Genomic DNA, 55,534 nt, shown 5'->3' on the forward strand with positions numbered 1-55,534 from the left:
ATAAACTATACAGGTGAATTGATGAACAGGTAACATCTGTCACAGCAGGGATGCAGCAATTCTTTACTGAAGAGTTTTGTGAAGCTTCTTAAATAATTGAGGGGAAAAAAATCCAGGATGATTAACAAGAAGTTGCTCACATATTAACTACAGGGTGAAGAATGAATGCAGTTTGCATTCAGCATTCCTGAGCTTCAGGTGAGATCAATTTGCAGACCTGAATGCTGACATCTTAGAATAGTGAAGGCTTACTATTAGTTAGTTACTTACTATTACTTAGAATTAGTGAAGGCTTTTTATTAACTTTAATGAAAGGTTTTGGTTGACTGCACAAGTAGATCAAATAGTTTTTAGGAGTCTCATTAGTAGTAAATAACAGTAAACTCTTGGGTTAAGAAATTACTTCATGTGTGTAAGGGAAGAGGCAAGGGTGGAGCTTTGTATATAGTAAAGGAGCACATTTGCCCTAAAATTAACATCTAAAAGCTCATGTAATTAGATAAATCATTCTTCACAAAAAAAGTCTAGAACCAAGCTGACTTCATAATGAACAAACATTGAAATTTATTTATTAAATTAAAACCACACAATGTAACTGCACACAAGAACACACAACTGATATTTCAATGCTTTATCTTACAAAAGAAAAATCTCTTGCTTTAACGCTTCCCTTTTACTAGCCAATGTTTGTAGACAGCTCTTTAGTAGTAAAGGCTTTAACTAATGAAAACAAGCCAGACTCCCCTTCCTAGAAATAAAGGATGTTCTTATAACCACCCAGACACGTACAGTTCAGAGGCAAGTTCTGCAGCCCTGCAGTAGACACAACTTCCACAGCAAGCTTGCCTGTGTCTGCAGAATAAGTAAACTTCCTCTTGTGGTTTTGTCATTTACAAGCAAACTTACTTAACATCTTAAATACTTAAAACAAATTTCACTTTAACGAGTATTTACAAAATCTTTACTAAAGATCAACATCCTGCATAAAGGGTGACCTCAAGGATATATTGTTGCTACCATGCTACAGTTTGCACAGAAGGGGTATAAAGGCCATTGCTAGTTTTGGAAGGCTTAAACCCTTTGTTCATATAGCATAAGGACATTAACCTATGGAAGGCAGAAGAGGTCATAATTTCAGTGCAATTACCCATTCATGACTTGTATAAAGTACAACATGATGATGAGTCCAAAAGACTTTTTTGAATTATTGACCATTTAGTTCTGTAAGAACTGATTTCATGGAAAGTTTTCAGGCCATCGCATCTGTCTTCTAGTGGTGATATGAAGAAGTTGCATAGGGACCTTCCTCATTCTCCTCCTCTCTAGAAAGGAAATGATCATAATCATCAGATCAGGGACAGATATCATGCCTCAACAATACAAATTTATTAAAATGTGAACAACTACTTTTCCTAATGGATCAAAATAGTTAAGAGTAATTTCCTAAGAACACTTGTATACTACTGTTCATTATACATGCCTGGAATTCTCATTACTTTCAAGAACAGAAGGCTAAAAGTAAGTAAAGCTGTAAAGGTTCCACAACATCAGGATGTTTAGAGCTTAACTATTTGTGGTATTATCGATTTGGCACTATTATAAAGGATAAGCAAGTAGAGAGCATGCTGGAGTTCTATTTTTCTAACTATTCTGTTCTCCCATTTCTCTTCAAAAATAATATTTCAATCCTACATTTGCTTAAAGCCTTTTGAGTGGCAGAGGATGCAGATGGGCAAACTAGGCAATAAGGGGAGTGATCCATCAGTTGTATCTGTATCTGTCTTAATGCTGCAAGGATTTTCCCTGAGTGGATTTGTTAATATATTCTCCCTGTGCATCACTCAATATTGAGACTGATCACTTGGAATTTCTTAGTGGGAAATAGTTGCCTACAAGCTCTAGTGTGATGACTGGATAAACCACAGTAGTATTGCTATTAAAAATCCTCAGGAAACATCAGTCTGCTTACTGTTTACTTGACAATACCGCCCTTTTAAAAAAGTGTTCATATATACAATGCAGTGCAGCAACTGGTACTAATATGAGCATGTGAAGTACTACAAAGACCATCATTTTCTAGTAGTAGATCTTTAAGGATAGGTTCAGTAACATAATTTGGAAGCTGCTGTCAATTCTAGCGTGTTAGTGAGGACTGAAAGACTTCAGTTGTTGTACTGTGAGCTTCCAAGGATTTATTATTCTTAATGCTGTACATGCCTGCATACAAAGGTACTGTTACTCAAATAACCTAATAATGGTACAGGGTACACTATGCGCTTCAATCACGTTCCAAATGCCATCATGCTGACTTTTTCCTGCTAACTTCTAAACACCATTAACTACTGCTTAAATTTTGTATACTCCCCTAGAATACAAATGGGATAAAGCATGGAGTAACCAAGCAGCTGAATAACTTGTTCTCATTTTCACAATCTTCGTCTTTTCCTGAGTAGTCCAGAAAACAAACAAACAAACAAACAAAAACAAACAAACAACAACAAAAAATCTTAATCCAAAGATATTTCTTGAATTGAAACAACTTGTCAAAAAATTAAACCTCCCAGAAAATAAGGTTTTGAGTTAAACTTGCAGTTATTGCAGGGATATGTGTGACAGCAATACTAGAAAATTAGCCTATCAAAGTAGCAGAACAACTACAATCTAAGCTGTTCATACCTACTGCTGCTGTGAAATACATACTTAAACTACGGGCTCACATGGCAGTCTTCAATACAGGGCAGAAGACTAGCATTTGGGTCACAGCCAACTTTGTGGGGTTTCTTTGTATGTGGTGGGATGTAAGAATTATGTAGTGGGTGACTGTGCTTGAAGATAAGCAAAGTCGTGACTTGCTGTAATGTGCAGAATAAACTTCTAACCAAGGCTCAGGAATGCTGCAGTTGGCAAGACAGCTTCTAGCATTCTGTCCCAGGCTGCAGTGCTTTGCTAAGCAAAGAGGTTGACAACACGTTACTCCAAACCATGGTAATGGTCAGGAAGTACGACTACTGTAGATCTTCAGAGTTGTACGTAGCAAATACAGCTTATTTCAAATAGTCTAAAACCAAGCTAAGCTTTATATGAAGTAAGATTACATAGTAGCTTTGGTCCATTGTCCACAAGCAGCGAAATAGCAGTGTGTGTATATGTTTAATGACTGAAAATTCCTTTACTTTTAAGATGCTTAAAATAGTGAAGTGGTAAGTCACTGTAACATTCCCCTTGAGGCAGAGGGAAAGGAACAGCAAAGAATTACAATGTTTTATAGTTCTATCTCTTGCTGAATGCTGCTGCCACTTGGCCCAGCAGGATGCAAGCACAGAAAAATGCCTACTGCAAGCTATTGTATGCATCAGGCCACAATAACAAATGCTAACCACCACTTTCATAAGACTGAGCATGCTTGTGACTGAACAAGGAAATTTAAATCCAATCCTTAGATGCTTCTAGCATCCAAACTAAGGCAGCAATAAGAGCTCAGCTTCTGGAAATGTGAGTCTCCACAGGTACTGTCCTTTATTGAGGTATCTCTTTTGTGAGCTGATGGCTAATGATGGTGGACAATTATTGGATAAATTAACTGAACTTGTTGAAGCATTTAAAACTTATAATACTGTATTCTTTTCTAGGCTCAGTTCTAGGCAACAAAGCTGGTGACAACATAAGGTTCTGTTCCAGTGCTGCATGCCATTTAATTATATTGCCTTATATAAGCACTGATGATTAGAGAGGCTCTATTCAATTACACGGTTTTCAAAATCAGTCACTGAAAAATGCAATTGCATAAAAGTGTAACCTGTCCCAGAGGCATACACTTGGCCTTAGTGTTCTAGCCTATCACACTCTGAAATCCTAAGTACCCTACAAAGAGCTTGCATTAGATCTCTGGTGTTCTGTCTGATATAATAAGCATCACTAAACTCAATTTCAGTTTCAGCATCCTGAAACATATCCAATAGCATTTTGGGCAAAACGAAGCACTAGCATTTTCTCAAGCTACTAACTTGTGTGCCGTGTGTGGAATAAAACTAGTATCTTCCATAATATGCAAATAGAAGAGTTCTCTAAATATGTTACAAACAACCTGTGCATTTTTTTGTCTATTATAAAAATACTGTCCAAAACAAAAACAGGGCTTCCTGTCTCAGGCTGCTCACCTAGGGCTGTATCTTGAATAAATCTGCTTGCTGCGGGGATTTATTAAACAATGACTTCTTGGTCAGTGAAACTCCAGCAGAAGTAGTAGTATGTGTAGGTCTAGATGTATTTTTCCATAAACTATCTAAGAGCAAAACACAGTTAGCACAAACTGAGTAGATTACATTCTATGATCTCTAGCACTTGTCTGCTTGCATGGCTATTAAAGCTTAACTTATCTAAATCTACAACTGTGTGCTCCTCACTCTTTTTACCTAACAGTGAGAGGCTTTTGTTGGGATGAAGTTAACTTCGGAAGTTAATACACTACGTTCCTTTGAGAGTACTGAAAAAAAGTAACTTCAAGGGTTATAATTAAAGAACAATTCACCACCTTTGTAGCACTGGACTGTTGCTGAAATAGATACCTGTACCTAAGACAGATACCAGGTAAATGTGATCAGAATTGGTGCATGTATGTGCTTGCATTCTTGGTGACTTTAAGGCAGACCAAAGTAAAGAGCCATGTGAGATGTCATAACATCTGTCAAATCAGGCTGGCTGGTATGGTGAGATGTTATGACTTCAAGTTTTGGAGCAGATTTTAAAAAACCACAAGCAGAAGCAGATGTTCTTGGTAATGTAACTTGTCCTCCTGCATTCCTTGTTCCTGGGAAGGAAACTTTGTACTGGACCCTCGCTTCCTACACTATAAGTTAAGTAGTACAGGAAGTGGATATTGGTAGTGGTGTGCTGCCTGTGCAGTGTCATTTTCACCATATAGACTTTGCCACAGCATGAGCAGAGCCAAAGTGAATTTTCTTCTGCAAACTTTGTTGAAGGGATGTTAAAAACAACTGCCTTCCTCCAACAGGGACCACAGTTCAATTTCACTCACCTTAACTGCTGGGTCAACACCTACTCTAATGGATGTTAGATACACATCTAATGATCTGAGAGTCAGCAGCAGCGCATATTTTCATAGGAATGCTCTCCATGGTTTCAAATATAATAGTGTAAATGAAAGAGTTTGAAGGAAGAGGGATTTGAGGTACAACAGCACTTTTCTTTCATGTGATCCAGTCAAAACAAAGTAAGTGTGCTAGCAAAATGTAACACTAAAAGCTGTCCAGCCTTCCCTGAGAGAGCAGCTCTAAATTGCTGCTGTTCGATGGGAAGTGATGGGAAGCTGTATATGGAGTACAGTAGATAACAAATTGCATTCTTCAGTTGTCTTACAGGATATTTTTCCCAAATGAGGCTTATCTAACTGCTAAATCTGATGTACTGTTTCCCGTCAAGTTTTTGTCTGTTGAACTTAGTTCAAGTTGATGAAATGACCCTTTCCCTTTTTGAAAAAAACGGGGCTATACTCAACAGATTTGGTCCTGAAAGGTATCGTTATTTGAAGTGAACTGGAATGATGGAAGAAGCTTTGTATCAAACAACTTTCTGAAGGAGAAGTATGTATCTGCCGGCATAACCTCTTTCCAGCTCTCCACGCGAAGAGAAGAAGTGTGAGGTCCCTGCACTCACTCCAAACTGGGTGTGCTTAAATAGTGCTCACTTACATCGCGAGACACTTTGGAGAATATTGGCCTTCGAGCTTTCATAGGATGCTATTGCAATTCTATGAACAACATACACGGAGGCAGCCTTTAACTGCCATGTCAAGGCATCTGCTAGTGGTGCACTGTAATTAGATCTTGTGCACGATGATTGCATAGACTTGCTCTTGACAAAACTACAAGTGCTATCTGAGATACTCCACAGAGAGGGTCCAGCTTAGACTAAAAAGCCTTCAGGATGAAATTAAGATGCTTAATACTAAAAGTGGCATTTACCTGACACTGTCATCTTTTAGTTTTCTGGCTGCTTGTTTGGATAACTTAATCTGCAAGTCCAATCTCTGTAGAAAATCTTTGGCAGACAGTTCTTCTGGTGCAGTGGGCTGATTGTCAGGTTCTTGAGGACTGGGAGAAGAACTACTTTCTTCCTGAACCGTCACTGGGCCTTCTTCACAAGAAGGGGAGCTGTCAACAGTTTCATTCTCAGGAGACTCCAGTGAATTAAGTCCATTGAACAGTAATGGTTTCTCTGATATAACAGGAATATTCAGGGTTTTCCTCAGAAATATACAGTCATTAGTGAACAGTTTATTTGCCCTCTTTATTTGTTCCATCTGAAAGAGATAGGAAAAATGTAAATTATTAGGTTTTGGCAAAGTATAAAATGCCACCTTCCTGAAGTACTACAGTAACCTTTAGTTAGAATAAGACTATACTTTTGCAATGGTTTCATTAAAGGATTTTTTTGCATTCAGAGACTTCAGAGTGGATAGTAAATCTTAGCCTTGTTAACTCAGCGTTTTAGTTTCTTCCTTGCATATAGACTTGATTCCATTGTATTGGTCTTCCCAGAAGTCTTGTACTAGCTGAAGACGCATTTCTGGAATAGTCTTCCAATCTCTGTACAGGCTCACGTGAATAACTTACCAAAAACAAAACAAACAAACAAAAAAACACACCACAATTATATGGCAAAAGCACTGCTGGTTTGGTTTACATTAGAGTAAGGCTCAGCACTGCTAGCAGCTGCTATAATTGAACTACTTCAAAAAGCATGGATAAACAAGGGGGAATGGTTACCTTGAGCATCCTAGGACTCGCTGTTTTTTACCAGTGAGTACCACAGATGTTGGAAGAGCTGGATACGCTTCATCCATACTACTCTGTATCCACAGCTGATGCAATGCATTCAGACTCAGCTGAAGTCCTGACTTTCTGTGAGGAGTCAGGCAGTGAAAGGGAGGGGAGATTCTAAACAATTTTGGATACAGTTGCATAGACTACATGCTGCGTCTGTCCAGTAAGCTGATTCTACAGCACGATTAACAAGCTCTTGTGTGTCATAATGCATCTTAACAGCTGCTGCATAACTTAAATACTACTTTGGCAACTTTTAGCCACAATGCTCCACAGCCTACTCATCAGCAAATGCTACCTCAGGACAGAAGCAAGAATTCATTAGATGCATCTCTCTCAGTACTAATGTACGAAGACCTGATTGTTCCATACTTAATGCTATTTTTAATAGCATCTCAGGTTGTTCTACAAAGAAAAAGCCCCAGCTGGAGTTCATACTGCTTCCCTACTAAGAATATTAAGTTCTTACTCATCAAATTTTCTTCCAAGTCAGTACGTTAATGGCATGGTTAGATTTAATAGCTGAGTAACATCCAGTGTCAGAAACTCGTCAAGTAAGAAAAGCTCATTACTGTCCCAGCTCCTGAAGACTGGAGACTATTTTTGGTGAACCTTGCGTAGTTTAGAGCCTGTTTAAGTTTCCTCCCAAGCAGAGTACCATCTGAAGGACAATAAGAAAGCTACGTGACTTAGTAAAAAAATCAATAATGGCCATCAGATGCAAGTTTAAATGCCTATTTTCAGAACTTCTGAAAGTCAGTGCCTTTCTTGATTGTTATCAAAATAATTTAAAATGACAGCTGGAGCTCTTCTCAATTAAAAATACATTATAAGATTAAAAATAGCTATTTTCAACTCCAGTTCTCTTATCAACGGGACTAGGAAGCTGATGCTTCAGAAGCTGATAAATAATGCACTGTACTGCTCTTCTCTATCCTACTGCACTGTAATTCCACCTCTGGTTCATTCTTCCTGGAACATCTTTTAAGTACTATCTGGTGGCATTCTGCACTAACAGTGAAATAGGAAATATGTCTCTAAAGAATGCCCTTTGCAATCCTGAACATGTTACTTGATAGTGTGCAATATATTCTACTCTTTCTCCAACTCTGACTCATACATTCAGAGGTGCATTGCCTAAGTAGCAGGTAGTTTACCTAGTGCTAGGAAAACTCAACTGATTTGTTAGCTGCAGACCTATAATAAGAAATATTGCTCTTAATACTGTAACTGAAAATGCACTAATGCATAAACTGGTGCTGAATTCACCCAAACCACTTCCACTGACAGTGAAACAAGTAGTCCTCATCCTTCTCCCCCACTAGAAGGGATACCTTTGTATGATGGATACAGTACTCTAAGTGAACCATAAATACATGTATGATACTAAGCATGTGAGCTATTAATTCCAGAGTTAATTTACCCAAGAGTTCAAAGAAGATCTAATAAACATCACACGAAATTAATGATATCTGGGGGGAGAAGGGCAGCAGAAGCTGAGGCCAAACAAAGCACAGTGATCTCCCTCTGTCCAACGTGATATTTTCATGCATCTTAAATTGCCCATACTGATGTCAACTCAGGCACTGGACAAGGATGTCTTTTGCTACGCAGTAATTCCCTCTGAGGAAAAGCACATGGGGATGCTTCTAAAACCAGTAATGCTGGAAGTAATGTCAGCCCAAGATAATTCTGATGTTCCACAGTCCAGCAACTCTCACTTTCAGATAAGTATACAGGACATAGGAAGCAAGAGTAATGGCTCCTTAGAGGAAGCCAGTCCTTGTCATTGCGTGAATGTGTAAGATTCTTCATTTTGTTTAATGCAAACATGTCTGTATGCATTCATGCCCAGGACTGAAACCATCAAGGCAATAACAAATGTCTAACTTGGCAGTACCCATAGGTTAAGCTGACATGGAATCTCCCTTTCTCAGTTTCAGTCTAATGATGCCGTTCCCTAAGCAGAATACTGACAACACAAAATCAAACAACAAAAGAGATCTTCAAAGCCAGCATTCATATGTTAATTGCATCAATAGCACAGCAGAAGTTTATTAACTTTGTTCACATGATGGGTTTATGGTTTGTAAGTTAAACACTTAAGACTGGTCATCTGCAACTTTAATTTAGCTGAACTTGTAGAGTGTTTAGAAATGCCATTTTTGAAACTATTTTGTGATTCATGCATAGATTTTTCACTTGCTGCACAGTGCAAATACTTGTGTTTTGTTCTTCTTTCAGAAGTGTAAATATTTAGGCCAGAGACTATCCATCATGGAAAGTGTTCCCAAAAAGTAGTAATAAAAAAAAAAAAAAAAAGCAGCAAGGGTCACTTTGCTCTGCCTCAGTACTAAGAAAACCTTTGTTTTGATGTAGAGCACTGGTAAATTCAAAACGCCACTAACTCTGTCAACAACATTTGGTTAAGCTACTTTCTGTTTCTTCCCTTAAACATTCCTTTCACGATGAAGGCTGAATGCTGCCGAAGGCTGCTGAACCTGGAAGGCCCGCGCAGATCTTCCAGAGCCAGAGGAGGCCACGAAACCCGCCCCAGGCAGCGCCTCCCCGTTCCGCACCGCGATGGATCTTCCTCGGGAACGGGCCCAGCCGCGCGGCGCTCCCTGCAGGGGCACGGCCGGGGCCTCCCGGCGCCTTCAGGAGCGAGGTGCCGCGGGCACCGAGAGCGGCGGCGGCTGAACGGCGGCCCCGGGGCCCGGCCGCCGCCCCGCCCCGCCCCGCCCCGTCCCGCCGCGGCCTTACCGTGACGCCGTACTTGAGGGCGATGCCCTGCAGCGTGTCCCCGGCGCTCAGGCGGTGCTCCACGTAGCGCTCGGCCAGCGGCGCCGCCACGCTCGCCGTGCTGCCGTACGAGCGGGCCTTGGTGCGGGCCAGCCGCTGCGACAGCTCGGCCTCCGACTCCGGCCCGCCCGGCGGCTCCTCCCGCAGCGACTCGGCCATGCTCCCGCCGCCCCCTCAGCGCCCCGCGCCCCGCCGCCCGCCGGCCATGGCGCGGGGCCCGCGCGCGCCCCCCCCCCCCTCAGCCGCCGCCCGCCCGGTAACGGCGGCAGCGGCACGGGGCGGGCTGGGGCCGGCCCGCCCTCAGCTGCGCCGCGAGCCGCACGGCGCCTGCGCGGGGGCGGCTGAGGCGGGGCGGGAGCCGCGAGGGGAGCGGGAGGGCGGCGGGGGGACGGGGGGGGGGTCTCACACGGGGGCGGTGCCCGGGTCTGCTGTCAGCGCTCGTTGCCTAGAAACCTGCGCACAGAGGTTGTTCGGCAGCTGGGCCCTCGTGAAGTGATGGGCTTCATAACACAGGGTGTGGGCTGTGTACGTGGTGCCCGTGTGCGCGCACGCAGGGTACCCAAATACCAGGGCCATACAGATACGCAGGGTACCCAAATGCCAGCGCCACACACACACATACGCGGGGTACCCAAATACACGGCGTGCCCTGTGCAGCCCTCTCAGGGTAGCTGGATGAGAGCAGGGCTTCTGGGCCGGCTGCCCTCCAGGTCTCAAGCCACCGTGATACTGGGAAGCGGTGGGCAACAACTGCTATGGTGCATTTCTCTTCTGGAAGCTCCTAGAAAGGCAGACCTGGCCAAACAAAAGATATGTAAGAGCTTAATTGGTTTATGTGCTAACATCAGCATTCCTTGGTGCAGTGTGTATCCACATAATTATTTATGGATATTTATGTCAGCTGACAATATCTAGCCGTGGCTTTTAATTGGGTTGTGTTCACTGACTGTATCATAGTCTCTTGAAGGAATAAATGCAGAAATGAACAGAAATGAATGATCTAACAAAGGCTGTTAATCTGGCCACAAGTTTCCATGCATGTGTCAAAGCAGCCCTGAGAGATGCACTGGTTACTGGTAAGAACTGACACAGCAGCACCTCACCATCACATGAGAGAAGCCGGTGTGACAATCCCAGTGTCTAAACACACAACTGCAGGCAACATGTGGATAGAACAGAAATTGGTTGCAAAAGTGGCTAACTTTAAGTTTTCTGCAGCTATAAAGCATATTTGGGAAGTTGTAGGCTACCTTGGGATATCCAGTTGAGGCTATACCGGCTCTGTAAAGAGCACCAGATTAATTGTAACCTCTGTGCTTTCAGTTCCTTCGGAAACTCGTCAGCCTGCTGAGCGGCATCAGCTTTCAGCTGCGGCCCACCCAGCGGGAGAGCTGAAGAACTGCAGGGCAGCCTTGTTAAAAAACTGCTCAGTGCAGCCATGGCTCAGCCTCAGCCTCTGACAGCCCATCAGCGGAAGCTACGAACATCTGGATGCCTGCCCGGAGATGGAATTACCCTGACCAGTTACTTCAGCTAAGCAGCTTTTAGCACAGGGGAGCTGAAATTCAATAAAATGAAAATGCCATTCGGTGTTACTGATACAGTGAGTTGAATGTGTAATGTCAGTTTGAAAATACACTGTATGGGTGTAGTAATATACTGTGCTCTTCACATCAGCAATTCATAGAGATGTTTGTTTCCTACCCCTTAAATCCACAGTATGGCTGGGAGAACACTTGGGTTCGAGATGATGCCGAGATACTTGATTTGACTAGCTGTCTGCCTCTTCTCTAAATAAAGTGAACACCCTTGGAAACAACAATAAAAGTTAAATATTTGAGCCAGAGCTTAAATTAGGAAGCCCATTTTTACCTGCAAGCATTTCTTATATGCATTGAAAACAAGTTACAGAAGAAACTAGAAGTGCCTTACTGATGACTGTTTGTTTTTTAAAGAAGGAAAATGTTAGCAGTGAGAACAGGGTGTCCGTTCTACTGAGATGTCTTCATGTCTGTGACCTTGAGAAATCTGAGGGGAGTGCCAGCTTTCCCAGGGCTTTTTGGTTTGGGGTTGTTAGCTGCCCTGTCTGACCGTGGCTGAAGCTCACCAGCTTCCCAGTGTCATGCCAGCTGGGCCTGGAGTCAGTGCTGTAGTACAATTCTGCATTGTGCCTGTGCTGCCTGTTTGTTGGGTTGCCCTGTTTGATTCCAGACAAGGTAACGAGCTCCTCTGGCAGCCTGCAGGTCCTCATTGATTACCCATCCCCAAAGGTTTGATGTAGGGTTACCAAAATCGACACATTAGAAATAACTCCTGCTGTAGCTTTGGGATTCTCATTTCCCATAGTATTGTTCTCCCCAGGTCAGCAGCTTACAGACATATCCGGGTATTTCCTGATGGATGGGGCTATGAGGCAATTAGAGCTTTAATTGCAGGGTTTAGTGCCTGGTCATGACCTCAGTTCAGCAAGGGAGTTTCTTGGCAGTACTGTCTGCTTCTTTCCTTCCTGTTCTCTTCTGCCCTTCCTGTTTCTGTGTTGCAGCCTCTGCCACCTGAGCTTCTAGTTTGAAGGAGCTGTACTTGACCAAACCTGTTTCTTGCACTAATCAGTAATTCTTTAGGTAATGCTTGCACTAAAGTCACATAACTGGGGGGTTGGACTTGCTGCTCTAATCAAGTTTATATGGGATGGAGGAGTTCACTCCTGAGTCATTCTGAGCTTGTCTGCAGACATCATTGCCTCTATTACTCACTTCATGTTTGGGAGGTTATTGCTGCAGCTATAGCAGTTGGAAACATAGTTTTTTAAATGAAAGCTTTCACTTTGGACACCTCAACTAAGTACAGTGGAGCGCCTGCCTGACATAAGAGTTTCTTGGAGTTAAATCTGTGGAGAAGTAGAAACCTCTTTTTGCTTTTTCCCTGGGGACATATTCAGACCTAGATAATGGGCCCTGCATTCTTGTATAAAATCATTGTACAGGAATTGCCTATGGACAAACTATGTTTAACTACTGCTTTATAAGTATTGTAGCATTAGCTCAAAGGTAACTCTGGTAATGAGTAATGCATTCAGTTAGGGACTTCTGTCTCCTCTTGTCAATCTAAATTAGCTCTGAGGATGAATTTTCAGTAGAGCTTCATGATGAAACTTTAAGTAACCAACAGTATTTAAGTGTATGCAGTCCATTAACTGTCAGTTAGCATTGCGTATGTAGCTGCCATTTTATCTTTGAAAATCATCCATATCTAGGTCGGTAACTGCACAGTGGTTTTGATTTATTTACTTCAGTTTGTTGACCTATATAATGGTTAAAGCCAGGAATGTTCTAAAATAGAGATCAGTATCAACCGAGTCTACCTGGGGGGCAGCCTATACAACTTAATGGCCAAGTAGAGAAGACAATGTTTTTTAGTTAGGTAACCATTCTGTTAATGATCAGGTATTCATCAGCTGCTTTGTCAGTAAAGAAGCCTTGGACCAAATCTACATTGCAAAGGGTTAAATGAAATAGAGCATCATCTAACTTCATTTATGAAGCAAGCTCAGACGTTACAACTTACAGGATTTGTACTGATGGAGGACAGGGTTGTTTTAACTTCAGGAACATTATACAGTCGTCTTCATGGGTTAAATATGTGGGCAGGATCACAGTAACTAGGACAGAATAAATGAAAATAAGGCTGCCCTTGGCAATGGGCCAAGCTGTGCTGCCCACCTCTGCTCATGTTGCAACCTCTGACCAAAAAAAATGGTGCAGTGTAGGACAAAGATCAGAGACAGATTCTGCCTTTAAAAATAATAGCCCTGGGTTCTGCAATTAATTGCAACACAGAGAAAAGGTCCTGTCTGAATTTCAAAGGGAAAGTAAGTTTGCCTGAACTGATGCACATTACTTAAACTGTTCACATATTCCGCATCAAAATAAGCCCATTATGTTGCAGTAGCAGCTGCGAGCCATTATTAATATTTAACACCCTTAGCAGGGGTTACTATGGGTTTCTATATTAAGGCTATAAGAGTGTTGCAATATGTGCTGTGAGTTTACATTCTCAGAGCTTTTTTGCCTTATTGTGTAAAGTGCCAGTGAAACCTTGTTTGTTCCCCTTCCCTACCATTTGCAGCAGCTGAATACCCTTCCCAGCTGCATGTTAGGTGCGTGATTACCTGTGGAAGGACCTTGCACTTCTTCATTGCCTCTAGTTTTTCTTGTACATCACTCGCCACTTAGGAATGTGAATGCTGCAAGTCCCGTGCTGATGGGAGCAACCTTGCACACGAAAGCATGTGAATGGTTTGGGTTGTGCTATTACAGACATGTTCCATTTTCTCCAAGCATGTGGCTTCTGGTGTCAGCTGCTGGAGAATGATACCAGCCAGCTTCCTCTTCCTAACTACATCTTATGACTGATTTTTGTTTATGACCTGTGCATGTTGAAAGGGCAGTCAGCCCTTGGGTGATTCATAGCTGTTCACACTGAAAATAGGTGGGGTGAATATGCAGGGTGGAATCACTGTTTGGCACACCTGTGAGGAGGCTGTCCATGGCTGTGTTCGACCTTGGGTTATGGGGCCAGGAGCCAGTACCCAGCAGAGCACTGCAGGCTTAGCAGACGGGGTTGCTGCTGACATTTCAGGAGTGTGGGACAGGCTATCCAATGACCCTGGAGGGAGAGCCACTGGCCCCAAACCTGTGTTCCTGTCCAGGTCTTTTTTAGCCTTTGTCAACTCTTCCTTTAGGTCATAAAGTCCTTGGAAATCAAGCTGTGTATAGCGCTGCCTGGCTAATAAATTGTCAGGCAGGAAAGTCAACAGCACAGGAGGAGGAAACATTTGGAGCAGCAGCATATGTCCATTAGCATCACAAGTGCTGTTCCCCACTGCAGTGACTGTTAGGGAGGCACCCAGGGGCACGAGCTGCTGTCCCTTGATGATGTCTGAGTTAAATGTGCTGTGTGCAGCTAAACCAGCAGCCTATGACCTTCTTTAACGCATGCCTTGCTGATTGTTATACATAACTTGCTGCTGCACACACAGATGGATACACATTGACTAACCTCTCCATACATCAATAAAAAATCCCTTTCACATCGTGGTGGTTTTACCATGCTAGGCGGCTGAACACCACAACCACTCTCTCACTCCCCTTCCTTAGAAGAAGAGGGGAAAAAGTAAAGGAAAGAACAACTCACGGGTTGAGATAAGGATAATTTAATTAAAGGGAAAAAAATAATTATTAAGGAAAGATTATTATTAATGAAACAATTTAACTAAAGGGGGAAAAAAGGAAAAGGGAGGGGGAAAGGGAAAAAAAAATAAAAGCTATGTGGAAGTGCAGAGGGAAAAAAAATTACTCTCTACTTCCCACAAGTGAGCAATGCTTGACCACATCCTTGAAGCAGGACCTCAACTCAAGTAGCCAGTTTTCAGGAGGACAGACATTTTTGCAACAAGAACCCACCCCTCCCCTCTTCTTCCTGTTTCCACCCTTTATTGCTGAGTGTGACACCACATGATATGGAATATCCCTTTGGTTGGTTTAGGTCAGCTGCCCTGGTGATGTTCCTTTCTCACTTTTTTGCCCACCCCCTAGGAGGGTTAGAGAGAGTCCTGATGCTGTGCCAGCACTGCTTAGCAGCAGACACAACCCTGGTGGGATCCCACTGCTGTTCTAGCTACAAGTGCAGAGCACGGCACTGTATGGGCTGCTGCAGGGAAAGTTAACATCCCAGCCAGACCCAGTAGACACATTTAGTCAGGCTATCAGTGACGGGAGATACTAGCAGCATACCTTTTGCCTCCCAAGGTGGCTCATAGATTCACAGGTAGCAATGCCTTGTGCTGCTTACCTGCATGAAGTTGTCATTGAAAACACGGAGGCAGAGCTGCGTGAGGACAACTTTTTGAGCAATTCCTGGATAGCTGTCTGTTTATCACTGGACCCCACGACACCATTTTTTGACTTCAATTTCCAGAGTGAAACTAATGTCAAAATTATTCTTGCATATAGCATTAGAAAGTTAGTCATTGCAGAGTACTTCAGCGTTTAACTTGGCTTCCATATGTTTCTATTCATGCTGCTTTGCTTTTCTGTGCTAACTGCTTCTTCCCAGGTGCTTCCTCCGTTCACGTGCACCTGCACCCAACCAAGCCTTGTATGCAGCATCCTCACTGTCAGCCCACACAGATGAGTCTCTTGGTTATTTGTGTGCTGACTTAACATTTTCCTTCCGCCACTGAATTCAAATTCGGTACAATTAGTTGCTTTAGCATCTTAACTAAAAAAGCAATTAATACGATAGATCTGACAGTCACATGATAGTGGCACCTCCACTGGTGTGTAAATCAGCAATAAATGTAAGGAAGACAGCTCTGTGGTGAGGGAAAGCTGTGCAGAATGGCTGGAGGGCTGGTAATAAGGGAGTCTTTCCTTGCCCCATTGCTTCTCTCTGAGTGGCTTTTTCAATCTGAACATCTTTGGAGAATGTTTTATTGGAAAATCTGTAAACAGATGCCTCACCACAACAAATGTTTTATTTAGACAAAAACAACTTCTTAATATTCATTTGCCAGAGTAGGTGTTTTTTAGTGTCATTCTCTACCTCACTTGCTGAGGTAGCTTCAGTCACAGCTGAGCCAAAGGGAGCTTTCTTAATTAAAGGAGGAAATGCAGAGGAGAAGACTTGCTTATTATATATTGCAACTAGTTTTAGGCTTATTTTTTTACAGACAGATTTGTATAACCTGTTTCAACAGGTCAAGAATAACTTGTTAATTTTATATAGGCTTTTAACTTTGCTTAACTTTGCTGTAGTTCAGAAAGACTTGAAACCAAAAAGCCTTTCTAACCCTTCCCTCAGTCAGAGGGTTTTGTAAGGACTGTCTTCTACAGAAGTGTATCTGAAACTGATAGTCAGGGATCCAAATAAGTTGTCCAGAAATTCCCTAAGAACATGAATGAAGTTAGCAGATATCCAGAAATCCAGGTCAGCATATCAAGCTTTCCATCCCCATATGCTGCCTATCGAACTATGCCTGCTCTGCCTTATGCTTCCTTGCTGACCCTATTTCTCTCAAATGTCCCTCCTCATCTTACTCTTCGATCATATTTTTTGCTCTGTCATTGTCTTCAAAGAGGATCTGGCTTCAGCTCTGGACTAAACTTAGTGTGAGGCAGAAGCTGAACTACCAGTAGGCTTGGTTCCTTAGACAAACAGGATTTGGTGACTCAAGTGATAAAGAGTGCAACTCTTCTGAAACTTAAGCTGAATGTTTTCAGCCTCTCCCAGGTACACACCGCCTCGTAAGCCTGCAGAAATCCCACCAATGCCCTGCCCAAATGAAAGAAGATCTGGGGAAAGCATACAGATGTCTGCCCTTGCAGTGTGCTTGCAGGATATATGTGTCTGGCTTTGGGGTGGGAAGTGCTTATAAAGAACCGCAGCTGAAAATAAGAGGGATTTTTGTTTGCTTTTCCTATTTGCAAAGCTTAGCAATTGCCTTGGAAAGAACAGCTCTCATTAAGTTTTTGCTGTGAGTCTCTTCCAAAATTGCCAACCTTCACTGACTGCAGACAAGGCCCCAGACTACAGCTCCCAGGCCAAATGGATGGCAGTGATGAGGGTGCATTTGAAGCTGGGCAGCAAGTTTCTATTCCAAGAGCTTTTTGCCCTCTGAGTTGTTTACTACTGTGTGTTTTCTTCCTGTGGGAATGCATTAATTGGGCCTAATCAGCCTTGTGGCTCATGTTACCACTCGGTGCCCAAAAGAGGAGTGTGTTTTTGGTGTGTGGCTATTTTTAGCTGGTGTAAATGGGGCACTAAACTAGCAGCGTTCATACTTCTTGTAACAGGCTTCTCATCTGGGGCAGTGAGGAGTCACTCCTAAAAATACTGTGATGGCGTTGTGGGAAGTGAGGTGTGGTGGCGGGCGAAGTGGATCCTCGTTTCACATGCTGACAGTTTCTGGGTGCTTCTCCTTAACTTTTAAGGCAATAATTATAACAGCAGTCCTCTGAGATGTGGTAGAGGGAATAGCTGGCGGATCTGAGTGAAAGCTAGCTTGTTGCCTTTGCAGTCAGCTCCCAGCTGGACACGCTGCCCTGGGGAGGAGATGGAGTCCTCAAGGAAACTGGAGAATTCAGGACACTGCTTTGGCCACGAGCACTGTAAATGTAATTGGTATGAATGCTCCCAGCAGTAACACATCCTGCTTTGTCTGGACTCATTCCTGCTTTAACATACGCTGCAACTTTGTAGAAGAGTATTTTCTATGACAGGGTAAAGATCTCTATGCCTTTCCAAGCAATACTTAGTTGTGCTCTGTCTTCCCACAGCATTTTCTTCTTTCTTCTTCTCTGTTAAACTCTGAGCAGGCTCAAGTCAGAAGCCCCTTACAATGACACCTGCCGAGGGAATGTCACATAGCCACGTTCCTGTGTGAAGGTAGCCACTGAACAGCTCCAGAGATCTGAGTGGGTCGGAACAAAAGATGAAGAGTTAAAGGGATAATGGTGGCTTGCAGGAAAGCAACTTGAGGCATTGCTGCGGTTCCATACCATGCCTCTCTGACGGAGGTTACCGTCTGTACAGCAGTGTTGCTGGAAGCAAAAGGACACTGGCTCCTCCATCAGTAAGTCATAGCTTAGTGCTCCAGATGCTTGTTTTTCTGGGCCACTAGAAGGTGTGTCAGGGTGTGACCTGTTTTGTCTGTAAATTACAAATCAAAAATAGGAAGTGAGGAAGAGTTTAAGTGAAGGGAGTTGTGTCTTTTCGGGAGTACTTTGTTCTGACATTCCTGGTATATTTGAAGAATATTCTATGTTTCCACACTTCATCATAGACCAATTGTCCAAAGGGATTGTATATATCATTGTATGTTATCACTGACCTTACCAGAGGAGCTTACCTCCTAATGAGAACGTTCTCAAGTCCTTATGTTTTCCAAAGGACAACAAATTGTGCAACAGGATGGTAGCATTTAACAGTACATCAGAAAAGCACTATGTGCAAATACCTGACTTTCTTTCTGCATTGGCACATCTAATTAGTGATGGACTTGTTTGTTCAAGCATTGGTATGGTTTGTGAAGTCAGATATAAATAATTGAATAAGGTCCTTATAATTAGTTTCTTCCTCCTCTAAGAGTTTCAGCTGCAGAATCCCTTCTAGGGAGTCCTTCAGGACTGATTATTTCGGTGCCTGTGTCTTCCCTACCTCACTTTCTATCTAGGTCTCTTTAAGTGCCAGGCTGACTTTTTTCAGCTGCTTTTTTCCCACTCATTGCCTAGCCCTCATCCAGTAAAGTACTTGCTGCAATGAGTAGCTCACCACCCTTTGAGTGATTAGTCTTTGTAATTGTTGTGTCTGTGTATATGAAATACAGCATATCAGAGTGTGTGAAGGTCTCTGTCTGTGAAATGTCTGTCAGATATTGCCAGGAAAATAATCTTTTTGATGACTTCGCCCATCTGAAGACTGCCTGTACTGAGAAGATCTCTCAATGATTTACATCTCTGTTTCCAGTTGCTGAGAGCTCCTTAATTAAGACTCCGGTACTGGCCATAAGATGTGATTATTTTCCAGATGATCATAATAGCACTTCATGTGCTTTTACCCAGCACTCTCTGAAGTCTCATTAAGCCAGAGTAGAGCATGGGAATACTGTCTGGGCCATTTATACCACATGCAAGAATGCAGGAAGGAAACACCCTGAATATTACGGTAGTATGTCCAATACTGGCTTATGCTCTGAATTCATAAACATGAGTGTCAAAGTTGCAAGCAGATATTATGAACATCTAATTCTAGAGTGGAATGTAGTAAGTTGGTGTTTGAAGTTGTTGTTGTTGGTTAGCTGAGACATTAAAACAGCGATAGGTCAGATGTTGAATGTCAGTGATTAGGCTGCATATATATGGAAGTTTGGGTGATGGTAGTTCCTGGAAGCAGTTTATTTTTACTGGATTTGCAACCAGAAATACTGAGCTGGTCATCCAGGGTCAGACACAGGCCAGGGCTGCAATGAGAGGAGCCAGAGCCAAGTGTCCCTGAGATTCTCTGAGATAAACTGCACCGGTTATATTGGATTTCCCATTTACTTATAATGCACGTGAATGCATTTTGATGCATTTAATTCATTCACATTTATTGTGAATTGTAAACGTGAACGAATTAAATGCATTGATACAGAAAGCAAATGTGTGATTTTTGTTAAGAAAATCAGTCGCTGTCACTATGCTAAAATGAAAAGCATCCTGCTTGTTTCTATCAGAAGTTGCAATGACATCGTGTTACCATGGAACTTCCAGTTTTATCTACTCACAAATGGATTTTTGGTGGGCAAGTAATCTAAATAAGGCCATGATAACATTACACTATAGCAATGTTGGACATAGGCACAAACACCCATGAATATATTGAGTAGATTTTTACGCTGAAATAATGGGCAAGCATAAGCAGTAACTATACAGTGGCAAAGAGTAATAAATAGGAAAAATAGGTTAATATGCTTGCTTGGAAAGGAACAGACAAGCAGTTCCATTGTTAGGATTCATATTTGAATTGCATCCTTCTTGTGAAATAGGAATGAGATTAAAGGAAACGTTTTGCTTGGTGGGTGGGATAAATTGAGGATTTCTGTGAAATCTTTCCGTAGTGTTTTCCATAGAGTTTAGATGCAGTGTGGTGGCAGAAGATGTGAGATAGTGAAACCTGAATTGCAATAGAGATCCGCTGATTTCTTTGCTTACATCAAACAATTGTTGCTTCCCTTAAATTTCAAATTTGGTGATATAAAGCATCTACGCTGGTGTTTTGTCTTTAAACGTTCCTTTGAAAGGAAACAAAGGAAATCGGAGAATATTAGCAAAACACACTTGCTCACTCCTCGCAATCCAATGCAGAAAAGCTTGTGACTTTTTTGTTCCCTTTCCTGGCTGAAACACTCAATTACTTTTGGCTTTAGATTCCAAGCTCAGCCCAGAATCCATTTGTTACTGTGCACTGAAACTGCGTATGATACTAACTAGACATGGCAGCTCTTTTCTAAAATAGACTGTTCCAATCTGTCACTTTATTCTTTGGCACCAGGGATTTTTGTTTTCCTGAGATGAACTCTGCTCCTGGCCATGAACCTGATGGTGTGGAAGAACTGCAGAACAAACTGCGGCAATCAGCTAATTCACCTGAGCAGAGCTGCAAGACCTACCTCATCCTGTGCATGTTCTCATCCTCAGCAGCTGAATAAACATTTACAAAACAGTGACTGAGCCAATAGGAGGAATTAAGTGAGAGCCCAAACACACTTTGCAAACACCTGTGCTGTTCTCAGTCGTACAAATTTGCTGAAACTTGCCTCACATTATCCTTCCTGCTAAACAATTTTTTCAAGATGCTCTGAACCAATTCCCAAACTCCACGTCATCTGAATAGGCGAGTGAGCCTGGAAAGGTACCTTCAGGTTCTCAGGGCCATCATCTGCTTTCTGATGAGCATCCCTGGTAGGTTTGTTTCATGGAACTCATTAGCACTTAGCATTAAGGTTGACTTTCCTTGTAAAATTATACAAACTCATTGAGGTCTACCTGTTAGTTAAGCTTACTAGAGTTGCTGGGGTGCTTTTCTACATCAAAAATGCAGCTCAATCACTAACGGGGTGCTGTGAAGAGATGCCTTTGTTTATTATACATGTTGCAGTATCGCTCAGTTTCTTGCTTGTAGAAGAACATGTCTCCTAAAAAAGACAAAAGGCAAAGGAGAGGGAGCAGGAGCCAAAGGAGTCTATCTGCAGAGCAAAGTGATGAGTTGTCTGTACCCTACAAGCACAAAATGCAGAACTCACCTCAGTTCCAGAGCTGAAAACAAAAGCTCAGAGACTTTGGGCATGTGTCAGGACTGGGATTGGCGTAGCCTTCTGAAGATGGATGCTTTGTAAAGCCATGTCTCTGCCACTCTGATTTTGTGTAAGAAAAAAAGTAGTTATTGTCATGATTTGGTCCCAAGTTTGTCTGGATCCTGAGGAGTTAGGAAGGTATTGTGGGACGGCTGTTAGAACCTTGTTGCCTCAGTCCTCTTCTGCAGTAGAATACAAGGTGATCTCTGCAAAGAGATCCCACTAGATTTTTTTTCTTCTCGGTATTAGTCATAATGATTAAACTCAGTAAGCTGATTGCCAGTATTTAATGCATGAATTCAGAAACAAGATGTACTGAATATATTAATTTCTTCAGTGTTATAAGTGACCTAGTTGCTATCTACTTTCATTAATTACCATTTTAATCGTCTTTCACATGAAGGAGGTTAACTTTCTTTCATTAAAAGTAGGATTTTTTACAATCACTATTTCTACTTACTCGTGACTGATTAGTATGAAATTTAACTTGAGTACAGAATATGCAAGAAAAAACTAAGTAGGGTATCACATACTGTTTTTCATGTTGAGGGAGATGTCTGTTAATGTAATCAATCCAAGGTAGCGCTTGGGGGAAAATAGATTAAGTCCAAGAAAAAAATAGGAAATACGTGCTAAAATTGTGATTCTCACCAAAAGATATGAATAGACATCAAGTGGTTCTGAGGATATAGTTTCTGTGAAGCTGCAGGGTTTTTCATGTATCAAGTGCACTTAGTCATCTCCGTGAGTATTTGTACAAATGGCTCAAACATCATGAGAACTCCTATAGTAAACAATTATATGCCTCCTAGGGCAAGAACGAGTGCCTTAAAATTAGTAGCAAAAGGATAATGTTCAGCAGTAGCTCTGAGATGCTGTCTCTGAATTAGATACTAAAATTGGATTCTTACTTCACAGCTCTGAATAGCAGAAAGATGGATTTAAAGAACTATTTTCAACTGGCAAAATAACTGCTTGAGTACGGCAAATAATTCCTACTTGATAGAAAAGGTGTTATGAATTTCAGCTAGCTCAGTTATACTAAGATTCTTCGGCCCGTACTGGTTTACTGAAGTATTACAAATACAAATGTTTAATTGTCCTGTGAACTGGGATCACTGCTAATGTAGTCATAACTTCAGAGAAAAATAATGGCAATCACTGATGCTGGGTTGTGCAGTGACCTTTTATATCCATGGAGTTTGCAGCTATTGGAAGGTATTGGTTGGAAAGCCCTTTCAGTAGTGGACTCAGAAATATGTCCAGTACTGAATTAAATGGTTCTGTGCAGAAGTTAGTCAATTTAAGGAAAATGCTGTTTTCTCTTACTGGTTTTTGGATTCTTCATATAATGCACACTGTGCACATAATACAGAGGATGTCCTGTAGTGTTTCAGTAAGTGCTCTGAAACATCAGCTTTCAGCTTTTTCTTGATAAACTTGTGAAATGCTTTTCCTTTTTTTCTTGATTAAGAGGAGTGGATGTTTTGGTTTGGTATTTACATTAAATCTGAAACTGTAAATGAATCCCAGGTTCTTTCAGACAGATCTTTCTCCACAGCAGATCGGAGTTGTAGTTGAGTTGGCTGTGAAGTTGGTCCCCAGCGTGGGATTTCAGTGGGGAAAGCACCTGCCAACAAAGAAAGGGGTCTGTGCAAATAGAAATAATAGAACTGCCATTTTATTGTGAATCTCTTGGCAATGGTAGTCACATGTTTGCTCTGCATTTGTGCTCTGTATGGCACACAGGAGCCTCCTGTTCAGCCGAGGCTGCTAAGCTCTATAAAACATAAATAGCTGTCACAAATGCACATGCAAGCTTTAGAGCTAGTTTTGTAGCTTTTAATTGACCAAAGTGATTATCTGTCTACAGTGAGAGCTCTACCTGAGCTGTTCCAGCACAGGGCTTAGACTCATCATCTTAAAAGCTTCTTTATGAATCATAACTCTGTGTCCTTGAATAATTTAGAATCTAACAGCATTGCAAATCTTAAGATTAACAGTCCAAACCTTGTAACGACAATGGTTGGTTTTGACGCACCTCTGAGGTAGGTACCATTACTCATCCTCACTTGGACTATAACCTTAGGTCCGCTGTGTAATGTTGTGCAGCTCTGTTCCTTCGTCACCGGTCCTTACCTAGCTCTGTGAACAGGGAGGCTTCTGGTGCTGCATGGTAAATCTGTCCCACAAAGAAATCAGTAGAATGTGTATTCAGAGCTCATGTTTCAAAGGTGGAGCCTATGTGGATCAGAGTAGGATACCCATTGAATTTATTTTTCCAGAAGTGATTGCACTAAAACTTGTTTGCAGTGGGTGGTGCCATGCCATATGGGTAAGTTGGTCACTTCTGACTGATCAGCAGTTCTCATAACAAATGTTTGTTTGCAAGGATTTCTGCTCGTCGTATGTTGTCAACATATACAAAATCAACTTTTAGTTTCACTGACAGTCCATGAAGCTTCATTTTAAGGTATCAGCTGTTACCTTTACCATATCCATGCTGGCCTTGTCTGTGTTCTGTCAGGCTCTCTGGTCCTGCTTAAAAGCTCAGATCTTCTAGAGTAGCAGGATTTCCTTAGAGTAACCTCTGTCTCCCTCCATCTTCCCTGTTTGTGGCTTTGTTCTGGGTGGCTGCACCTGGTTTGGGGGTGAGGCAGCTAGTGTTTTGGCTGGGCTATTACATCCAGCAGCGTAATAGCACCTTGCAGCTGGATGGCAGCTGCTGTTGACACTGAATTTCAGGAGACTTAATGCTGGTCTGTCACCACAAACTGTGTCAGTGTTTCCTACCTGTTCCTGTACCTTGTCTTCTAATAAAACCATGAACTCTTATTAGTCTGAAATACAACAAATCTCAGGTCTCTCTGAACTGGTTTAAAACAAAAAACATGATTCTTCTCCCAGTTCACATATGTAAATGGATGAGATCAAGACAACAAAGCCTGTTCTTTATTACAACTGGACTGGCCATTCTGAAAAATAAACATCTTGTCAGCGTCATCCTGGCAACAATACCTGTGAATAGGTTACTTGGACCTTGTTAACATCAAACCCCACAGTGTTTCAGGTCTGAAGTGAAGGACACATCTCACTGAAGAGAATGCTTCATGTTAGTCACGTTTTTCATCTGTACCTAGACTGGTTTTCCTCAAACTGGCATTCAGGAGAAGGTGATCTTCTGCGGTAAGAAAGAATGTGTCCTTGCTCCTCCCTGAGCCCAAGTCACTCCTCAGCTCTGCAATCTGCCCTTTGGGCTTCCTGCTGGGCCGGGCACTCACTGCCCGCAGTGATCGACAGGAGCAAGCTCAGCAGGAGCTCAGCCTTGGCAGAGCATCTTCTGGGAGGCAGAGTACACTGCACCTGAGCAGTGGGGTAGGGAGGGAAATCCAGGTGCTGATTTACATCCCTCAGCGCTCAGATTTCAAATGGGGAGCTTGGTACAAGCCAGAGCTTTTAGCTAAAGGCTTGGCTGTATCTGGAGGAGTCTTTTCTTTTGTGTTATCTGCATTAAGGGCAATCACCTCAGACTTTTAACCTTGAAGCTGAATTGTGAAGTCTTAAAAGCGACAGAGCTGTGGTTGTATGCCTCACCCTGAGCGACTGCTGGCCACCTGCCCACACGCTGCGCATCCTTTCTTACTGCGGCCATCCAGCAATCAGGGGAAGATGCTGCTCTCATTCTGCATCCTGTTACATGCCTTGGTATCCATTAGCAGCACCATTTATTGTAAAATCTATATTTTATGCGTAAGGCAGAGATCAGCCTAAAGGCTGCCCACTGCACACCATGCTGGTTTGATCTCAGCTGCTGTGGCGGGGCTGCCCAGGGTGCAGGAGCAGAGTCAGGCTGATCCTGCTGCTCCTGCTGCCTGTACCCATGGGGTGACGCCGGTGCTGCTGTCACCCCCACCCCGGCTGCGAGCGGGGCTTCAGTGACTCACTGCAGAGGTGTTCCTGATGAACTGCGCTGGGAGACATGTGTGGCTAGTAGATAAATCTTCATGGACAGGGAAATGCACGAGGCTCGGCAGGTTAGAGAAATGTATAAGGATGCGTCACCCTAAAATTATTTTTAATTTGTGATGCTCTGTGTATTCCTCAGCTCTGGAAAAATCTTGATGCGTGTACAGCGAGGTTCATGCGCACAGCCCAAATCTCTTCTGCCTCCTTGTGCTGCTTCTCTTTCCTGCTGGCTAACAATGAGCTGTGTGTCAGCCTGCAGCCTTGTTGTAAAGAGGCAAACCCGCCGTGCTGTCACTGCGTGGCAGCGGCCGTGCTCGTCTTCCTGTTTTGCAGTAATGTGGGGAACTGCATCGCATGGGGCTCCCTGCTGGGTGCCAGTGCCTCATGCAGAGCTTTCTCTTTCTTGCTGCCTGTAAAGTCTGCTAAAGAAATGTTATCACTTGCTTCTGCAATAAGTTGATGTTAATTAACGGGTGACTGTGGTGTTTCCAACAGCACACGAGCGTTCCCCCATTAAAACAGTGAGCTACTCCCTGTTTGGCGGCAGTGACAGGAAAGGATGAGCAGCCAGTCACTGCCTGCTGGGGCTTTCCTGCACAGTATAGGAACACCCTCTGTGCCCTGCGCAGCAGATGCGAGGATTTCCATGTACAGCTCAGCCTAGCAGTGGTGTTTATTTAAGGCTCTTAAAAGGAAGATGCTTCCTTTTAGGTCTGCTTTGGCACCACTAGCATGTGTGCCTGCAGTGCTGGGCACAGCCTGGGTGCTGCCAGGTACAGGTGCTGCTCAGCGGGGGAGCTGTTGGGTTCATCCCGGTTGTGTAGTACCTCCATCCCTTGGAGCCAGGCAGAAGTGTTGCTATTTGTACCCTTGGCAGTATCTAAATTCTTTTGGGGATTTGATTTCAGAGCAGCTTTGTTCAGGGGAGGAGATCCAAAGGGTCATCCAGAGGGCTGCGCAGCTTGGCGCTGGCTTACATACCCTGAGATGAATTCACTTGCTGAGGTCTCTGTTAAGCTCCAAGTGCAGCAAATGATTGGGCTCCCTGTGAACAGCCAGAAAACAACCTTGAGCACCAGTGCCAATGCATTTCAATATCTGACAGACCTTGTGTGCCAAGCTGCTCATGTGTCCAAGGGTAAACTCAATCACCTGCTGATATCCCCCCAACCCCTGCGGAGCTGACAGACCTTGTGCTTTTTACTTCTGCCACAGTGGCTGGGTTTTGCTGTCACCATGTGGAAATACCTGCATGTATTCGACCTAATTCATTCCTGCCATTGTATCTCTTACTCCCCGGAAGAGCTTCAGCATCAGCTTTTTTTTTTTGTTTGTTTTTTGTTTTATTCCAAATGATGCAAGTATTTGGTTTGATTAGATCATAGGCTGGATACTGGCATGCAAGTTAAGAGCATCAGATACACAAGATGCCAGAGCAGGTGGCGCCGTAGTCCCTGCTATGGAAAAGATGAGACAAAAAAAGAATCAGTTTATAATGTAAAAATGCTGTTTCCAAACAGCAGAAGCTGATTAACTCACAGGCACAGCAGTGCCCTGTACCATCAGGGTGGCTGAGCATGCACATGACCTTTGGAATAGCTTGTCTGACACTGAGTGGCATAACTGGATGCTACAATGACTGTGCACATTAGTGGGAAAACAATACACTGAACTCTTTCCACAAGTCTGTTCCTGTTTTCCTTGGCACCCAGAACTCCTCCTTGGATGTTTCTGCAGTGATTCACCCTGACGCCAAGCCAGCAGGACAGCCCAGCGTGTCCTTCCCTGGCACAGCAGGTACCTCAGCTGCTGTCTCTGGGGGCTGCTCCAGTCCTCAGCGCTGGCCTTGTGCAAGTTTGAGTCCTGGCTGTCTTGGAAACAGTGCCTCTTCCATTGTACTGATGTTAAATGTAAATCCTTCTGACTTGCTCATTTAACTATGCAGTCAGTTTGAAAGCTTCAGAAGTAAGGGAAAATAATATTTTTAAATTGAATTTTCTCATTAGTACAAAAATAGAATAGGAAATAACTAGAAGATATTACAAACAGCTATCCCATTTTAATGAAAAATGTATACCAAAAGAAGCAAATGCCTTTTTACTAAAGTCATCACATATCTGTTTAAACCTCTGTCTCATTCTCCTCATAGAAATGATCTCAAACTCTGAACCTCTAACGCTGTGAAAGCGACGCTTGCTCCTGGCAGGTGGCATCGCTACTGTTGTCCCTGCTGCCTGGTTTGCTGCAGCTGCTGAGCGCTGTTGTCTGGCTGTGGGCCAAAACTGCCATTTCCCTCTGGCAGGCACGGTGCTGCTGCGCTCCACAAATGCATGGGAGACACTGCATAAAAGCCAGTTAAGGAGAGCTGCTTAAATGGGAGGTAACTAGGTCCAGCTCGGTAAGAGGTGCTCTTGACCTTATTACAGGCTTACAAACCTCCCTGCAGTGCGTTTAAGAGGATGCTGCAGTTGTTAGCCCGGATCAGCTGGCACATTTGCAGCATGAAGGTGGGGAGAACTTAACCAGGGCTTTGATCAGCAACCGTGCTACAGTTGGTCTGAACACCAGAATATAAAGGGGGTTCTGAGGGGCTGTTCTTTGTTGTCTAGGGGGCTTGACACACTTGATGACACTTTTCACTGGCAGCCTAAAAGCCTGCAGAAAAAACACAGAATGGGATGGAGCGACTGTGCCGCCTAGTGGGGCTGGACCCCGCGGGGGGCGGCCATGGGTAAGGCTTGGCAGCAGTGCCTGTGGGGTCTTCATCTTTCTGACCCCAAACGCAGAGGTGAGTGCCCTGCTGTAACGATGAGAGAACACACCCGGCTTCTCAGCAACCCAGTTAATGTGGATGACGAACACCAGCGTTGTTCTGCGGTGTGCCAGTGCTGCTGGAGCACAAACTACGCGGGAATGCCAACACCCCGCTTCACCAGGCATCTGTGCCTGGTCATCTCCATCACCTGAAAGCTTTTAATGCTGATTTAGACAGCTGATGAGTGTATAATATAACCTTTCTATGGGCAAATGACAGAATTAACACTAGATTATCAGGTTTGGGGAATTCCTTCTCTGTGTGTGCATATATATGTATGTATACACACACACAATGTTCACCAGCATAGCTTTGAGAGTCTAAACAAATTTTAGAGCTAGAAAATACACAGTTTGCATTACAAAATGTTACTTCCAGATTCTGTTCAGGATAGCAATGCATTTATTATTAGAAAAGATCAAGAGAAAAGCAATATATACCACCGCTTTAGCTGTAAACTTTGTCTTCTCCTCCCTTGCTCATTTACTGAGCCTACCTAACCTCAGGCTTGCTAAAGTCAGGCAGCTGTTACAGGAGACAAGCAGACCTTTGTTAAGGGAGGCCCCTCATGCTGCTTTTCTTTGGGCTCATCTGCTTTACTGGACAGGGAGAGACAAGCCTGGATATTGGAAGTACTTTGCCATGCCTGGGAACCAGCCGAACACAGTTCTGCTTTTACCCCTCCTTCTCTTCAAATAGGAAACCTCAGGTGCAGTTGACCATTCCTCTCTACTCAGATATGGATGAATGCTTGCTATAGCTTAACCAGGGATCAGAGGGACAGATTCCTTGGCTGGTTTTATTATGCAAATACTAACATGTATTAAAATGGTTAAGAAGTGGGTATTCATTGGAGAGCTGTGTGTTTTAGTGGTCGCTGTCTGACATCCCTGACCTGGTGGTGTTATATGCGTTTCCTCCCCACAGCCTGCGTTTGGGTGGCAGCAGCATGACGCTGGGCGCAGAGCTCCTGGCTGCGCTTAGAGAAGTGCAAAGAAACAGATCAGAGCTACTTGAATATGAGAAGACATAGTCAGCATGCACCTCCGTTTCTTGGAGGTTGTAATAAAACTTCCTAGAGTGTCTGTGCAGCAAGGGACCTGCACGGCAGCAGCAGCAGGTGGATGGCCAGAGGTCAGCTGAGCTGGCTGCAGTCAGGCTGTCACTCCAGATCATGTTCATACAGACTGACCCGGCATTCCTTGTAGAAAATAAAGCACTTGGGCTTTGCACTGCTGTTGCTCAGGCTTGAGAGAGGAGTGAACAGATTGGAACACTGGAAGGATGAGGATATGCACTCAGATTGCAGAAATAATATCAATCTTGTTGTAAATAAGTTATTTTTCAGCTGTTTATACATGAAATTTGCATACTGAAAAGAAACAGAAAGAAAAGCTGACTCCAGAAATGTTCAGAGTGAGAAGGTGGAACAGAATATTTGTGTTCCCTGACATAGATTGCATTTGTGGCCAAAACTGCAAGGGACTTCAGCACAACCCATGTAAAGAATGATGCAGGACCAAATCCAGTTTGTGAAGAACCCTTTTCTCTTTGCAAAAGCTATGATGCCTGTAGAAATAAAATCCTATCTTGGAGATGGGAACCGGAGTGTGTGACCTTATGAGTGACTCTGCAGCTGTATTCTCTGATTCTGTTATAATTGAAGAGCTGGGAATTTTCCTACATAGTTCCCATGAGCACTCCCTCTGATGTTAGGCCCTACAAATCCCTACAGAACCACATCCTGGGACACAGATGTGTATTTTCTCACTGAGATATTTCCTCATTTTCTTTGAGTCTCATCCCTTTTTTATTTTTATTTTTTTTTCTTGGCATGCAAGAGCAAAGTAGAAAGATACTGTGATATTTCAGAGTTAAAGCAATGACATAAATAAAGGTGGTCTTTGGGCAGGGAAGATGTTTTGTTTCTTTGTGCCTTTTGTTTAGTCAGCAGATGGGAGGAAATGTGAACCTGCTAGGAGGGAAGGGTTGAAAGCAAAAAATTGGCCTTTCTGGGAAGCCACAGATATGGAAATCGGAGGTGGGTGTTTACACTCAGTTACTATTGCCCAGCCAGGATGAGGTGCACACTTCTTTACTGCTTCTGTCCCTGCCCGTGGCAGGGCGGTGGAATTAGATGATCTTTAAGGTCCTTTCGAACCCAGACCATTCTCTGATCCTCTTGTAGCTGGGAGGTGATCTGTGCAGGGTTTCCAAACAACCAAAGGTACAGTTGGCATTATTACAAGGGATGGTTTTTAAGAATAGAGAGAGGATAGCTGAAGAATGCAAGAAGGTGATGTATCTCTGTGAAGGATAACATGCTGGTATCCCACTGACTGCTGGAAATAGCTTCTGTTGATTGCTTTTGATTGTAAATGGCAATCACTGTAATGGCAATGCAGACTTAGTAAAAGCTTCTTGGCTGAGACGTTCACCTGTAACAGAGATTATTTGTGAAGACCTATTCAACAGTCTCTGGGATGGCTCCAAGATCCAGTGTGCGTGACGGGGTGGGGAGGGAAGGGGAAGCCTGACAGAAGATCAAGCCATGTGGGAGCTGCAGGAGCCGCACTGGAAGGACCAGCCTAATCTGATGTCAGAGCATTGAGGGAGGTCTGATTCAAGGCACAAAACCACAAGAAATTGCAAAAGCTCAATTCTTTATGAATATTTATTTAGAAAAACCACGATGTTGGGGAGTCACTGTTACATAGCGTGGTAATTCCCTTCCTCTTGAGTAATATGCACCACGGTGTGCGCATGCAGTTACTTATGTTCCAGCGATAACATCTTCACCTAGAGTTTAACATGTACACCACACAGTCTTTAGTGCACGCTACCAGTCACATACATGTTAGGACACGAACAAAGTTGAGCTTTTCCATGAAAAAAATGTATAAAAAATAGAAACCAAACTGAAGCTGTCGACACGAGAAGCAATGTGCAAAAGTAGACAAAGTTACTCCTGAAGGTTTGCTGTCCCTGTCCCCCATTCAGGGTGAAGTATCCTAGATGAAAGTGTAGCACTAAAAGGGACTAGTCACATCCTGCCCCGCTTCCTGTTACTTGCAGGGATTTAACCAGCTAAATCACCCTATAAATACAGAAATCTGCCTTCAAGCATCACCATCGTGTGCTGTTGTATCAAACAGATCCTTTTATCATTGCATCATTTGTGATGCTCAAGGCCAGAGGCTGACCAAGCCTTTGTGTGGAGCATACAGAGAGGCAGGACAGATGTCCACAGTCACTGAGAGAGGGGCAGAGGCTGGCAGAGGCTGCCTGGAAGAAAGGGCCAGGCGCCACCAGTTCTGCTCACGTGCTGGAAGGAGGCAGGGCCCCACCGAGAGCTGCATGGCTCCGGGTGCTGCCTGCTGGTGCCTGCTGGGGCTGGTATTGGAGATGGTGCTCGAGTGCCTGAGAGTCCTCCCCGCAGAGGCGACGTGCCTGTGCAAAGAGCATGGCAGGTGAAGGGAAGGAGGCGGCCGCTTGGCCTTCCCGAGCGGTTCCCTTGGTCCATGACACAAACTGTAGCTGGCAGGAACGGAGCTGCCTGACGGCGCGAGCACCTGCGTGGCTCAGAGCAAAGCTACACAGTACGGCATGCTGCAGACATGGAGAAGCAGCCAGGCCAGTCCATCCTTACAGAACGGCTGCATGCAAACACCAACGCTTGAAATGGCAATTAAGACTAGAAATGGATTGCACTTGTTTCCCTTGCACGCATAAATGTACCATCCTTAAAAAAAAGTTACCAATAAAAAAATTAAAATACATTTTAAAAAAATGATAGTTGGAATTCCCTTAGTTAGAACAAAATAAAAGAAGGAAATAGGAACAGTGTGATTCTAATCACTGAGGTCTGTCAGCAACCAAAATCTTTTGGCTCTGGGGATGAGGACTCTTACTGCAAAGCCCAGTATCACCATGCTAATCCACTTGTTTTTTAAGGGCTGCTTATTTAAGACCATGCAGAGTTATGACTGTGTTACAGAACTTGCTATTTTTAAAGGAATATCTGACTTTTTCCACAACAAATCCTGCATGGATCCAGGGAAAATTTCGTAACTGTGTTACGTTTTTTACTTGCAAAGCAAAGGTTTCGGCCTTTTTCTGAGGAAGGGAAGGAGAGATGGAAACCGTAAAGACTAGGAGCTCTCCAGGGAAGTCAGCTGTGTATACTGTGCTTCAGATTCCAACACAGCAGCCTACTTCAGCAAATTAGTTTAGGTGGGATTGAAGTGTATATTAGTCATTGTGGACCCCCCCCAAGTATCCTACAGGAAGAGCCTTGCCTCGGACCTACTAATTTCCATGAAAAAGGCACAGAGGGAGAGTGCATCCCTTTAGCTTGCACTCCAGCTCTGTGCAGCCAAACCCATGCTGGGGTCTCCTGATGCCTGGAGGTTTTCTGCAAGCGTTGGAGTCAACAAGATGCCTAACCCAAGTCTCCCTTAGCTTCCCAGGGTTCTTACAGACAGCCAAAATGAACCCCTGGCTGTTTGTCAGAGGCAACTGTTGGCAGTGTTAAAACAGTGGTAGAGAACAAAGCAAAACATCAGACTTAATTCTTACTAAAATGTTGATGCTGTTGCAGGTTGGGGTTAGCCACTGCTTCACAAGTGCTTTCCACGGGGTTAAGAATTTGTACAGCATCTGAGTTAAGGCCTGATTTAGCAAAGTGTTTGTGCCTATGCTTAAAACTGCCCTTACTTAGCGAAGCACTAATACAAATACCTGACTGAAGCCTATAAATAAAGTTCTGCAGTTGGTCCAACTACCCTCTTCATGTTTTTTCCTGGTGGCACAGCTGCTGTCCAGGATTAACTATTTAATTAACCTTCATCTAAAAGGTCCTGAGAACAGTTCTATAATACTAACAAATGTACATAAATAACAACTAAAAAAAGGTCAAACACATGGCTCAATGCAAAACAAATATCGTGTAGAATACTTGTTTAGATTAATAGCTGTAAACTGTGCATTCTAGTAAAAAAAAAAAACAACTGTTGGCCTAGCAAAAAACAAACAAAAAAAACATCTAACATTCAAAGTATCTAGGATTGGCAGCACTACCATTACTTTACTCCTTTACTCTCTGGGGTAAAGATAGCAAATGCCAGTGTAACATTGCAAAACGATCCACCTAAGCTTATGTAAACAAGTACGCTTTGACAACGTTGGTACACCTCAGTGTGATCCTGCACTCGGACCGGGACGCTTGGAGCCCCGCAGCAGGGTGCTGTGCAGTGCCGTTCCCCTGCCTGGGTCCTGCTGCAGGAGAGGGGCTTGGGGTAAGACCCCACACACCTGTGGTGGCGTTACTAGATCTACTCCTAGGAGCATCCCGTTGCAGGATTCGGTTCAGCAGGACTGTACACACAGAAGTAAGGATTGATTATTTGCAAACATAAGGCATTGCAGGACTTGGCCCTAAAGTTTCTATTTTCAGCAGAGGATAACCTTATCCATACATGAGATCATATCTTAACACGTGAAAGTGTCTAAAGTAAGGGTCAATGCCACTATACGTTATGCTCAGTAACACAGTTAAGATTCTGCATATTGGTTTCAGATATCGTGAAACTTTCATTAAATTAAAACCAACTATGAATCTTTCACAAGAATTAAATGAACTATGGAAGTTAAAAGTGATCAGGCTGCATTTTCAAGGTTAAGAGGAGATGTTAACAGAAACAAGCAACTCCCATTGCAATGGTTTTCCAGTGTCTTGCCTTCTGACCAGTGAACGCTCTGAGAGTGCAGCTGCTGGCAGGCTCCGGTCTTGCCTTGCATCGGCCGTGGCGTGGCTACTGCCGCTCTGCCTCCACTCGCTTCTTGCGAACTGGGCCAATAAAACAAGAAAAGAGCAGTCAGTGTGGCTTTCCTGAGAACACGAGTGCTTTTCTCAGTGACACACTCTTCCCTCTAATGTGCATAAGAACGAAGGAGTTTCTAACAAATACCCCGCCGTATTATGTCCATAAATGCCATAATTAACAGATCTTATTGCTAAACAAAGAAATGCTATCTAAACTGGACTTTTCTAGACTGTAGGATTTCACCAAGTGTTCAAATCAATAACTTCTCTATGAAAATCAGATTCTGATGGAGAGCTTTTAGATGATGGAGAATTCACCATTTCCAGTGCTTCCTCCCAGTGGCTCCATTTAGATTTTTATTACAGTTTTAGTGCCCTCATTAAAGCCACTGTGTTCCAACCACTGCGTTCCAACCAAGTTGATACTGGTCTGCTCTGGTCTGCATGGCAGTGCTCTGGATTACTTAAGCATTAGGCACCAAAAATGAATAACTTTGTTAATTGCAGGGGTCTCTGTTGTAGGTAAGCAACACTCATAATCTCTTACAAAATAATTTGAAGTGACGGTATCGGTGAGTCCTGGCAATGAGAAAAATATCATACTGGACCTTAAAGTGTGTGTTTAAACTTCACATGCTGTGATCACATCAGCCATCAAATAGTACCTTAAGTAACTCTAGATTCCTACTAGAAACAGAGTAGGGTTAAATTGCCATTTAGCAAAGAAAACTGAGATAAGCTTTGTGTTATGGACAGGATTATTTTGGCAAGAAGACCCCTGTGAATGTTTACAGCACTTAAAGTAGATTACAGCTGGTATAGAGCAGGTGTGGCTAGGCAGCATTTGCTGCTCTGTACTCTAGTAAAAATGCATTGAGTCTCCTCTGACTTGGACAGATAAGATTAGCGAGGGTCTCCTGTTCATGTGATGCAAGCTGGTGTTGCATCAAACTGTCATGTCCTGTTTTCTGATATTAAAGTGTTTTAGTAAAGAACAAAAGCAGTAAAACTAGATGAATGAACACTTTTCACTATGATAGTCAATAGCAACAGTATACGTGTATAACTACAAAAATCCTGTTACTTTGCTATCAGAAGGTTTATTTCAGAGTGTTTTCTTGGCAAACAGATCATACTACTCCAAAGTCTTCATCATATAATCAGTTGTTCATGTCTTTCAGTGTTTTGTTGCTTTTTTCAAAGTGTTCTGCCCTGCTAAATCTTGAATAAAACCATACAATACAAAACCAGGAAAATGAAGATTAGATACAGGAGGTATGTCTAATGTCAGTCAATTAAATAGTGGAAAAAAATGTCTTTCTCTATTTGTTGGTGGGATGTTTTAAACACTGTTCTACAAAAGCTAATAGTTTCAGGAACAAAAGTTTATCATGGAAACTGCTAAAACATAATGTTATGCATTAAAGAAGTGGGTTTCAGTTCAATTTTTATCTTAGTTTTCACTGAGAAAAACCCAACCAAAGGCATCATGATTTGGTGTTATCAATCAATTCTACTTTGTAGAGTTTATTGTATTTCTTTATTTTTCCATGAACTGGTACTGCCTAGTCATCTCCTCCCTGTGCTGTGTATCAGGCACACAGGGCCGAGCACACCGCACTCAGGTAAAATGTGCAAAGCTTTCCTGTCCATGCCTGCAATTAGGCAGTCAGGCAAGTCATCCTTGCTCCCTCGGTTGGCCAGGCATGCTCTGTTGTGGTCAGGGCAAAGAGGCGAGGACCAGGGTGTTCCCTGAGCAAACAGGATGGGTTTGGCTCTCTGCACTGACTGGCCAGAAGAGCTGATGGGGCAGCTGGGAATCCAGGGTGCTCCACGGAAAAGGCTGCAGGCCCCCCCTTCCCAGCACTAGTGGGAGAAGGATAGTAGCTCTTAATCACAGTAAGATCTTTGCTGTCCTGTCCTACATAGCTTATGGAGCTATGCATCACCCCTCACACAGGGCAGATTGGATGTTGAAAAGTTAACATTGAGCCTTGAATACAGACAGGAAGAGTTGTGTCTTGAGCTTGGCTCACCAGATCAGCTGATGAGTGGATGTAATAGTATCTTACCTAGATCATTGTTTTTAGTGATCGCCGCTGCTACCCTGGTTCTTGGGCCCTGCTTTGTGAACTGGTACCCAAACTTGAGAATCTTGGAGTTCTCCTCCAGCATCTTGGCAATCTCCATCTCTACAGCCGTCCCCAGCTGCTGCCTCTGTTGGTGACACGGTGAAATGTCCCCAAAAGAAAAGAAAAGATTTGCTCTCAAATGAGAGAGAAGTGGTAATATTTCAGTACTGTGATGAAACTACAAAGAGAATCCCTCTCGCCACCTCCGCACATTTGCTCTGGGTTTTATGTTTAGCTTTGACCACTTTTATTTGGATGTTTTCCATGATTTCATTGCATGGGACATAAGCTGCAGAATGACCGAGCCACAGAGGCTACCTTGACTTTGCCATAGCCCTCTAGGCAAACCCTCTAGGAATCTGTACAGAAGAGAGACAAAAAGGGACAGCAGTTCCACGCTCTCATTACCTGGTTGTCAATTTTGATCTCTGTCAGGGATTCGTTCTCCTTCAGTGCATCAATCAGTGCCAAAATACCGGTCCCGGTGATGAAATTGGATTCTACATTCAGACTCTTCAGTGTTTTGTTCACTTTCAGCATATCTGCAAATGCCTGAGGGGTCAAAAAAAGGGAATGAGATCAACTTCCTAAAAGCTTTAGGAAATGACAGAATCTGTAAAACGTGGTTTAGTACCTACAAAGAAATAAAATACATATAGGCTCAGAAGAACAGAGATAGATGAAAATAGATTGCAGTTCCATCATGCATAGTATCAGGGAAATTCTGCAAGGGAAACGACAGATGCATCCTAAAGCATACATTGACCTACTTGAACATTGTTTGTTTTCCAAACAGCATTTAACTTACTATAGCTACGGGGTCATTGCTTCGAGTAGCTGCAAGGCTGAATGTCTTCACGTGTGTGTTGCTTTCCAAAGCTTTTGCAAATTCTTTCAGTGTTGGAATAGGGATGTTCTGTATTCAGAAGATAAATCCAGTAATTAGGAAAGCCGGTCACAACATGAGACACCGGTTTTAATTGTTAGCAAACTGATTGATCAGTAGCCACAGGCTATGCAACTGACCCATCCCCAGTGCCTTCACGAGTGCCCCAGCACAGACGGCTCGCAGTGCTCCGAGCAGCACTCTGAGCCCAGGCAGCCACCAGCACTAGGCAGCTTTGTCAGCAGTGCCTTTAACTGGGTCAGGCCAATGCCAGCACGTGACCCATTTCTGAGCTGCTTTCCAATTTTGCTGCTGGTGGTTCAGAGGCTCCACATCCCAGCTCCTCCTCCATTTGCATGTGTGGGCTAATTGAATTAGGGCAGTGATGATTGTATGGTGCCCATGAGATCTCTTGCTTTATGAGCTGCTAAAGAAAGGCAGCCAGCAGTCACCCCTTGGGCTTTTAATTGGTATCTGATTCAATATCAAGCATTGATGACCTTGGAGCCCTTCAAACAACTCCCTCCACTGCCCTCTCCTATATGTCCTGCTTTTTCTGTGCAGTACAGAGAGAGAAAAAAAAAAAAAAAAAAAAGTAAAGCTAAAAGGGGGTTGGAAATATTTGAATAAACCCTTCTGTGAGGATGTAAATGAAACCACAGAATCTACCTTTATGTTGTTCAGGTTAATTTCCGTGAGACTAGGATCATTTGCTTTTATCCTTTGTAAACTTGCTTCCACGTTGGTGGGATTAGGTGGCTCCTCAAAAATGGGCTTGACCTTTTCACCTTTGACCACATCTGCAACACAAGAGCTCATTAAATGTTGACATAAGGAACAGGCAGGATCAGTAAGTCTGGCTCTTCAGCTGTCATTTAGGTCTGTGCTCAAGAAAGGGTTTACATGAACCCCAGAACTTGGGAGAGGAGCCTTAGCCATGCATCCCAGCCTTGCCCCTTGCCCCTTTGAGCACCCAGAGGCTGCAGCTGCAGTAGCCGGGAGGTATCATTACAGGCAGTTTCCTCCTTCAGGTACAAAAGTCCCAGCACAATTAGAGCCAAAGCAGCTTTTAAGGTATAGGATGTAATATACAGCAAGGGCTGCTTTGTTCTCACTCTGACACCTGTAAAGGAAGGTGTGCTCAGAACACAGTCATTGCATTAACGAGAAGACTTCTCTGCACCTCCAGATAGCCTGTGCTAACCGAACAGATGGTGGTGAGGAGGCCCCTCCGTTCCCTTCTCTAGCCCGATGCTATCAGCCTTACTATAAATGCAATTAGCTCTTGTAAAATTGCAACATCTGCACTTTTTAAATAATAAAACTATCAAAGTATGAAAAGCAAGTCTGTCTGCCAGCACCAAGATATATGAAGTCATTGGGTATTCGTGCTCCAAAGAGATACTACTTTGACTGCTGGCAGCTGTGAGCTGTAAATATTCTTAGAAATGCATAAAAATCATAGTTTAGAACACAATTAGTACTTCGAATTCCCAGGCATATAGTTGTGGGGATTAATTTATAACTGCTGACCACCCAAGCCTCTAGAGGCAAGAAAGCAATCTGTCACTGGCCAAAAGTATGTTCATTCTGTCACAGACAGATCAATGTAGTATGCATTTCTGTTCAGTGCAAAGTTCATCCCATATCGTGGGCCAAAACAAAACCAAATTTTTTTAGAACTTAGAAGAGATGAAGTCATACACAAACCTTGAGCTGGTTTTCACTTCACTCCCTTTTAACTCATTTTTATTTATTTTTATTTTTACCATTTCCCTGAGAGAGCTTGCGTATGCCTGACTAACACTCCAGCCTTCCTAGGGATTAGGAAGTCAAAAACTAGAGGTACAACACACTTAGAGAGTTTGTTGCACCTTGGGTTCAAGGAAGGGAAGTAAAGAAAAACCAGCAGCGTGGCTTTGGTAGTGACACCCAGCTGGAAGCTGGGGACAGACCGGCCCCCATCCTCGGGCTAGGAAGCACATTGCTCTCAGTCTACAGTCAGCAGTAGTCTTCATTTTCTACTTCTTGTTGTTCCCAGGAGTTTTACCTTGTTTCTTTAATCATGGTGCTGTTTTGCCACGTTGGTGGGCAACTTCTGAGCTGCGTCTCCATCTTGTCCTGTCATGTGTCACTGGGCCAAGGGGGGCATTGCTTTTGGACCACAGAATAAAGTGATGTGGCAGGGCCATTTTCTGGTTGTTAAGGCTGCTCTTGGAGCATAGTTTAGCTGACTCACATAGCTGACATTGTGACTCTGTGCAACTAAAATAATTTGAAATCTATGTGGATTAGAAATGTATGCAGCTGCCTGTTACAAGATAGATGGCAGCTTGCACAGGGCCCCACTAGGGAGCTTGCAGGGTGTCTTAAGCCTGAGAAAAATGAAGTGACAAAGTGGCACAGTGTCCTGTCTACTTTCCCACCTCCTTTTAAGCAACGACGGATGGAAACAAAAGTCCTTGGCAAGACACTTGCTGTTCTCATGGCCTTGCAAGAAGAAAACACTTTTGAGTACCATTTCCTCAGTAAAGGGCATTCCACAATTTTGTCTCAAAAAGCAAATCTACCCTACTTGGTATCCCAGAGCTTGAGGAGCCCTGATCAAGGCTTGGCAGCTCTTAAGCCTATGACAAGCAAAACTTGGAGTGCAGATTTACCCCTCACCCCCGCCAGTTGTTGAGCAAAGGTCTGATACACCAAGGTCTGCTTTATTTAGTTGTACACATTTCTGTATTTAATAACTACAGTTCTTTCTGCTGGGGGGGATTTCCCAACTGATTACACTTCCCGTACCTATGGAGGCACATAACAGATGTTTAAAAAGGCTGCACAGAATTAATAGGAGGGAGAAGTAGATCCGAGAGAACAGCCAGGGCAGGAACACCTTCCTGCAGTTTGTGCCACTGGCTGCAGCGAGATGTGATGATTCTGGCCAGAGATGTGACTGCCAGGTTCGAGCCCAGTGCTTAGCAGTTGTTCTTCACTTGTGTAAATGTGTGTACTCAGGGTGAGACAGCATGACCTGTGCTCTGGCCATCTCTTACCTACAGCTCACTATTTTCTGCCTGCTGCCTAAAATGAAGTGGAATAAAAATATGTCTTGGCTTCTTAAATACTCCCATCCTTTCAAACAGCTCTGCAGAGCCAGATTTTGCTCCCCAGCAAAACAAAGCTCCTTAGGAATCATTTCCCTGCATAGTACTGCTGTCATTATAGATAAATAATTCTAAGATTGTATTTCCTATAAAGAACTCCCCCTTATGATTAATTAGGTCAATCAAAGTAAAGCCAAGTTGCATTACTTAATTATTGCTTAATTAAACCAATACACCCAACCTGTAGGTGTCTAAAAGATTGATGTATAGCCCACAAAATAAATGTTTGCTTACTTCTCACAATTTCTTTTCCATCTTTACTGCGGGCTCCTCCTTCATCAAATTTAGGGTTGTTGACCATGTTGTGCACTCCAAGAACAGCTATAAATGTGTAAATAGCAGAACAGGATACCATGTTAATGGCAGGAACAAAGATTGCAGACAAGTATCTGTTCCCCAGATAAAGAAACCCCGTATAAAACTTGAACTCTGCCTGGTGCTTGTGGGTAGTATGCAGGCCAGGGAAATGCCAGCTGGAAGGAGCTGTGGGGGTCACCTTGTCCGGCTTCCACTGCAAGCAGGCATGCTGCCAGCACTAACCAGGTCAGCTGTGGCTTTGTCTAGCTGCATCCTGAAAGCATCCAGTAATGGAAATCCCACAATCTCTTTGGGTAGCTTGCTTCACTGCTAACACCACTAACGGTGTTTTTCAGTAATGTACAGCCTGAGTTTCTTATTGCTCCTCATTGTATTGTCTGGCACATCGGGGAAGATTCTGGCTTTACATGTGGTTAGCTTAATAAATTGGTGTTCGTGCTGGGGGTTCTTACAGAAGCTTATAGATGCTAACACACTTGGGAAGAATATATTCCAGCACTTTAAAATAAACAGTAAGCCACTATGAGAGAAATGACAAAAGAAACCAAAATTCCATAAAAGAAGCTTCAGACAAATTGTGTTCTGTGCAAAAGAACTTCCCCAGTGTCAGAGAATAAATTGTGCTGTTTGCTGGTATTTCTCCCATAAATTGTCTGGTCGGACTTTTTGCTACAGGATCATGTATGAGTTAGAGGTTATTAACTTAATGCAGATTTTTACATTTATTGTCATGTTTTTGTTATGAACAGTATTCTTTGTTCTGTAAGCACTGACAGTTGTTGTTACAGACTGGTTTTGGAACTCCGGGCAGTAGGTGTGTTCCTGGTTTTAATTAGACTTTGATACCTACAAACTCAGTCCTGAATGGCTGGCTCCCAGCCAAAGCTCAGCAGCACTTGGAACTTGATGCTGTGAACTTCAGACTTCGTGTGAGGTGCCAGCTGTATTGTAACCCTGTGATTCCTGCAATACACCACACTTCAGTCAGACACAAGCCTAATGCATCCAGAAATGTGTGGTGTAGCCAAGAATTACAGAAGATAATGGCAAGATCGTGTCCTTTAATGGGACAATGGAGTAGTTACAAGAGTTTTGAGTTTACTGTTGTTCCAAACCAGATTCAGATTAATGGGATATATTGAAATATTTCATTTAGAATTCCTAAAGAAAAACAGAAAAATGTCAATGGAGTTGAAACTTCCCCACCAAAGTTTTTGCATGGATTAGAGCCCTGAAGCGCGGAGCATGCACGTCAGCATGCAGTAACATCAGTGGTCTCCAACACTGCAAACGCCCCAGCCTGCTGCCTGCACCCTGTTGACCCTTCCCTTCCCCATACCACATTAGCTGCCTTGTTTTCTCTCCTTGCCAGCCACACCAATTAGAAACAGACCAGAGAGAGGTCTGAGAAATGCCACAGGTACTGAGTTATGCCTGAAGTGCTCAGGGGCGGTGACACCACAGGTACCTGGCACGTGACGGTGGGACACTCCTGGTGGGAGGTGTGGCGGGGGAGGCCCGGACCTGCGGGGGCTCACACCTGCACGTAATCTAACCTGCAAGGTCGTAGAGCTCAGTGTCTGAGGCGCTGGCCAGGGCTTCTTCTAGTTCCGGATCCAGGGTCACTTTCTCTTCTGTACGAGTTTCTATGGGCTTTTCTTTAGGGATAAATATTTTTCCTAAGAGAAGAAAATAGCCAGAGTGAGTAAGGAGTTATTGTAACAACCCGTCTGCCTCCTGGCAGTGAAGGGAATAGGTCTGTGACAATGGAACTGCTTGGAAAAATATCAAGGGCATGTTTTCCTGTTTCTCACTCGATGCTATCCTCAACACCAAGACCTTAATAATAAGAGTCTAAAAATAAAAGGTGCAGACTTGTGATCTGTGTTGGTGATTGTTACTATGGAAGCACGTTTCCTAAGATAAATCCCCCAGAGCAGCGACAGCTGGGATTTTTCTGAAGTTCCTGTGGGCTTGTATATGGTAGAATCAGGTCTACACAAAAAGCTTGCAGACATCTCGTCCTGAGATTTAAACAAGGCACCAGAGGCAATTAAAACCATCCCTCTGCAAGAACCTTTCAGTTTACAAATTCCATGCAGGAGCCTGAAAGCTCTGCAAACCTAATCTCTTCAAGTGATTCAGCTTAATGCCCAGCCTTCCCATTGGCATTTCCCCTCTCTGCCTCATGATGATCGTTCACACACGTAGCCTTCTCCTGATCATCTGTGCAGGCCTTAAAGGACTGAACCGAACCTCGTGTTCCTCGAGAGCTACTTGTTCCCTGACCTATTGGTTTGCTGTGCTTCATCTCTCCTGGGCTGCTACTGCTGCTGTGGTGGCAGCAGGAATTTCCCTGTGACATTGCCCAAAGACAGATCATCGGTCCTTCTGCTGAAATGGAGAAACTACAGAATAAATCCAGGAACAACACACAAAGTCAAACTACTCCCTTAGCCCATTGCTAGAGCTAGTATCAATGCTGAGATGCTGTAACTGCATGAACTGAGGGCTTTAAGTTTAAATTTAGGGCTGCACTTCAGTCACCAGTGGCACTGGGTTTTTTCTCCCACATAGTGGGAGAAAAAGCTCATACAGTCAGTAATACGTTAGCTGATGCCACGTGCAACACATGGTGTCATTGCTCTGACAGGTCCGTGAATTCCCATTTTCTGTTGTCCACTGCTGAGTGGTTCCCTCACCTTGTCCCTGCCTACTACTTCTCACGCAGGCTGTACAATCCCACTGGAATGAAGCAGTGATGGCCTTTGGATGCAGGTGGCTTTGGCCCACTGTCTGCTTTAAACTGTCTTGTTTGTACAGCTTTGTACATTCTAGATGTAATGCTGGAAGCGCATCTTGTGGCTTTTTGAAATGCCTCTAAAATAGGTTAATTTTCACAGTCTCGGCAATATTAATTTTGTTACCTGTACAAAATACCAGAACTGCATTTACTGTTCAGTTACAGACTTTTTGCCTCTTTTTTCAACACTGGCATCCTTACGTGACTTCATTATTTTTCCCATCATGGTTCAAAGTATCATTGCTATTTAGATAATACCCAATTCGTCTATCTCTTTCATACAAATTTGTCTACAGCAATTTCTGTACTGTCAATGACATCACTGAATAGGCTCAGGAAAAAAAAAAAAGGAAATTTCTGAAGCTGACAAGGTTTACTGATGCAGAATTTGACTCATTTGTTCTAGAGGTCTTTGTATCAAGGCTAAATAATTTCAGAGTACAAAACTGGACAAAAGGTTATGCAGAAAGACAAAGTAGTGTTGTATTATGATTCATTTTTCATGCGAAATTTTTAAGCAAGTCTTTAACAAGAGGCTTCAAGGAGATAAAAGCCTTGGAAGGCCAAGGGTAAGAATCCTTTTCACTTTCACCATGCGCTATGAGATATGAATCAGAGGCGGCCATCCCAGCGGCAACAAAAAAGTCGAGTGGCAAACTTGGGTGAGAAGTACTCTCCCTCCGAGAAGACAGATTACTCATGCTGCCCAGATTTCACAACAGTACAGGTGCTAAGATTTAAGACTCTCTCTGTACTGCTACTTCATCTGATGTGTTGGGTGGCAATTTTCAGATACCACTGACCACGAGTTAGCTGATGCGAACATGACTGGTTAGGACAATGCAGCAGGAAAAAAAACATGACTATGTTGGAAGCTACAAGACCAAAATTAATCAGAATATCTGACTAAATCAATAGTGAGGGTACTGGCTGCAAAATGCTTTCCTTTTAGGTAACTGGCGGTTCCCCAGGAGCTGTCAGTAATCAGTAGCTCATTTAAGATCTTGAGGAAATCCTACTTATCTTTATCCTGACCAATAACATTATCCTCTAACAGATATGCTCCACGGAGCCACAGCAGTGTGAACCATCTCAGGCAGCCAGTGGTTCTTCAGAGCCCCAAAGCCCAGCCAGACTGCTAACAAATGCTGACAGAAATCCATACTTTAGCATCCGTCTCCTCATAGCACCCATCCCAGGCTGCCCAAGACCCCAAAATGTCTTTGGGTTGTCTTGCTCCCTGATTCACAAGGGCACTGTTTGATCCCGGAGCTCCTTTCAAACAGCTTCGGAGAGGCATCTTTTCATGGCTGTATTCGGTGACAGGACTGCAGGACACTTCCATTTCAGAATCTCAAACTGGGAGATAAGAGGAGGCTAAATAATACTAAGTAGACAGAGGACCTAAAGCCTTGGGTAAACTGGACGTAGTATATATTTCAGTTGGGCTTTCTCTGTGAACTTTGGAGTGGGCAGGCCATCTTGTGTAGACGGAAATCCAGGGGTAATGGAAACCAGTGCAGGCTCATACTTTTTCCATGAAGTTCACATATATAGGAATATAATTTTTAAGCATTTGTTACAGGCATATGTAATTCTGGGATGGCAGCCCAAATCTTTTTAGATGTGTACATGACTCTCAGTGATAGGTTCATTTAAAACATTCTTGGCAAACATTTTAGAAAAAATATTCTATTACTGGTTATATGAAATATTTCAAGGGGCAAGGTCATGTCAAAGATGATAATATATATCTTTAATATATGTAGGCCTTTCTGGCATCCAATGGCTTTATAAAAATATTCTTTTTTCTGCTATCTAGACAAGAACATTCTTTTGCATTAGCCCTCTGTGAAGAGATTCTGCAGCCTAACAGCTTAGAAGAGCTTATTATACATTTAGCACATTATTAGGAATTCATTACCTTTCCACCAGCAGCAAAACCGTGTGCCTGTCTTTATGTATGGTTGTCAACAAGTTTTCCTTCATTATTTTAAGGACAGAGTTCAAATATCCAGGAGGTCCTCCTGGTCCCTTATCCATATGTTGTAAATTCATTTTATAGTGCCATCGTGGAATTCACTAATAACAATATGGATCGTGGCTTGCTTGTTTCAATGGCCCAGCTTAAATTTTAAATGTATTATTTTTAAATATGTTGAAGCCTTGGAGGAATAGTGAAGTGTTATATTTTTAAAATTAGATTTGTGAAGAAAGGATGCTCTTCGCAGTGTTGTTTATATCGCTCTTTCTATTCATGTTGCATTTTAGAATTTAGTTATATTGAGTTTGGTTAGAATGTGTTTGTTTTGCCTCCAGAATATGTTAATGTCCCATGCTAAGTCTTAGTATTAATAGCTTATCTTTCTACCAAAGTAGTGACAGAAACATAGCAACAAAAGTTACGTCTATATGTGTCATACCCAACCTTCTTCAATGTTAACAACACCAAGACAACCATACTTATGTACAAAATTACACATATTTGTATTTAACTGCAAAACAAATTTCCTTTCTGGTAAAAACAAACTTGTAAGCATTACATTTTCGTTTTATTTTTACACGTGCATTTAACCCAAAAGATCTGGAATCTAAGGTGATTTTTTTCAACATGAAATTTTAAATGTAAATCGATGGAATTCTCCGCTTCCTTCTGTCAAACAGAGATAGCTGCCTGTGGTGACCTGGATGACAACTGAGGTGGCTTATTATAATGCAGGGGACTTTGTGACTGTGAGTGTAGTGAGCAGAGATTTGTACTGGCACAGTATAACAGCAGAACTATTCTTTTTCGCACACTGCAAAACTTCTATTCAAATTGAAATAGGATATGGCTTGTGTCTTACTCAAAAGAGGTTTGGGGAAAAAAAAGTCCATTGAAAACCAGAAGGAAGGAAAAAGGAACTGAATGAAATTCAGAAAGAAATGAAGAACACAGAGTGAAATTCAGAAACACAGAATGAAATTCAGAAACACAGAATGAAATTCAGAAAAGGACTGAATGAAATTCAGAGAGACTTAGAAGATGAAAGGAAAACAAATTTTCTGGGGAAAAAAAAAAAAAAAAAAAAAAAGTACTCTGGGTACAGTCCTAAACCCTGAGATTTTGCCATTTGGTTTCAGGAAGCTGTGATTTCCTGCATTACACAAATGCCTCCTTTAAAGCAACGTCAAAAGAAAGCAAAGAAATAAGACAGATCCCTACTCCATCTCCTTACACAATAATAGTTAACTACATGACTATTATTGTTAGCTATAACAATATATGTGCTTCTAGATGTAAGCACATCTATAGGAAAAGGTATTAATTGCACAAGGAACTACTTCAGGTGTATTTTGCTGAAATACATTTATTTGCATATTGTTACTTCAGGGGAAAAACGGGAAATTGAGTAGCATAGTTGGTAGCATTTTACTAGTGTGTTCACTAAAATAAAATTTGAGGATTTCATCTTACTTGGAGTTTACAGCATATGGAACATCATTTTTGCTGTGTCTTCTCTGTGCTTTGCTTCTTATGTCATCAGACTTTTATGAATAAATATAAATTGCCACCGTTTGTATTCACTTAGTATGTATTACTACTTTGTACGAGCCCAAATGACCCAACAAAGTGCATAGCAATGGAAAATAAGTTCATTTTTACTAGCTGTAAAAATATCCTTTCTATCAGTTTTACAAACAATAGTTGTTTGTTTTTATCATACAAATGCTTTTTCTGCCATAATTGTAAAATAATTACTTTCTTTTCCTATAAACCATAACTCAGATTATTGCACTTTCAAGAAAATATGCGGTTACACTTATTACTTGTTACTGTTCAGTGCACCACTGACTCAGTGAGTGCCTGTTTATTCTCAGTTACAGAATGCTGTAACTCCAGGGTCAGAGCACTGACCTTAGAAGTGAAATTCAATGATCTTGGAAATCTGCCTTGCATAAGTCACAGACACCCGATTCACTTTTTCCATTCTGAACTATTCTTTTCTTTTGAGGCTTACTTAAATTCTTCCTTACAAATATTCTATGAAAACACAGCTAAATTATTACTTACCAAGACTGTATTTCTATTACGAAGACCAAAGCAGGCCAAGTTCAAATAAGTGTGAAGCTGAAAGCCAGTAGTAATTAAAATGCAGTATCATAATTGCTGCTGTGCTGTTACTCTTGGATTACTAACTGCATGTTCTATGCCTTAAACATCAGGATAATGGAATAGGAAGGTTGCAAAGTTTAGCTTTCCAAAGTTGTTATATATATTGTGCATATACCCAGAGCAACGTTAAATTGCCCCAGCGTACCTGGCCTTGAGCAGCATGCTGTGATTCTGCCACCTTCATTACGCCCTTTGAAGAATTCATCTGAAAATTACACTTTCTCAAATTCAAATAAAGAAGAGCCAACCTATCATCTTTAAGACAGAAGGGAGCTCAGAGTTTCATCAGACCCTCACAGGGATCACCACAACAGTTAGGCTCCCGCTGCTCCTCTGGCAGCCCTCTGAATTACCACCAGGTCACTGACAGCAGCAGAAGGCTTTCATGGCTGATGTGGAGCAGCAGCAGAGGAGGAACAGAGGAGGAACAGTTGAGCTCTGTCTCTGGGTTTCAGGTTCTCAGGGGCATCAAAGAATCTTGACACCTGGGCAAAGCTCCAGTTCCTCTCTGCCCTCTTTCCTCCCTCTGTTCCCTTCCCCATTGACAGCTGTTCCTTTCCCATCCTCTGTGTATTGTGGTCTTGCGTAACTTTGAATCCTGACCCTTCCCACCATCTCCTTTTCCTCTGCCTTCTCTTTCCAATCACTGCTGTCTTCTACAGCTCCTTTCCCCAGAGCTGCCGCATCCAGTCCCTCACCCTGAGCATATTCATACAGCTCCTCACAAAGACAATCCCCCCACAACTCTGCACCAAACTCCCTGCTGGCCATGTACTCTTTCTTTTCCTGTACAGCTCCTTTGCAAAGCACCGTCAGAACGAGAATCTCCCTGCCTCGGCTGTGGTGTGACAGCAGCCTCTCAGATGAGCAATTGTGAAGAGCATCCAGCACTGCCCACGCAGCCCTGAGCCGACCACACCAGGTCTCTGGGTGCTGCTCTGTTGTCATATGTGCTGTCTGCACATGGAGGCAGCTCCGAGGACATGACTCATGCTCACTGCAGGAGGAATCTGGAGATTACTGGAACAAACTGGAGGTACAAGTACAGTGTCTCTAAGTTTCCAAGTTCAAGTATATTTCCCTGGAGATTGCAAAGGGCATATATTTCAGGTCCTGTCTTCAAAGTATGGAGGCACTGTAGCTCATAAAAAACAGCTGGAAAAATTTACTTGAGATGGCTAAAACAATGTGTTTTCTCCTAATCTTGTTCTTGGAAACAGCTGAGTCCTTTTTGCTGACACTTTCCAAAAATTCAGCCTGAGGCAGACTCTCAGCATGGGAAATTTCAGTGTAAACTGTGCGAGTTTGGCAAAGTCATGAGCAACTAAAACAAGGTCTTACAAAAGCAAGCAGTGAAAGACATTGGCTACAGGCATTACTGTCAGCAACAGCAGCACTTTCCATGCTTTAGGAGATGAACACCAGTTCTAAATTTTAGCCTTGAAGAACAGGAAGAAGGTGGCAAAACTTAAACAAACCATTTCAGCTTTGGGGGTGAAAAGGCTGCCTTTGTTGATCAAAAAAAAAAAAAAAAGATATCATATCTCTAAACCCTGACATTTCTATGTACAGTCTGGTACAGAAACTGGAACAGGAACTCATTAGCATCTGTTCTAATACTTTGACCTTCTGAAAACGACTCTCATTATCACTACTGCTGAGTATTGATACTGTGCTGGGCACAGCACCACACACAAGATAGATCTCTGCAAGAGCAACTCTTTGGGTTTGCCCCAAAGTTCTCTGGTTCAATCATCATTTTCTTCCTTTTCCCTTTTATTGGTTGACTGAAAATGTTAGCATTTAATCACATACAAGCGTTTTCCCTTTCTCTTTCTAGCCACAAATAATAGCCCAATCCACTGGAGCTTTTCCATAACTTTGATGAGAACTGGATCAGACCCAAAATGAAATGGTTTGGCAAGGAGTGGAAGACCTTGCAGAAAACAGACAGTGGTGAAGAACTGAAACAGCAATGCTTACAGCAATTTAAAAGGGCATGGCCAACTTTTCATATCTAATAATATTTCACAGTAGAACTTTTTTCAATTATGTTTCATTAGCATCATGTAGTAAGAGAATCACTGCAACAAAGCAGAAGCAGAAGTGTGACTAATAGTATATGCCTCTATTACAGTAGTCCTCGGATCCTAACTGAGAGCAGCTGCACACACGTTCAGTAAGAGAAAGCTTCTGGCCCATCTCAACAAAGAAGACAAGTGAAGAATGGAGGGTTATTTTCCTTTCTGGAATTGGACAGATAAGAAAACTTGAGGACAATCACAAGAAGGCTGTGAGAAAACGGGACAGGTCTCAAGTGCTAATTTTGATCCTAGGACATAAAATGATCATTTCCTCCTCTCAGACCTTCTCTCCACTGTGAACACAGACTCATTCTTGTCTCCTTCTGTTATAACCATGTAGCATTGACATTGCTTTTTAACATTTTTTGCCTGAGAAATTAGCCAGCAGTAGCCCTTCTTCTTTCCATCTTTTATTCCTGGACCACTCTGAAAAGGTTTCATAGTGATCTAAGTGCGATGGGCGGCTGTCCCAGCCTTGTGTCTTAGCTGCAGTGGGTCAGTCTGAATAACCTCGTTGGCTTCTATGTCAGGATTTCTGGAGCATCTATCTCAAGTAGGAACTAGTCCAAAAGTACATAAAATAAACACTTACAGGCTGCCAATCACTATGGCTACAATTATCAGCCCTAACTCCCTATCCCTCCATTGCTCATTAATAATGAACCCCATTTGTGGGAATGGTTGATTAACAGCTGATTAACGGCACAAGGATTCCTGAAAGCCACCCGATCCTTTGCATACCGCTCATGGGAGCGAGCACTCCCAACAGGGACATTCAAACTGAGTACCCACCCCTGACTTGTGTCACAGAGGTGCAGGGCTCAGTGCTCTGGAAGAATTGCTCAGTGGCCGCTTTGGGTGTGCTCCTGCCAGGCTGTGAATGTTCTGGCCCAGGTTTCGCACAAAACTTGGGTTTTCAGTGAAATTTGAGAGCCATCCCATACAGGCTTTAAACCTTCTTTTTGTACGGCAATTACTGTAGTAAGTTAACAAGCTGAAATGTGGCAGAGGACCAAAACTCTAATGCATGCCATACGTTTGGTTGTTTTTGCCAAGCATTTCCAATCTCTCAAAACCACGATTACAATCAAAACCAAGGCAATTCCCTGTGCAACCAGCCCCCCACCTTGAGCTCGTATTTAATGCTTCCTGTGCTCCAACCACGCTGAATATCCCCCTTAACTCTGGAATTTGTTTTGGCTTGTTTTCTAGCACAATCAAAACCTTATGGTTGTGTTGAGCATATAGAGACCCACAAAGACAACTGATTTTTGTCCTTCAGCAGCTGCTTGGTATTGCTTTTTGGTCTGGAATTCTCCAATAAAACATTAACAACAGAAAAAGAGAAACAGGGACACTAAAAAAAATAATGATGTACTATAGACTGTTCTGGAAGGAGGAAACTTTAAATGCCACCTTCAGCTCATCATGGAATTTTCAAGTCAGTATTAGATTTGCATGATAAACATAGGAACTGGTAGAAATGTCACTTAACATTTGGTAGAAACATCCTGCTTCCTAAATTTGGAAAAATAAATACTTTCCCACTGGAAGACAAACATCAAAGTATGAAACAGTGACAAAAGCTTGAACAAGACCTGACATCTCCTAATCCGACCAACAAGCAAATATTCTCAGGTGGTAAATAATGCCAAATGGCACACTGGCATTGGCACTTCCCACATCTAATTATACACAACTGGTTGCACTTCGGAGCTGTCCCAGGACTTAATTTTCAACTATCACGATTACCATAAAATGAATTTGTGGCTATTTATGGTATGGCTATATTATAGTGTTGCTATAACATAAGAAATCATTTAACAAACGTAAATGTAACATAATTATATAAATATTTGCCAAACTGTGAATGAACTTTAGAGCCCAACAACATGCATAAGGTGAAGAATAAGCTTTTCCCCAAGAGATACTCTTCTGTAGTTTCTTATATTTACATATTCTTACATATTTTCAAAATATAAACTATTTATCTTGGGATAATTACTCAGATTTGGAAAACTACTATTAATTCTTAAAAACTAGCATATAGTGTCATATATTGGACATCTGGAAGCATAGGAAACATAGGAAAAATGCTGGTTTAGCCTCATCAGAAGAAAACTCAAGTAGAATAAACAGGCCAGCCTGCAGAATAGCTCTATCATGGACGACACCAGGATTAGCTTTATACAGCTGTAGTGCCAGTCGCGTGGGTGTACACAATTCCACACACCACTGTTGTTTTGTGTCTTTATGTTTGGAGATTGCAGACATGACTACAGTGCAAAATGGCAAAGTCAGTAAATATCAGTAAGGTGAGACCTGACCGAAGGTGTCAGCACAAATATACAGAGGTCTGCAAGCAGTAACTTGCGCTGCTCTAACACAGTGGTGCGTAGGAGACTGGGAAAGGGAAACAATTGGTAATAAATCCACACCACAATAAACCATTCTCCTTTCTGTACAGCATGTGCTCGATCCCTTCTGCTACCTGCAGGAACACGGCAATGTTCCTGTATTTCTGCAGGGCTCAGAATCAACCCTATGAATAGGATTGAGCTCAAGTTACAGGGGAGAAAAATGGAGGTAAATAAATATGCTGCAGGATAAAATAAAGCAGCCAACAGATCTAGCTGGAAACTGTCTCCTTCGTCTAAACCCATTATTCCAAAGAATGAATGCACAAGGTAAGGATAGTAACAACAACTCTTGCCCTGCAAATGACATTTTATAACTTCAATAATGACACAGAAAGTAAAAAATGTTGCACTTGACTGTCTTGAAATACTTGCTTTTCTTTCAGCAGGTCGCATTGAAACAGGGCAGATAATCAGATGGCCAGAAATGGACGCAGGCATCAGGTTCTTCTGGAATGAAGGAGTGGCCTGAGGCAAGCATTTTTATCCAATGTACATAGATGAGGAAATGGTGCTATAGGAACACTGCTTGCTTAAAAGAATGATTGTTCTTGCCCTAAGGTTATCCTACCAACATTTGGGTGATTAGAATAAAGTTTTCCTGTTTTTCTCTTTCCTCCTGTAGCTGTAGGGCAATGGGAAACAGAGGATCTGTCTGCATGAATAGTATTACCAGATGTGCTAGTAAACAAGTGGAAAAACACTTTTTTTTTTTTTTTTTTTTTTTTTTTGTGAATGCATTCCCTGAGCTATTGCTTACAGTAATTGCAGGCAATACTTACTTAGAATGGCACTCTTAGAAGGTACTCATAGAAGGTACTCTTCCTGCTAACCAGCTCCCCCATCACAGCACCCTTTTGAGGCCAACACTTGCTGTGGGAGCAGTCCCCACGAAGGCGCGAGGCCACCCGTGCTGCCCTTCCCTGCAGCCGCAGCCCCCTGCTGCTCTGCAGGCCGCTGCCTGAACCCAGGCAGCTGTGAGCTCCCAAATCCACAGCAGCCTGACCTAAACCTGTGGCTGGAACCGCAGAGCAGCAGGGCAGGCCACCACGCTACTGACAAAAGCACCATTTCATCTCCTCCAGCACCAGTACCACATGTGGCTCACGAGCCTTGCCCCGCGCCACCATGGCCTCCTGCCTGGCTGGCTGGGTGGGAGGGCTGGGCAGAAGGGCCCTGAGCGTTCAGGTTGGTCATAACGCTACCCCGACACAAAGATTGGCCCTACCTTTCTTCTCCCCTGTAAATGGCACAAAGTCTTCCCTGTCCTTGTGCTCAAGCGCTTGCTTCTCCAAGTACGAAAGCAGGCGTTCTCTGTCGAAGGGGCCTGTGGCGGATTTAGTGGTCTGGTCCTTCTGCCGAAATCCGGCTGGAAGCAAGGCATTCTGTGAAGGTGTGTGGAAGAGAAGGAGGGATGGAAAGGAGATGAGGCAATTTCATAAAGTCTTCCGAATTAAATTTTAGTGTTTTTTTTTTTTTTTTTTTTTTCAAGTGGAACTGTTCTTTGCATGTTACTTCACATAACGCTCCTTGGCAACAGCAATAACACATGGTACCTAAATGTACCCATCAAAACCAGGGGCTCTTCCAGGCTTCTCGTTAGTAACACCTCTTAATATTTTCACAAACCATACCTACAGTCATAACACCAAAGAACAGAGCAAGACCATAGACCTTTCTGTTACACATACTATAACCATAGAGTTTACAGACCAGGTAAATAGACTCAGCTTTCTCTACATTTTCTTCTCCTCATTTTCTTGTTTTTCCTACCATTTCTCTCTCTCTTGTTTTTTTCAAAAATTCCTTTCATACTAATGCAGATGTCCCTTGGACTTCAAAAATGAGTGGAACGCACAGAAGGTAATTGGTGAATGATGTGGATGTCAGCTATGTAGAGTATGCAGGAAGCAAGCAGATGAAGTCCCACTTTAAACACGTATCTGTGTGACTATGTGCTTGCATCCGCCTCCCACAGCACAGGGAGATGCATACCGCTTGCACATTTCTGTCCAGGAAACCCCAGGAAGGGATGCAGGTACATGGACTTTGCAGTGCATACGCAGGCCGGACCACACATAGTAAGTCTGATCATGGCAAATACACAGCAAATTCAGAGTGTACGCAGTGAGCTCAGGACATGAAGCATTTCATCTGTGCATGCACAAACATGCCTGGAGCACTACAAATTACAGCATGTATGCAGCTTGGCCACAAATCAATGTGGCACTTTTTGAGATGCCACATACTTGAAAGCACCAGAAAATGCACTGTAGGAGTGGTAGTAGTGAGGGACGTGGGCAGCATGGAAAGGCAGAACAATAAGGCCCACCCTTAAATTTCCAGGTAAATATGTGCTATAAATCTACAGGCTATAAATCCGTTGTTTTCTTCTAGATTTTTTTGTCACCAGAGTAAGTGGGTTTTATCTGCTAGTTTACTTGCCAATTTTCAAACTCCTACACCAGTTTGGAAGTTTTTGGGGTAGGCACAGTCAAATTTCCAACAAGATCTGTGACTGTAACCTTGTTATTGTGGGACCGAGTGGTTCTGTGGACAGAGATCTTCAAGCTCTTTGTGATAGTGCTTTCAAATACCCAAATTATCCTTGTTCTCTAGAAAATGAGTTGTGTAGCTGAATCTTATTTTCCTTAATCATGCCTAAATATATTCTCTTCAGCTAAATATATCTGTGATGAATGACATAGGCAACAGATTTCTGAAGTTCAAAAGATTTGATCTTCACAAGCACAAGCACACATTATGTTTGTTTGTTGCTCTGTGCTCAGGAATAGCAGCCATAAAAAGCTTCTCAGCATGCTGCAGTATACAAACATGATTAAAGATTTAGACTGCAGACAGGCTTGTGTCTAAACAGACAAGGGATAGAGAAAGCATGGTGACTCGTACAAAAGCAAGTAGCACATCACAGCAGAAATGAAACCAAAATGTCCCTAGCTGAGCTGCTCACCCTTTAGAGAACGCTGCCGCTCCTATAACAGTACGAATCAAAATGCTGCAGTGTGTGGCATTTATAATGAACAGCTTCTGCACTGGAAGCCTTCTGACCCCCACTACTAACCTCAGGATCAAGGTCATCAAGAACATGCTCTAGCTGTTTCAGTTCATCCTCCGAGAGTTTGCTGAGTATTTCGTCTTCATTGATATTCTTGTATTTCTCCAGCTCTTTTCGGAAAGGCAGAGACATGTCTCCTGCTGCACTGCTCAGCTGACGCTTTTCAGGATTTCAACCATGCAGGAGGATGGAGCTTCTTGCGGTTTCACTCACTGTTAACAATAAAGCATTATGAATATCTCCAGTTAGCAGACACAGTCCTGAAGAGCCTGCATGCTGAGAGCCACATTTACACTTTATTAACGAAAACAAAGCAGCAAGATGTTCTGGCTCTGCTGAGGGAGTGTGGGGATGCGCTGGGC

At 42.9% G+C, this 55,534-nt stretch overlaps 2 protein-coding genes across 4 annotated transcripts; both read right to left on the bottom strand.

Annotated features, from left to right (window-relative positions):
• Positions 1-546: 546 nt before the first annotated feature.
• Positions 547-9,918, bottom strand: LYSMD2 (LysM domain containing 2). Of its 2 annotated transcripts, none has more exons than XM_084293580.1 (3): positions 9,606-9,918; positions 5,982-6,319; positions 547-1,322 (listed from the first exon to the last, which is right to left on the bottom strand). In XM_084293580.1, the coding sequence occupies exons 1-3, from the start codon at positions 9,801-9,803 to the stop codon at positions 1,271-1,273; spliced, it is 588 nt and encodes a 195-aa protein (XP_084149706.1). In that variant the 5' UTR covers positions 9,804-9,918; the 3' UTR covers positions 547-1,270. The 2 variants fall into 2 exon arrangements, with proteins under 2 accessions (XP_084149706.1, XP_084149707.1); XM_084293581.1 differs by having other exon boundaries at positions 547-1,318; positions 9,606-9,806.
• Positions 9,919-33,983: 24,065 nt separating this feature from the next.
• LOC311213410 (tropomodulin-2) lies at positions 33,984-55,304 on the bottom strand (the record flags this gene model as incomplete). 2 transcript variants are annotated; one of them, XM_084293388.1, is made up of 9 exons in its annotated part: positions 33,984-34,166; positions 36,215-36,359; positions 36,683-36,826; positions 37,083-37,190; positions 37,830-37,960; positions 40,553-40,639; positions 42,193-42,315; positions 53,325-53,481; positions 55,179-55,304. In XM_084293388.1, the coding sequence occupies 9 exons, from the start codon at positions 55,302-55,304 to the stop codon at positions 34,132-34,134; spliced, it is 1,056 nt and encodes a 351-aa protein (XP_084149514.1). In that variant the 3' UTR covers positions 33,984-34,131. The 2 variants fall into 2 exon arrangements, with proteins under 2 accessions (XP_084149514.1, XP_084149515.1); XM_084293389.1 differs by lacking the exon at positions 37,083-37,190.
• Between the last annotated feature and the right edge of the window lie 230 nt (positions 55,305-55,534).

The sequence above is a fragment of the Netta rufina genome, assembly GCF_964035555.1.
Source record: "Netta rufina genome assembly, chromosome: 11".
In the NCBI taxonomy this organism is placed as follows: domain Eukaryota; kingdom Metazoa; phylum Chordata; class Aves; order Anseriformes; family Anatidae; genus Netta; species Netta rufina.

Excerpts from the sequence above, each read along its gene's own strand:
- LYSMD2 (XM_084293581.1), bottom strand. The coding sequence starts at position 9,803 with ATGGCCGAGTCGCTGCGGGAGGAGCCGCCGGGCGGGCCGGAGTCGGAG. Across the intron at positions 6,320-9,605 it reads CCCTCAAGTACGGCGTCACG|ATGGAACAAATAAAGAGGGC; the intron begins GTAAGGCCGCGG and ends TATCTCTTTCAG. Across the intron at positions 1,319-5,981 it reads CTAAAAGATGACAGTGTCAG|GAGGAGAATGAGGAAGGTCC; the intron begins GTAAATGCCACT and ends CTTTCTAGAGAG.